The following is a 61,181-nucleotide window of genomic DNA, read 5'->3' on the forward strand; positions in this document are numbered from 1 at the left end:
TCTATGAGCAGAACCTGGAGAATTCGTTGAGAGGTTCAAGCAGCAATCATTCAATAAATGACGAACAGATTGGAAATAAAATGGTAGATTCAAAATGCTATGGTTCAAGCCCAATTCCAGGAGCCCCGCCTTGTCCACGAGTTCAACGGGAGCGAGGAAGAGAAGCTCAAACCAAAGGTTGAACAAGGCGACCTTTCAGTTCATATTGCTTCAGCCCTTATTGGTGAAGTTCTAGGACGAAATATATTTCACCAATTAGTTACCAGACATTTTTTTTAGCAAACGAATTTTGCCTTTTAACCCAAAATGATTCTCTGAATTGATTTTTGAAAAATAGGTAAAAATAAAACATGAAAATCATACCAAACATTGTCTTAGTCAAAGTTGTCCGCTTTGAAAGTGAATTAAGGGATTGATTCCACATAAAGACTTGGAGATGGGAGTTGAAACACCTTAGCACCCACTACAAAAAAAATAAATAAATAAAAAAAAAAATTTTTGGCGACGATTATAAGTGTAGGCAAAAATAAAAAAATTCATCGCAAAAAATAAAGGGCTACAGTTACCCACCGTTGCCACATCCGTTGTGGAAAATTGGTGACGGTTTTTGAGCACTGTGGAAAATATTTTCAGCAACTTTTATAAACCATTGCCAAAAAGTTGTTTGGCTACAATATTATGTGCATGGGTAATTAACACATTTTTAGCAATGAATATTTTATATGCGTTGTGGAAAGATGGGTTTTTACTACAGTTTAAAACTGTTGCAGAAAACTATATTCGCCAACAACTTTTTAGGCATAAATACTTAATTTTATAGAAATGATAATTTGTCATTAAATTGATTTTTTTCTATAGTACAAGAGATGCAGATTTAAAGTCTCAGATTTTATGGACTAAAAATGACATAGACCAAACTTTAAGGGGTCCAGATGAAAATTACCCTTAATTAGATATGAAAGTGTATCTCTAACTAGTATATATATATATAACAAATGCTTCTTTAGTGTTTCAGCTGAGTCATTTATTTCAATTATTAACAATAAAAAATAAATGTTTTTAGGAATAATGATCAATTACAAATGCTAATTTACTGTGTTTATATATATCTAGTCTTCAACTTTTCTTAGTTCATAGAAAAATTATGTATAATTTGATTCAACTCTTTTTGCTTCAGGACCATAATGCTACCCACCCACTTCTGTAATTGGGACTCTTTGATAAATGGCACTTATGAAGGGTTTTATAGTTGTCACTTTTCCTATATGTCTAGGGATCTTGCTCCACTTACCTATACTATATATTAGCCTTTTAGGACTGAGTGGCCATTTTCTTCCCCATGGTTCATGACTGTTGGAAAATCAATTTGGGCCTTGCCCTGTTCCTAGTGAGTTTGGTTCAACTCTTCTTGGCATCAAGAGTTCAAGAGCTACGTAGCCCACACCTTCAATGTACCATTCAAGTCTGATTTAATTAGCGCTTTAGCGTTTGGTTTGTGTTTTTCTTTTGTTTTTCCCTCTTTTTTCAAGATGGAAATTCTGAGAGGGTTAAGCAGCATGGAAACAGTGGATTTGGCACGTGATCAAAATAAAAATAATAAATAAAACTTGAATATTATTAATAAATGAGTTGCTAATACAAATTTACCATAGCTGAAAAAGCCCTTGGCGCCTCCCATGGGGCAGCTTCTCAAGCTAGATAGGCCTTCACTGTCGATCACCCAACAAGTAGAAGGTCCAACAACGGAACCCAAATATCCCGTGCTCGTGCCTTCAGGCCCTTCGCTTCCCTCGCTGTCAAGGAAAAGGTCCAACAACGTTCCACTTGTTCCTGGACTATTCTCTGTCTTTTCCTCTATTACATTTCTCAATTCGCATAATTCCAAATTAGTCCCCGGTCTCGTTTCGTCCGCTCCAGCCATCGAAGTCCCGGCTACTTCTCCGTTACAAACCGAATACAATGGCCTTACCAATTCCCACCCCTCAGATTCCCAAATTACCCCTCTATCGGTAGCTAATTCCTTAATTCTCTCCCTCCCAGAGATCACTGGCGATCCTAAACCTGAACTTGGAGTCTGGGAATCAGTTTCGCCAGTTCGACTGAAACCAAATTCAGTGTCTTCTTCTTCATCATCATCGTCCATGAATTCAGAAGTGGACCAGTGGAATATCGATCGCGGCGACGAATCCGGAACTGCCACCACCGATACGAAAGGGTGCTCGAAGGAGATGCTGGCAGGTCCACCTCTCACTGGGTTCTCTTCTGAGGCAGTTGTTGAGAAAGTCACGACCCATCTCCGACAATCCAGATGGGAAATCCGGCACCGTATCGCATAATGCAATCCGACATAGCGTATCGGCACCGCAATCTTCCCAAGCTGGCTTCCCCGTGATCATCTCGATGACCGTACAACCCAGTGACCACACGTCGGACTCTGGCCCTTGCCTCTCCCCTCGAATCACTTCAGGTGCCATCCAGAGCGGGCTTCCTCGGGGTAGTATAGTCTTTTCATCACTGCCGAACCGCTTGGCCGACCCAAAATCTGCCAGCTTCGCAACACCGGCGGTCGGACCGGAACCCAGCAGAACATTCTTCCCCTTAACGTCGCAGTGAACGAAGCCCTTAGCATGGACGCATCTCAACGCAGACAAGATACACCAAGTGTAAGCTCCCACCGCACGCTCGAGACCTTTTCCGGCAAACTGGGACGCCACGTCAGCAGCTGTGCCTCCAGGTAGGTATTCCATGTGTAGATTCCGGTAAGTGAAGCTGCCGGATTCTTGGGTCAGGTCGTCGCCAAGATACTGAACCACGTACGGGGACGACAGAGTTCTAAGGGTTTCAATTTCATTCTCTAACGATTCCAGGTGGGAAGTTGTGGATGAGTGGCAATTCACGGACTTCACTGCGAAGACTCGACGATCAGATACAAAGAAAGCGAGATTTACAGTACCGAATGAACCTTTTCCAATGCAATTCGAACGAACCCACCGAGGATAACTATGTGGAACAATTGATTTCTTCTCCATTAAGAAACAAGAATTCACCTAGAGGTAGCTCTGTCTCAGTTCTCTGAAGCATAATTGGGCTAATCCTTCACCGGCTATATATATATATATATATATGGGCTACTATCAGCGGTGAAATTATTCACCACACAAGGCTTGGTGACGTCATGAAATACTTTGAATCAGGTTTGCCACGTAAGATAATTTTAACGGTGGATTATTCTGTTTTATCCTTATCTAAGGGTGTATTCTTTAATTGATGAACGAAACCGCTGGCTTTTGGTTGTGGGTTTTGGCTTTTGGGTCGCTCTAGAGCCTTTATGACTTTTCGTATAATCTTTTCTCGTGGCCTTGAAGGAGAGCAGCTGTGAATTCCACCATTCTTCCCGATTGAGAATTATATATCTACCATGTTTCGACCATGTGATTAATGACTGGCACTGCTCCGACCGTACACGTTGCCAGGTCAGGAATTTATATATCCTAAAGAGAAGGATAAGATCGCGTGACCAAGTTGTATTGTGTTTGGTTTGGGTTGGGTAGGAACCGGTTGTGGACTTATGAAGGCCCAAATGAAGGGGTGCACTTTAAGCCTGCCACGTGGAAGTTGGTGTGCGTTGGGGGAGATATATTCAGTTAGGACAACACACCGATTTTTAATGGTTGCTGATGTTTCTCGCAAGCGATGCTTAATGTTTGGCCATGGGAGGGCAGTTGAAGTGAATGATTAGCCTCCACGAAATATTAAAAGCCCAAAAGCCAGATGAGATTGGTGAAGGAGATGGGAGATGATGTGGGTCCCCCCTACCTAGATCATCGTGCCAATGATTCTGTGGATCCACTAGCTTAAAAGTTTTTAAACCTAAAAATGGTCCGGACAATTTTGTAAACACAGACTTGATAGTAAATGTGCAGCCTCAGCTACCAAAGGTCGAGATCGAAATTTTGATCTAGATTGTCTGTCTTGCAAGTGGTTGAAATCAAGACAAATGGTTGAGATGACCAAAATTTTGATTTCCATGGTTGTCAGTGTTGCACATTTAATGCATAACACTAAAGTTGAACCCTTAGCTAAGGGCCTGTTTGGTTACATGAATCCAGAGATTTGAAATCTCTGGATTCATGAATCTGAGAATTATACCTGTTTGGTTGTAAAAATCTCTAGATTCATGAAATCTAGAGATTCACATTTTTACACTAAAAACGTGAATTTGTAGATTTATGGGTAAGGGGTGAAATCCAGAGATTTCAAAAAAGATGTACGTTTGCACGTTCACAAAAATCACGTCAATCAAATAGTTTTTTAGGATGAATTCAAAGATTTCACTCCACAACCAAACACTTAATTTTATAAATTATGACTCCATAGATTTGAAATCTCTAAATTTGAAATCTCTAGATATTTGAAATCTCCAGACTCATGTAACCAAACAGGCCCTAAGTGAATTGAACTAATAAATGGTGTGAATGTCATTCTTGATACATTAATGACAATTTTCTCTATAAAGTTCAAGAACATTTAGATTCGAAACTTTCATTTCTCCACACTTGTTACTCCCAATCCCCTTTTAGACAAGGATGCAAGTACATGCATGAAACGTCATCATCCTTAAGTAAGCAATTCCTTTGGGCCAAAAAATAAAAGAGAGAATTTTTTAGTTCTTCTGCTTTGAGATTTATTTTCACCAAAAAACAAAAAAAACTTTGAGGCTGAGTAGCAGTGGTAATTAGTAACACCTAGTAATCTAAGAAAGCAAAGCTCATTTTTTTTTTCCCGGTAAAAGAGAGCAAAACCTCAGCCAATGGTGGGGTTAGTAAAGCGGTTAAAAACCCAACTTTTCCGTGACCATTTGGCGGCAATGGCACTAACATTCCCATTCCCATCTGGCCATCCCCATATATAAGAAAGCTCCTACTCCCAAAAAAAAAAAAAAAAAAAAAAAGCAAAAGCTCACTTACCTCCTCTCACTAGGAGGTGTAAATTCTCTGTCCGGACACATGTAACACTCATCCGCATATGTGCAATATAAAAGTTCCAATATTGTCACATACTGTTCCAACTAAGATTTCCCCATTATTTTTATAGTTATCACTAACTCATCGGAAGTGGTTATAGGTAGAACCAACAACGTACATCATAATTGGATCCATTACTATGCCAGCAGTCCCTTCAGAATATGATTAACTGATTGAACTAAGGATTACAAAATATAATGATTTTTTTTTGGCAAGAGGATTTCATTGAAACAACCAAGAAAGACTAATGACGTCCTAATTACAAAGATCAATAAAATATAATGACCAATGACTAGATACCAAAATAATATTGATTAAAGCTTATAGGTAACATTATGTACATTAAAGTACATCAATAATACAAAAACATCTTGATGCCTCCAGAAAATGTTAAGCCTCCAGATTTCTTATTGATAGCCTGCAAAATAGAGTTAGACATGACCCGACCGCGGGGGTTGGGAGGCCACCTTCGAAGCTTAAGTCAGTTACTGAACTAATCACCAAGGCTCTGGCAAGTTGCAGAGCATAATAATAAATACGTAAATTGGAAAACGATTCAGGTACCTCTAGAGTGAGTGGCTCACTCGTTTATATAGATTTTACCTCTAATTCTCGACCGTTGAGTGAAGTTTCGATCTCTATTCGTGGCAGTCCGATTGTAGGGTTACTTCTAGGTATTTTGGGAGCGCAAATAGTTACCAATCGCGGCACGATTCCCTCACAGCTTTGATAATAGTTGCTTCCTACAAGTCAACTTCGTCTACCGCAAGGTTCGGGAGATCCTACCGGACTGATAACCAAAATGCGGCGCCTTTATGATCATTAGATTAGGGTTTGGTGGGTCCCTGGTTATGGTCTAACCTGAATGAAGATCCTGAACCCAGTCCACAGGTTCGGTGCAATTTTCCTCGTACACATCTCAAGAACAAATACCGTACAACCACCACAAGAGTACACATCTCAAGAACAAATACCGTACAACCACCACAAGATTAATCATCCCTCCTGACCTTGTGGACGACTGAGAAAATGACATTGCTTTACCGGCAAAAGAAATCGCTTGAAGACAAATTTAGGTTCTGAAAAGTCTATAAAAGCAAGAAGTCATCCATTGTTTTCAGGCAGAAGATTGTAGCTCTGATTTTTATTCTCCGTTCTTTTCTTTGCTTGGCAATAAGAGAGAAATGACTAAGAAAGCCTTGGAGTCATGACCGTATCAATCAACCTACCCAGGAAAAATCAATGATGCAAAATCTAATAAACCATCACCACCCACAGCTAATGAATTCCAAGAAGGGTAAGTTCCCACCTTTATGCGAACCTGAGAATGCTAGGGCAGCCACTTCTGTGGTCTGAAATCACAAAATGGATCCAAGTTCTTCAGTGGTCGACCTTCTTCTCTTCCCACAAAGCAGGTTTCAGCAAAATAGCAGTATTTGCCACACCACAAGATTGTTCACTTGGAATCGAGGAAGGTCCAGCAGGAGGTACACCATACATGCGGTGGTATGTTGCCCCTAATTAATGTATCTCCTCTCATAGAAGCCCATCACTTGGTCTGCCAGTGCCCACATGATGGCCTGACCAGGGGGGGTATCCTCATAAGCCGAGGCAACAATCCTTTCCATAATGCAAGTACACCTTCTTCTGCACCAATAGTTCTGATTGCATGGAACATGCCCCTGTACTTTACCCCGTCCCCTAATCGGCTCTGAGCCATCAGCCTTGTCTTCACAGCATCAAAGGGGCCTGTGCATATTGGGCCTACAGTTCCGGCCATGAACCCTGACACCATCGATTGCCATGGTTGGAGGACTTTTCCATCTCCTTCATGTTTTCTCCAAAAGACTACATCAAATGCATTTTTTGCTGTGAACATGGCAGACTGGTTTATCCCATTACGCATCACAGTGGGAGCAGCACCAGACCAGAGCCCCAAGAGGCCTTCCTCACGGATGATGATTTGAGCACAGTGTATAGGACCCTTATACTTTAGAAGCTCAGAGCTCAGTCCTTTCTGCTGTTGCGGTCTAATCTTCACCACTTGCAGTCAACAACCAGAGAAGAATTTGTTAAGATTGGTCAGCCATTAAGTTTGTGCACAAAATCCCATTTCTTGCTAGAAGTAGAAATGATAAAGATTAGAAACTGTGTGTGCCTGGTTTGAGAAATACCTTTTAAAAGCAAATATCTGCACTGAAAGTGTGAAACAATGCATATACTTAAAAAAATATAAAACCACATACGCAGAAAAAGATATGTTGCCTACATCCATCAAGAGAGGTGCACCACACAGGCAGAAAGCTGACACCCAAGTAATATTCATATAATCCAGACAAAAATAATAATTGGGCATCCTTGGTAGGCCAATGCCATGAAATATAAACAATGGCTCTTTTTTGTAATTACTTGAGCTAAAATGTAAGTCTTCCTAGCACCATATCTGAATTCTTTTTATAAAATTTTAAAGACACTTAGTCGTCAAGCAATCCAAGATTTCAAGCTTTCAAACAGAAGCAAGTAACCAGCATATATGATGTATTACTTACTATCTCTTAACATTAAATAAATAAATGAATAAATAAAATTCAAATAACTGAACCCAAATAAAAATTAGCGCCTGGCTTTATAAGTAATAAAAACTGTCAATTTCTCAAAAAACAGCATCACTTCTGTTAACACAACACCACAGGTCCACACCCTTGTCAAACTCATCCAACTTAGATCATATTTGGTAAGCAAATTCACGCCATCCGTATATGCTTGCTTACCACTCCAAATTAAAAATGATATAACATCTAAAATCCATATGTTGGTGATACACTGAATTAGTTCGTAGTTGTACTGCCAGTACACTATATCACTCCTCTTGGTCTATTTTATCTGCAGATAATTGGAACTCCCAAAGAACTCATACTAAACCCTACGGCTCAAAGCCACAAACCCCAGCTAGAAACAGAAATGTGGATTAAAATTTAATAAAATGTTATTATCTGAGAGGTCTCTCAATGAATTTGATTTAATTTGTTAGGTCTTAATTGTGAGTGTTGAGTTTTAGAAACTGTCTACCAAAGGGTGGCCCAGTACCCATGATTTTATAGATAGTGTAGATAAATTCTGCATCACCCAGAAAAGGCAAAAGCTCTAGTGGCTCCCCAAACGGCATTCTACTTGTCACCCGATGCACATAATATCACTTGTAAGGAAAAAAGAATAGAGGTAATCTCTTTTAGCTCAACTCCTGTAATGTGGAGAACTCAGTTTGGAAGAGTCACAGCCAACTAAATCATTAATGCATACAAGTTTTAGTGCAATGCTCCAGAAGAAAGTCACGCCAAGATTCACTAAAAGCATCGCATTAACTCCTGTTTTCTAAACCCCGGCAACTTCACTTGCCAGGTAGCATTCAGAAATAACTTTAATGCTGTATGGCATACCATTAACACTTCAAATGATCAAAGATAGGCTGAGACAACAATGCTCACATGGATGAGATGCAAAACTAGAAATTGCAATGGAAGATAAAGGCATTTCTCAGATATTCAGAGCACAATAAAAAATAACAACTAAAATTATGAAAGTTGAACTACCACAAGTTTTTCTTTTATGGGAAGGGCTTTTTTTTTTTTGGGGGGGGGGGGGAGGGGGGGAGTTGGAAAAGTGACCCAGTGCAGCGAGTTTTGATGACTGCACCAGAAATTATCTAAGGGTGTCTCCCATGACCAACTATCGCCGACAAATTGTTAAGTCGGTGTCGCCCCCCAGCGACACCTCGACATATCGCCCCATGTCGGCGATTGAAAACATTCCCTGGAAGCCGGATTGAGTCATTTTATGTCAAGGTAAGCATTCCTGATTCCTAAATATGGTAATTGGAAACAAAATATTTCACTACCAGGTTTTGTGGAAATTTCTCCCATAGTCACTGATTGTATCTTCTATTACAGATGGTAAAATCTCAATTGCAGCTTTTATATAATTCCATGACCCACTGGTTTAAAGAAGCAGAACAAGCTAATTTAAAACCAGTAAATCCAGCTCCCTTGGCCAAGATTTCAAACTGTTTCTCTGTCCTCTCCTTTCCTCCAGGATGTTGAGCCAGCATAAACAAGTCAAGTCTGAACAAGGCTTTGGCATCAGTTGTGGTCTCAGGAAGTACAGGAAGAACCCTCTCAATCACCACTACTTTTCCATGGTCTGGTAGTGCTTCATAGCAATTTTTCAACAACTTCAAGCAATCATCATCTCCCCAGTTGTGAAGTACTGCCTACATGTATTGGGAGAAGTAGCATTAAAAGATGAAAGCCCACATATAATTTTGATGGCTAAGCAAGCTAGCTATTAATTACTTTTAGAAGAATGATGTCTCCTGCTGGAACATGAACAAACATATCTCCAGCTAGATGCTCCACACCTACACAAGTGGATCTTCCTCTAAATAACAGAAGATAATTCAAAATGTATAGTTTAAATGATGATTTTAGGGAATGAAGAAGAGGTGGATGATACCAGGATAAGCTGGTGCATTCTGCAGCACATGAGGTAAGTCAAAGTTTATCCCCTTGATGTTTGGGTACTTGGAAGTGACAGATTCAAGTGTATTCCCAATCCCACCTCCCACATCAACTATTACTTTTGCATTCTCGAAACCATTGTATTTATCAAGTATTTCCTTGATGGCTTTGATGGTTCCCTTCATCAATCCGGTATTGAAGGACTCATTGAAACTTGGGTCTTTAGCAGCATAGTCATACACAGAGATGCCATTGGCCTTATCAAATGGGGTTCCTCCTTCCAAAACTGCATCTTTCAAGTGGTGCCTATGCACATACATGGTGAATCACAGGACCCAAAAATAAAAAATAAAAATTAAAAGCAAAATTTGGTCGGTGAAACACACACACACACACAGAGTCTTTGTTACAGGCAAGATGAATGAGAAGCTGAAATCTAATTAAGAAGATAGATCGTTAAGGAAGGTTATACCAGCTCTGGAGGAAGGCCTTGTGATTTAACATCTTCAAGAGACCAGCAAATGGTGCATCACGATTTGAGAGAAAATAAGTGGAGACTGGGGCCAAACCATAGAGCCTTTCAACACTACCGTCGTGGTGAGTAGCAGGAGAGCAAGTGAGCATGGAGTAGCTGGCTAGAAGCCTCAAGATGCGATCAACCATCTCAGGGGCTTCTGGGTTCTGTGTGTGGAGCTGCGATGCTATCACTGAAGGGGAAAGTTGCGCATCTGGACCAGCTTTAGCAATTATCTCAAGCAGATCTAACTCTATGGCAGCTTTGAAAACCATAGGAAGGACTGCTGAACTAGGCAATTCCATGGCCATAAGAAGGGCATCGTCGGCATCGCAGTAAACACTGGATTTTTTTGGTTGATTCTCAGTGGAAGCCATTGTTGGGATTTGGAAGTTCAGATCTGTATATGAACGGACCCAACTAAAACCCACAGCAGAAATATATTTTCTGCTATATAGGATGAGGATGACCCTACCAAACCATAATTGGGAATCTTTGACAGTATAAACTTGTTAATTGGAAGAGTAGGTGAAGAAAGACAAGTATACCTAGCTATATAGGATGAGGATGACCCTACCAAACCATAATTGGGAATCTCTGACAGTATAAACTATTTCTTCCCATTGATTGGAGGAACCGAAATCTGTAAATGAAATTGAATAATTTTGTATAATTTTCTGGTTCTAGACGCGAAGTACTCAACAGCAAGGAACGAAATTTCGCCCCATTTTGCCAGTTCGCTACCCAGCGAACAGAGCGATATGGAGATATCTCGCCGAAATATCGGCGAGATATGACATACCATATAATATGTTTCGTTCAACGGGCCCATAACATGATTTAAATTCAGTCAGTTTTGAGTGTCGTTCACGGGAAAAAAATCAAGGAACGTGTGTGTATCAAATGACTCAAATTGTCAGTGTCATTACCCTTCTTCACACACGTGTCCTTTTTCTTTATTTCATTTTCACTTCCCGAGTCCCCATCCAAATCCCAATTACTTCTTCTTCTACAAACTTCTACTGTGTTCGTAGGGTTTTGAGTCATTTAACATCTCTGCCCACCTTCCCCATTAATGGCATATGAAGTTTTGTTTGTCCTGCACTCGTCTCTGTTGACGCTTCTCTCTGATTTCGCTCTTCTTAGATTTCGTTTTTACATTTATTCTTTCCTTCAAATCTCGCTCTCCTTAGCATCTGTATTCAGCATTTTACAGAAAAGATACGATTTTTATTTATAGAGCAACACTAGGTTCTATGGTTAGTTGGACTCTCCTATAAAAGGCAATTACACTATTGGACCATAATTGATCCGATGGCCTATATTAGAACCTTATAACTCAAATACCTCAACCATATTTGATTATAACTCAGATTTCTCTACAACTTCATCGAATCATTGCTTCTTGGATGAAATTTCAACTATTTAGGAAGCCTTAAAAGCATAAAATCTAGGTTGAACTTTCCTTAAATTTATGGTTTATTTGGTTAGCAATATGTGCTTTAGTTTGCTAGAATTACTCAAGTCGCTAAAAAGATCTCTGATTTGGCCAAAAGCAAAGTGCAATCCATAGGTGAAGTGAGTTGCGAGGGCAGTTAAATATGGAATTGTAACCATCTTGATCTACGAGCAGAACCTCGAGAATTCGCTGAGAGGTTCAAGCAGCAATCATTCAATAAATGACGAACGGATTTGGAAATAAATGGTAGATTCAGAATGCAATGGTTCAAGCTCAAGTCCAGGAGCCCCCTGCCGGTTCCTGAGCTCAACGGGAGCGAAGAAGAGAAGCTCAAACCAAAGGTTGAACAAGCTCGCGTTGTCCCAGTTCATATTGCTTCAGCCCTTATTGGTGAAGTTCTAGGACGAAATATATTTCACCAATTAGTTACCAGACATATTTTTTAGTATGAAACCTATCTCACCTATTAGTTACCAGACGATTTTTTGCCTTTTAAGCCCAAATGATTTTCTGAATTGATTTTTGATAGTAAAAATAAAACATGAAAATCATACCAAACATTGTCTTAACCAAAGTTGTACGCTTTGTAAGTGAATTAAGGGATTGATTCCACAGTAAAGACTTGGAGATTGGACTTGAAACACCTTAGCACCCACTACCAAAAAAAAAAACCTATTTTTGGTTACCCACCATTGCCACATCCGTTGTGGAAAATTGGTGACGGTTTTTGAGCCCCGTGGAAAATATTTTCAGCAACTTTCATAAACCATCGCCAAAAAGTTGTTTGGCTACAATATTATGTGCATGGGTAATTAACACATTTTTAGCGATGAATATTTTATATGCGCTGTGGAAAGTTGGGTTTTTTACTACAGTTTAAAACCGTCGCAGAAAACTATATATTCGCCAACAGCTTTTTAGGCATAAATACTTAATTTTATAGAAATGATAATTAGTCCTTAAATTGATTTTTTCTATAGCATAGAAAAGGCAGATGCAAAGTCTCAGTTTTTTTTGAACTACGAATGACATAGACAAAACTTCAGGGGGTTTAGATGAAAATTACCCTTAATTATATATGAAAGTGTATATATATTGCAAGTTATATATAAACCCCTTGTGTTTGCAATCAAGGGCGGACCTATGAAGGGGCTGAGGGGGCCATGCCCCCCTCCCGGATTTTTAAAATTTTTATATAAATTCCCTTAATTTTCTTGTTTTTTTCACTTTTTTCTCTTCCTGTATGTGAAATGTCCTTATTTGGTCCTCCAATATTGAGAACAATTTTTAAAGGTAAAATAATGGGCACATATGTCATTCTTAATTAAAAACTAATTCCTCAATCCCTATTTATTCTCCCCACTATTCTCTCTTATCTTTTCTTCCTATTTATTCTCTTCTGTTTCTATAAACCTGACTAAAAGAAATTTTTGAAAAAACATCATATTAGGTATTACCTCTGTCTCAGTTCTCTGAAGCATAATTGGGCTAATCCTTCACCGGCTATATATATATATATATATACATGGGCTACTATCAGCGGTGAAATTATTCACCACACAAGGCTTGGTGACGTCATGAAATACTTTGAATCAGGTTTGCCACGTAAGATAATTTTAACGATGGATTATTCTGTTTTATCCTTATTTAAGGGTGTATTCTTTAATTGATGAACGAAACCGCTGGCTTTTGGTTGTGGGTTTTGGCTTTTGGGTCGCTCTCAGAGCCTTTATGACTTTTCGTATAATCTTTTCTCCTGGCCTTGAAGGAGAGCAGCTGTGAATTCCACCATTCTTCCCGATTGAGAATTATATATCTACCATGTTTCGACCATGTGATTAATGGCTGGCCCTGCTCCGACCGTACACGTTGCCAGGTCAGGAATTTATATATCCTAAAGAGAAGGATAAGATCGCGTGACCAAGTTGTATTGTGTTTGGTTTGGGTTGGGTAGGAACCAGTTGTGGACTTATGAAGGCCCAAATGAAGGGGTGCACTTTAAGCCTGCCACGTGGAAGTTGGTGTGCGTTGGGGGAGATATATTCGGTTAGGACAACACACCGATTTTTAATGGTTGCTGATGTTTCTGGCAAGGGATGCTTACTGTTTGGCCATGGGAGGGCAGTTGACGTGAATGATTAGCCTCCACGAAATATTAAAATCCCAAAAGCCAGATGAGATTGGTGAAGGAGATGGGAGATGATGTGGTTCCCTCCCCCCCTACCTAGGTCATCGTGCCAATGATTATGTGGATCCACTAGCTTAAAAGTTTTTAAACTTAAAAATGGTCCTGGACAATAGCGAACACGCAGACTTGATAGTAAATGCACAGCCTCAACTATCGATGGTCGAAATCGAAATTTTGATCTAGACTATCCGTCTTACAGGTGGTTGAAAGCAGGACAGATGGTTGAGATGACTGAAATTTTGATTTCGATGGTTGCAAGTACAGTGTTGCACATTTAATGCGCAACACTGAAGTTGAACACATAGCGAAATTAATTGAACTAATAAATGGTGTGAATGTCATTCTTGGTATAATGATGACAATTTCTCTATAAAGTTCAAGAACATCTAGATTCCAACTTTTATTTCTCCACACTTGTTATTCCCAATCCCCTTTTACACAAGGATGCAAGTACATACATGAGACGTCATCATCTTAATTAAGCTCTTCCTTTAGGCCAAAAAATAAAAGAGAGAATTTTTTTAGTTCTTCTGCTTTGAGATTTAATTTCACAAAAAAAAAACCTTTGAGGCTGAGTAGCAGTAGTAATAGTGGTAATTAGTAACAACTAGTAATCTAAGAGAGAAAGTGAGCTTTCTTTCTTTTTTGGGTAAAAGAAAGCAAAACCTCAACCAATGGTGGGTTAGTAAAGCGGTTAAAAACCCAACCTTTTCGTGACCATTCGGCGGCAATGGCACTAACATTCCCATTCCCATCCGGCCATCCCCATATATAAGAAAACTCTTATTCCAAAAAAAAAGAAGCAAAAGCTCACTTCCCTCCTCTCACTAGGAGGTGTAAATTCTCTCTCCGGACACATGTAACCCTCATCCGCATATGTGCAATATAAAAGTTCCAATAATGTCACATAGTGTTCCAACTAAGATTTCCCCATTATTTTTATAGTTATCACTAACTCATTTGAAGTGGTTGTAGGTAGAACCGACACTGTACAGCATAATTGGATCCATTAGTATGCCAGCAGTCCCCTAAGGATTACAAAATATAATGATTTTCTTTTGGCAAGAGAATTTCATTGAAACAACCAAGAAAGACTACTGACGTCCTAATTACAAAGATCAACAAAATATAATGACCAATGACTAGATACCAAAATAATATTGATTAAAGCTTATAGGTAACATTATGTACATTAAAGTACATCAATAATACAAAAACATTTTGATGCCTCCAGAAAATGTTAAGCCTCCAGATTTCTTATTGATGGCCTGCAAAATAGAGTTAGACGTGACCCGACCGCGGGGGTCGGGAGGCCACCTTCGAAGCTTAAGTCAGTTACTGAACTAATCACCAAGGCTCTGGCAAGTTGCAGAGCATAATAATGAATACGTAAATTGGAAAATGATGCAGGTACCTCTAGAGTGAGTGGCTCACTCGTTTATATAGATTTTACCTCCAATTGCAATTCTAGACCGTTGAGTGAAGTTTCGATCTCTATTCGTGGCCGTCCGATTGTAGGGTGTCTTCTAGATATTTGGGAGCGCAAATAGTTACCAAACGCAGCACAATTCCCTCAAAGCTTTGATAATAGTTGCTTTCTACAAGTCAGCTTCGTCTACCGCAAGGTTCGGGAGATCCTACCGGACTGATAACCAAAATGCGGCGCCTTTATGATCATTAGATTAGGGTTTGGTGGGTCCCTGGTTATGGTCTAACCTGAATGAAGATCCTGAACCCAGTCCACAGGTTCGGTGCAATTTTCCTCGTACACATCTCAAGAACAAATACCGTACAACCACCACAAGAGTACACATCTCAAGAACAAATACCGTACAACCACCACAAGATTAATCATCCCTCCTGACCTTGTGGACGACTGAGAAAATGACATTGCTTTACCGGCAAAAGAAATCGCTTGAAGACAAATTTAGGTTCTGAAAAGTCTATAAAAGCAAGAAGTCATCCATTGTTTTCAGGCAGAAGATTGTAGCTCTGATTTTTATTCTCCGTTCTTTTCTTTGCTTGGCAATAAGAGAGAAATGACTAAGAAAGCCTTGGAGTCATGACCGTATCAATCAACCTACCCAGGAAAAATCAATGATGCAAAATCTAATAAACCATCACCACCCACAGCTAATGAATTCCAAGAAGGGTAAGTTCCCACCTTTATGCGAACCTGAGAATGCTAGGGCAGCCACTTCTGTGGTCTGAAATCACAAAATGGATCCAAGTTCTTCAGTGGTCGACCTTCTTCTCTTCCCACAAAGCAGGTTTCAGCAAAATAGCAGTATTTGCCACACCACAAGATTGTTCACTTGGAATCGAGGAAGGTCCAGCAGGAGGTACACCATACATGCGGTGGTATGTTGCCCCTAATTAATGTATCTCCTCTCATAGAAGCCCATCACTTGGTCTGCCAGTGCCCACATGATGGCCTGACCAGGGGGGGTATCCTCATAAGCCGAGGCAACAATCCTTTCCATAATGCAAGTACACCTTCTTCTGCACCAATAGTTCTGATTGCATGGAACATGCCCCTGTACTTTACCCCGTCCCCTAATCGGCTCTGAGCCATCAGCCTTGTCTTCACAGCATCAAAGGGGCCTGTGCATATTGGGCCTACAGTTCCGGCCATGAACCCTGACACCATCGATTGCCATGGTTGGAGGACTTTTCCATCTCCTTCATGTTTTCTCCAAAAGACTACATCAAATGCATTTTTTGCTGTGAACATGGCAGACTGGTTTATCCCATTACGCATCACAGTGGGAGCAGCACCAGACCAGAGCCCCAAGAGGCCTTCCTCACGGATGATGATTTGAGCACAGTGTATAGGACCCTTATACTTCAGAAGCTCAGAGCTCAGTCCATTCTGCTGTTGCGGTCTAATCTTCACCACTTGCAGTCAACAACCAGAGAAGAATTTGTTAAGATTGGTCAGCCATTAAGTTTGTGCACAAAATCCCATTTCTTGCTAGAAGTAGAAATGATAAAGATTAGAAACTGTGTGTGCCTGGTTTGAGAAATACCTTTTAAAAGCAAATATCTGCACTGAAAGTGTGAAACAATGCATATACTTAAAAAAATATAAAACCACATACGCAGAAAAAGATATGTTGCCTACATCCATCAAGAGAGGTGCACCGTGCACCACACAGGCAGAAAGCTGACACCCAAGTAATATTCATATAATCCAGACAAAAATAATAATTGGGTATCCTTGGTAGGCCAATGCCATGAGATATAAACAATGGCTCTTTTTTGTAATTACTTGAGCTAAAATGTAAGTCTTCCTAGCACCATATCTGAATTTTTTTTATAAAATTTTAAAGACACTTAGTCGTCAAGCAATTCAAGATTTCAAGCTTTCAAACAGAAGCAAGTAACCAGCATATATGATGTATTACTTACTATCTCTTAACATTAAATAAATAAATGAATAAATAAAATTCAAATAACCGAATCCAAATAAAAATTAGCACCTGGCCTTAAAAGTAATAAAAACTGTCAACTTCTCAAAAAACAGCATCACTTCTGTTATCACAACACCAAAGGTCCACACCCTTGTCAAACTCATTCAACTTAGATCATATTTGGTAAGAAAATTGATGCCATCCGTATATCCACGCTTATCACTCCAAATTCAAAATGATATAACATCTAAAATCCATATGTTGGTGATACACTGAATTAGTTCCTCGTACAGTTGTACTGCCGGTACACTATATCACTCCTCTTGGTCTATTTTATCTGCAGATACTAACATTGGAACTCCCAAAGAACTCATACTAAACCCTACGGCTAAAAGTCACAAACCCCAGCTAGAAACAGAAATGTGGATTAAAATTTAATGAAATGTTATTATCTGAGAGGTCTCTCAATGAATTTGATTTAATTTGTTAGGTCTTAATTGTGAGTGTTGAGTTTTAGAAACTGTCTACCAAAGGGTGGCCCAGTACCCATGATTTTAATAGATAAATCGATGTAGCATAAATGTCTTGCCATTTATCCCCAGGCTCACAGAGCACCCATAAAAGGCAAAAGCTCTAGTGGCTCCCCAAACGGCATTATACTTGTCACCCGATGCACATAATATCACTTGTAAGGAAAAAAGAATAGAGGTAATCTCTTTTAGCTCAACTCCTGTAATGTGGAGAACTCAGTCCAGAAGAGTCACAGCCAACTAAATCATTAATGCATCCAAGTTTTAGTGCAATGCTCCAGAAGAAAGTCACGCCAAGATTCACTAAAAGCATCGGATTAACTCCTGTTTTCTAAACCCCGGCAACTTCACTTGCCATGTAGCATTCAGAAATAACTTTAATGCTGTATGGCATACCATTAACACTTCAAATGCTTAGAGATAGGCTGAGACAACAATGCTCACATGGATGAGATGCAAAACTAGAAATAGCAATGGAAGATAAAGGCATTTCTCAGATATTCAGAGCACAATAAAAAATAACAACTAAAATTATGAAAGTTGAACTACCACAAGTTTTTCTTTTATGGGAAGGGCTTTTTTTTTTTTTTTTTTTTTTGGGGGGGGGAGAGGGGGAGTTGGAAAAGTGACCCAGTGCAGCGAGTTTTGATGACTGCACCAGATATTATCTAAGGGTGTCTCCCATGACCAACTATCGCCGACAAATTGTTAAGTCGGTGTCGCCCCCCAGCGACACCTCGACATATCGCCCCATGACGGCGATTGAAAACATTCCCTGGAAGCCGGATTGAGTCATTTTATGTCAAGGTAAGCATTCCTGATTCCTAATTATGGTAACTGGAAACAAAATATTTCACTACCAGGTTTTGTGGAGATTTCTCCCATAGTCATTGATTGTATCTTCTATTACAAATGGTAAAATCTCAATTGCAGCTTTTATATAATTCCATGACCCACTGGTTTAAAGAAGCAGAACAAGCTAATTTAAAACCAGTAAATCCAGCTGCCTTGGCCAAGATTTCAAACTGTTTCTCTGTCCTCTCCTTTCCTCCAGGATGTTGAGCCAGCATAAACAAGTCAAGTCTGAACAAGGCTTTGGCATCAGTTGTGGTCTCAGGAATTACAGGAAGAACCCTCTCAATCACCACTACTTTTCCATGGTCTGGTAGTGCTTCATAGCAATTTTTCAACAACTTCAAGCAATCATCATCTCCCCAGTTGTGAAGTACTGCCTACATGTATTGGGAGAAGTAGCATTAAAAGATGAAAGCCCACATATAATTTTGATGGCTAAGCAAGCTAGCTATTAATTACCTTTAGAAGAATGATGTCTCCTGCTGGAACATGAACAAACATATCTCCAGCTAGATGCTCCACACCTACACAAGTGGATCTTCCTCTAAATAACAGAAGAGAATTCAAAATGTATAGTTTAAATGATGATTTTAGGGAATGAAGAAGAGGTGGATGATACCAGGATAAGCTGGTGCATTCTGCAGCACATGAGGTAAGTCAAAGTTTATCCCCTTGATGTTTGGGTACTTGGAAGTGACAGATTCAAGTGTATTCCCAATCCCACCTCCCACGTCAACTATTACTTTTGCATTCTCGAAACCATTGTATTTATCCAGAATTTCCTTGATGGCTTTGATGGTTCCCTTCATCAATCCGGTATTGAAGGACTCATTGAAACTTGGGTCTTTAGCAGCATAGTCATACACAGAGATGCCATTGGCCTTATCAAATGGGGTTCCTCCTTCCAGAACTGCATCTTTCAAGTGGTGCCTATGCGCATACATGGTGAATCACAGGACCCAAAAATAAAAATTAAAAGCAAAATTTTGTAGGTGAAACACACACACACACACAGAGTCTCTGTTACAGGCAAGATGAATGAGAAGCTGAAATCTAATTAAGAAGATAGATCGTTAAGGAAGGTTATACCAGCTCTGGAGGAAGGCCTTGTGATTTAACATCTTCAAGAGACCAGCAAATGGTGCATCACGATTTGAGAGAAAATAAGTGGAGACTGGGGCCAAACCATAGAGCCTTTCAACACTACCGTCGTGGTGAGTAGCAGGAGAGCAAGTGATCATGGAGTAGCTGGCTAGAAGCCTCAAGATGCGATCAACCATCTCAGGGGCTTCTGGGTTCTGTGTGTGGAGCTGCGATGCTATCACTGAAGGGGAAAGCTGCGCATCTGGACCAGCTTTAGCAATTATCTCAAGCAAATCTAACTCTATGGCAGCTTTGAAAACCATAGGAAGGACTGCTGAACTAGGCAATTCCATGGCCATAAGAAGGGCATCGTCGGCATCGCAGTAAACACTGGATTTTTTTGGTTGATTCTCAGTGGAAGCCATTGTTGGGATTTGGAAGTTCAGATCTGTATATGAACGGACCAAATTAAACCCACAGCAGAAATATATTTTCTGCTATATAGGATGAGGATGACCCTACCAAACCATAATTGGAATCTTTGACAGTATAAACTTGTTAATTGGAAGAGTAGGTGAAGAAAGACAAGTATACCTAGCTATATAGGATGAGGAAGACCCTACCAAACCATAATTGGGAATCTCTGACAGTATAAACTATTTCTTCCCATTGATTGGAGGAACCGAAATCTGTAAATGAAATTGAATAATTTTGTATAATTTTCTGGTTCTAGACGCGAAGTACTCAACACCAAGGAACGAAATTTCGCCCCATATCGCCAGTTCGCTACCTAGCGAACAGAGCGATATGGAGATATCTCGCCGAAATATCGCCGAGATATGACATACCATATAATATGTTTCGTTCAATGGGCCCATAACATGATTTAAATTCAGTCAGTTTTGAGTGTCGTTCACTGGAAGAAATCAAGGAACGGGTGTGTATCAAATGACTCAAATTGTCAGTGTCATTACCCTTCTTCACACACGTGTCCTTTTTCTTTATTTCATTTTCACTTCCCGAGTCCCCATCCAAATCCCAATTACTTCTTCTTCTACAAACTTCTACTGTGTTCGTAGGGTTTCGAGTCATTTAACATCTCTGCCCACCTTCCCCATTAATGGCATATGAAGTTTTGTTTATCCTGCACTCGTCTCTGTTGACGCTTCTCTCTGATTTCGCTCTTCTTAGATTTTGTTTTTACATTGATTCTTTCCTTCTAATCTCGCTCTCCTTAGCATCTGTATTCTGCATTTTACAGAAAATATACAATTTTTATTTATAGAGCAACACTAGGTTCTATGGTTAGTTGGACTCTCCTACAAAAGGCAATTACACTATTGGACCATAATTGATCCGATGGCCTATATTAGAACCTTATAACTCAAATACCTCAACCATATTTGAATATAACTCAGATTTCTCTACAACTTCATCGAATCATTGCTTCTTGGATGAAATTTCAACTATTTAGGAAGCCTTAAAAGCATAAAATCTAGGTTGAACTTTCCTTAAATTTATGGTTTATTTGGTTAGCAATATGTGCTTTAGTTTGCTAGAATTACTCAAGTCGCTAAAAAGATCTCTGATTTGGCCAAAAGCAAAGTGCAATCCATAGCTGACGTGAGTTGCGAGGGCAGTTAAATATGGAATTGTAACCATCTTGATCTACGAGCAGAACCTCGAGAATTCGCTGAGAGGTTCAAGCAGCAATCATTCAATAAATGACGAACGGATTTGGAAATAAATGGTAGATTCAGAATGCTATGGTTCAAGCCCAAGTCCAGGAGCCCCCGCCTGGTTCCTTAGCTCAACGGGAGCGAAGAAGAGAAGCTCAAACCAAAGGTTGAACAAGCTTTCGCCTGTCCAGTTCATATTGCTTCAGCCCTTATTGGTGAAGTTCTAGGACGAAATATATTTCACCAATTAGTTACCAGACATATTTTTTAGTATGAAACCTATCTCACCTATTAGTTACCAGACGATTTTTGCCTTTTATGCCCAAATGATTTTCTGAATTGATTTTTGATAGTAAAAATAAAACATGAAAATCATACCAAAGGGTGTATTCTTTAATTGATGAACGAAACCGCTGGCTTTTGGTTGTGGGTTTTGGCTTTTGGGTCGCTCTCAGAGCCTTTATGACTTTTCGTGTAATCTTTTCTCGTGGCCTTGAACTGTGAATTCCACCATTCTTCCCGATTGAGAATTATATATCTACCATGTGATTAATGGCTGGCACTGCTCCGACCGTACACGTTGCCAGGTCAGGAATTTATATATCCTAAAGAGAAGGATAAGATCGCGTGACCGAGTTGTGTTGTGTTTGGTTTGGGTTGGGTAGGAACCCGTTGTGGAATTATGATGGCCCAGTGAAGGGGTGCACTTTAAGCCTGCCACGTGGAAGTTGGTGTGTGTTGGGGGAGATATATTCGGTTAGGATAACACACGATTTTTAATGGTTGCTGATGTTTCGGCAAGGGATGCTTACCTGTTTGGCCATGGGAGGGCAGTTGACGTGAATAATTAGTCTCCACGAAATGTTAAAATCCCAAAAGCCGGATGAGATTGGTGAAGGAGATGGGAGATGATGTGGTTCCCTCCCCCCTACCTAGGTCATCGTGCCAATGATTCTGTGGATCCACTAGGTTAAAAGTTTTTAAACTTAAAAATGGTCCTGGACAATAGCGAACACGCAGACTTGATAGTAAATGCGCAGCCTCAGCTACCGATGGTCGAAATCGAAATTTTGATCTAGACTATCTGTCTTGCAGGTGGTTGAGAGCAAGACAGATGGTTGAGATGACCGAAATTTTGATTTTGATGGTTGCTAGTATAGTGTTGCACATTTAATGCGCAACACTGAAGTTGAACCCATAGCGAAGTTAATTGAACTAATAAATGGTGTGAATGTCATTCTTGGTACAATGATGACAATTTCTCTATAAAGTTCAAGAACATCTAGACTCCAACTTTTATTTCTCCACATTTGTTATTCCAATGAGAGTACATACATGAAACGTCATCATCCTTAATTAAGCTCTTCCTTTGGGCCAAAAAATAAAAGAGAGAATTTTTTTACTTCTTCTCCTTTGAGATTTAATTTCACGCAAAAAAAAAACCTTTGAGGCTGAGTAGCAGCAGTAATAGTGGTAATTAGTAACAACTAGTAATCTAAGAAAGCAAAGCTCACTTTCTTTCTTTTTTCGGTAAAAGAAAGCAAAACCTCAGCCAATGGTGGGTTAGTAAAGCGGTTAAAAACCCAACCTTTCTGTGACCATTTGGCGACAATGGCACTAACATTCCTATTCCCATCCGGCCATCCCCATATATAAGAAAGCTCCTATTCCCAAAAAAAAAAAAAAAAAAAAAAACAAGAAGCAAAAGCTCGCTTACCTCCTCTCACTAGGAGGTGTAAATTCTCTCTCCGGACACATGTAACCCTCATCCGCATATGTGCAATATAAAAGTTCCAATACTGTCACATAGTGTTCAAACTAAGATTTCCCCATTATTTTTATAGTTATCACTAACTCATTCGAAGTGGTTGTAGGTAGAACCAACAATGTACAACATAATTGGATCCATTAGTATGCCAGCAGTCCCCTAAGGATTACAAAATATAATGATTTTCTTTTGGCAAGAGAATTTCATTGAAACAAGCAAGAAGGACTAATGATGTCCTAATTACAAAGATCAACAAAATATAATGACCAGTGACGGGATACCAAATTAATATTGATTAAAGCATATAAGTAACATTATGTACATTAAAGTACATTAATAATACAAAAACATCTTGATGCCTTCAGAAAATGTTAAGCCTCCAGATTCCTTATTAATGGCCTGCAAAATAGAGTTAGACGTGACCCAACTATGGGGGTCGGGAGGCCACCTTCGAAGCTTAAGTCAGTTACTGAATTAATCACCAAGGCTTTGGCAAGTTGCAGAGCATAATAATGAATATGTAAATTGGAAAACGATTCAGGTACCTCTAAAGTGAATGGCTCACTCGTTTATATAGATTTTACCTCCAATTCTCGATCGTTGAGTGAAGTTTCGAACTCTATTCGTGGCCGTCCGATTGTAGGGTTTCTTCTAGATATTTGGGAGCGCAAATAGTTACCAAACGTGGCACGATTCCCTCACAGCTTTGATAATAGTTGTTTCCTACAAGTCAGCTTTGTCTACAGCAAGGTTCGGGAGATCCTACCGAATTGATAACCAAAATGCTGCGCCTTTATAATCATTAGATTAGGGATTGGTGGGTCCCTGGTTATGGTCTAACCTGGCTGAAGATCCTGAACCCGGTCCACGGGTTCGGTGCAATTTTCCTTGTATCACATCTCAAGAACAAATACCGGACAACCACCACAAGATTAATCATCCCTCCTGACCTTGTGGACGACTGAGAAAATGGCTTTGCTTTGCCGGCAAAAGAAATCGCTTGAAGACAAATTTAGGTTCTGAAAAGGCTATAAGCAAGAAGTCATCCATTGTTTTCAGGCAGAAGATTGTAGCTCTGATTTTTATTCTCCTTTCTTTTCTTTTCTTTGCTTGGCAATAAGAGAGAAATGACTAAGAAAGCCTTGGAGTCATGACCGTATCAATCAACCTACCCAGGAAAAATCAATGATGCAAAATCTAATAAACCACAACCACCCACAGCTAATGAATTCCAAGAAGGGTAAGTTCCCACCTTTATGCGAACCTGAGAATGCTACGGCAGCCACTTCTGTGGTCTGAAATCACAAAATGGATCCAAGTTCTTCAGTGGATCTTCTTCTCTTCCCACAAAGCAGGTTTCAGCAAAATATGGTATTTGCCGCACCACAAGAGCCGTTTCTCACTTGGAATCGAGGAAGGTCCAGCACGAGGTACATCATACATGCGGTGGTATGTTGCCCCTAATTAATGTATCTCCTCTCATAGAAGCCCATCACTTGGTCTGCCACTGCCCACATGATGGCCTGACCAGGGGGTATCCTCATAAGCCGAGGCAACAATCCTTTCCATAATGCAAGTACACCTTCTGCACCAATAGTTCTGATTGCATGGAACATGCCCCTGTACTTTACCCCGTCCCCTAATCGGCTCTGAGCCATCAGCCTTGTCTTCACAACATCAAAGGGGCCTGTGCATATTGGGCCTACAGTTCCGGCCATGAACCCTGACACCATCGATTGCCATGGTTGGAGGACTTTTCCATCTCCTTCATGTTTTCTCCAAAAGACTACATCAAATGCATTTTTTGCTGTGAACATGGCACACTGGTTTATCCCATTACGCATCACAGTGGGAGCAGCACCATACCAGAGCCCCAAGAGGCCTTCCTCACGGATGATGATTTGAGCACAGTGTATAGGACCCTTATACTTCAGAAGCTCAGAGCTCAGTCCTTTCTGCTGTTGCAGTCTAATCTTCACCACCAGCAGTCAACAACCAGAGAAGAATTTGTTAAGATTGGTCAGCCATTAAGTTTGTGCACAAAATCCCATTTCTTTGGGGGTAGAAATGATAAAGATTAGAAACTGTGTGTGCCTGGTTTGAGAAATAGCTTTTAAAAGCAAATATCTGCACTGAAAGTGTGAAACAATGCATATACTTACAAAAAATATAAAACCACATACGCAGAAAAAGATAAGTTGCCTATATCCATCAAGAGAGGTGCACCACACAGGCAGAAAGCTGACACCCAAGTCATATTCATATAATCCAGACAAAAATAATAATTGGGCATCCTTGGTAGACCAACGCCATGAAATATAAACAATGGCTCTTTTTTGTAATTACTTGAGCTAAAATGTAAGTCTTCCTAGCACCATATCTGAATTTATTTTATTTTAAAGACACTTAGTCATCAAGCAATCCAAGATTTCAAGCTTTCAACCAGAAGCTCTTCCCCAGTTACTGTGCAAGTAGATTTCAGACTAAAGTAACCAGCATATATGATGTATTACTTACTATCTCTTAACATTAAATAAACAAATAAATAAATAAATAAATGAATAAATAAAATTCAAATAACCGAACCCAAATAAAAATTAGCACCTGGCCTTAAAAGTAATAAAAACTGTCAACTTCTCAAAAAACAGCATCACTTCTGTTAACACAATACCACAGGTCCACCGCACCCTTGTCAAACTCATCCAACTTAGATCATATTTGGTAAGCAAATTCATGCCATCCGTATATGCACGCTTATCACTCCAAATTCAAAATGATATAACATCTAAAATCCATATGTTGGTGATACACTGAATTAGTTCCTAGTTGTACTGCCAGTACACTATATCACTCCTCTTGGTCTATTTTATCTGCAGATACTGATATTGGAACTCCCAAAGAACTCATACTAAACCCTATGGCTCAAAGTCACAAACCCCAGCTAGAAACAGAAATGTGGATTAAAATTTAATGAAATGTTATTATCTGAGAGGTCTCTCAATGAATTTGATTTAATTTGTTAGGTCTTAATTGTGAGTGTTGAGTTTTAGAAACTGTCTACCAGAGGGTGGCCCAGTACCCATGATTTTATAGATAGTGTAGATAAATTCTGCATCACGTATGGCTATATAATGTCTTGAAACCATTTATCCCCAGGCTCACAGAGCACCCAGAAAAGGCAAAAGCTCTAGTGGCTCCCCAAACGGCATTCTACTTGTCACCCAATGCACATAATATCACTTGTAAGGAAAAAAGAATAGAGGTAATCTCTTTTAGCTCAACTCCTGTAATGTGGGGAACTCAGTCCAGAAGAGTCACAGCCAACTAAATCATTAATGCATCCAAGTTTTAGTGCAATGCTCCAGAAGAAAGTCACGCCAAGATTCACTAAGGGCCTGTTTGGTTACTTGAGTCTGTAGATTTCAAAAATTTAGAGATTTCAAATCTACAGACTTCAAATCTCTAGAGTCATGGTTCATAAAATTAACTGTTTGGTTAGTTTGAATTTTTGCAATGAAATTTCTAAATTTATCCTAAAAAAATATTTATTGAATTATGGTTCAAATCTTTAACGCTTTGATAGTATGGGTGAAATCTCTGGATTTCACCTCATACCCATAAATCTACAGATTCACGTTTTTAGTGTAAAAATGTGAATCTCTAGATTTCATGAATCTAGAGATTCACACAACCAAACAGGTAAAAATATCCCAATTGTGAATCCAGAAATCTCTGGATTTGCGTAACCAAACAGGCCCTAAAAGCATCGCATTAACTCCTGTTTTCTAAACCCCGGCAACTTAATTCACTTGCCAGGTAGCATTCACAAATAACTTTAATGTTGTATGGCATACCATTAACACTTCAAATGCTTAGAGATAGGCTGAGACAACAATGCTCACATGGATGAGATGCAAAACTAGAAATAGCAATGGAAGATAAAGGCATTTCTCAGATATTCAGAGCACCATAAAAAATAACAACTAAAATTATGAAAGTTGAACTACCACAAGTTTTTCTTTTATGGGAAGGGCTTTTTTTTTTTTTTTTTTTTTTTTTTTTTTGGGGGGGGGGGGGGAGTTGGAAAAGTGACCCAGTGCAGCGAGTTTTGATGACTGCACCAGAAATTATCTAAGGGTGTCTCCCATGACCAACTATCGCCGACAAATTGTTAAGTCGGTGTCGCCCCCTAACGACACCTCGACATATCGCCCCATGTCGACGATTGAAAACATTCCCTGGAAGCCGGATTGAGTCATTTTATGTCAAGGTAAGCATTCCTGATTCCTAATTATGGTAACTGGAAACAAAATATTTCAATACTGGGTTTTGTGGAGATTTCTCCCATAGTCACTGATTGTATCTTCTATTACAAATGGTAAAATCTCAATTGCAGCTTTTATATAATTCCATGACCCACTGGTTTAAAGAAGCAGAACAAGCTAATTTAAAACCAGTAAATCCAGCTCCCTTGGCCAAGATTTCAAACTGTTTCTCAGTCCTCTCCTTTCCTCCAGGATGTTGAGCCAGCATAAACAAGTCAAGTCTGAACAAGGATTTGGCATCAGTTGTGGTCTCAGGAAGTACAGGAAGAACCCTCTCAATCACCACTACTTTTCCATGGTCTGGTAGTGCTTCATAGCAATTTTTCAACAACTTCAAGCAATCATCATCTCCCCAGTTGTGAAGTACTGCCTACATGTATTGGGAGAAGTAGCATTAAAAGATGAAAGCCCACATATAATTTTGATGGCTAAGCAAGCTAGCTATTAATTACCTTTAGAAGAATGATGTCTCCTGCTGGAACATGAACAAACATATCTCCAGCTAGATGCTCCACACCTACACAAGTGGATCTTCCTCTAAATAACAGAAGAGAATTCAAAATGTATAGTTTAAATGATGATTTTAGGGAATGAAGAAGAGGTGGATGATACCAGGATAAGCCGGTGCATTCTGCAGCACATGAGGTAAGTCAAAGTTTATCCCCTTGATGTTTGGGTACTTGGAAGTGACAGATTCAAGTGTATTCCCAATCCCACCTCCCACATCAACTATTACTTTTGCATTCTCGAAACCATTGTATTTATCAAGTATTTCCTTGATGGCTTTGATGGTTCCCTTCATCAATCCGGTATTGAAGGACTCATTGAAATTTGGGTCTTTAGCAGCATAGTCATACACAGAGATGCCATTGGCCTTATCAAATGGGGTTCCTCCTTCTAGAACTGCATCTTTCAAGTGGTGCCTATGCGCATACATGATGAATCACAGGACCCAAAAATAAAAATTAAAAGCAAAATTTGGTCGGTGAAACACACACACACACACACACACACACAGAGTCTCTGTTATAGGCAAGAAGAATGAGAAGCTGAAATCTAATTAAGAAGATAGATCGTGAAGGAAGGTTATACCAGCTCTGGAGGAAGGCCTTGTGATTTAACATCTTCAGGAGACCAGCAAATGGTGCATCACGATTTGAGAGAAAATAAGTGGAGACTGGGGCCAAACCATAGAGCCTTTCAACACTACCGTCGTGGTGAGTAGCAGGAGAGCAAGTGAGCATGGAGTAGCTGGCTAGAAGCCTCAAGATGCGATCAACCATCTCAGGGGCTTCTGGGTTCTGTGTGTGGAGCTGCGATGCTATCACTGAAGGGGAAAGTTGCGCATCTGGACCAGCTTTAGCAATTATCTCAAGCAGATCTAACTCTATGGCAGCTTTGAAAACCATAGGAAGGACTACTGAAGTAGGCAATTCCATGGCCATAAGATGGCCTTCGTCGGCATCGCAGTAAACACTGGATTTTTTTGGTTGGTTCTCAGTGGAAGCCATTGTTGGGATTTGGAAGTTCAGATCTGTATATGAACGGACCTAATTAAAACCCGCAGCAGAAATATATTTTCTGCTATATAGGATGAGGATGACCCTACCAAACCATAATTGGGAATCTCTGACAGTATAAACTTGTTAATTGGAAGAGTAGGTGAAGAAAGACAAGTATACCTAGCAATATAGGATGAGGATGACCCTACCAAACCATAATTGGGAATCTTTGACAGTATAAACTATTTCTTCCCATTGATTGGAGGAGCCGAAATCTGTAAATGAAATTGAATAATGCTGTATAATTTTCTGGTTCTAGACGGGAAGTACTAAACACCAAGGAACGTAATTTAGCCCCATATCGCCAGTTCGCTACCCAGCGGGCGATATGGAGATATCTCGCCGAAATATCGGCAGTTTGTCTGTTTGTCCCCGGCTCCACGTCACCCCAGTTCCCACCTACAAGCAAGTGTCTCTTCATTTCTCAATTTTTCTTTTGATTTTTCACTAGCTTCAGGCACCCTCCCATGACCAACTATGTAATCAAAATCCCAACTCAACCAGGTGCATGTTGGATCTCATTTAGATTCTGGTTTTTCAATTGCCATGAGGGAGCCTCAAGTTGTCAAACCCACAGCTCAGAAGACCAAGTAATAGTATGGAATTGACCTAAAAATAAACAAAAAAAATTCCACCCAGCATTACCAACCCAAATGCGAGAAGCGTTCAGAATAAAACCATTACTGAATTGCAGAAGAGAACCAAATATTCAGTCAGAGCAGGCACACTTCCCAAATGAATGTATAGGAAGCGGACGACAAGAAAATGGCAAAAATCCAAGGCAAGATCATAACTTATAAGAAAGACAAAAGAGAACCAAGAAATTAGGTATTTAGAAAAGGTTACCTTAAATGGAGTAACAAAAACGAGGGCTTCGAGGACCCCAGCACCGAACCCAGAAAGCAATCGTCCTTGATTACTGATATTACCAGTCTGAAAATCCTTAAAAGCAGCTTGAAGCAAGGCATTGGTGCCCATTCGAAGAGAATACTTGAAAGTGAGATGAATGGCGAAAGGCGTCAAACCTTTCCACAAAGCTCGAACACCTTCGGTGCGAACAATAGTGGTGCCGCAGTGCAGAATTCCCTTGTAAAAACCGGACCTGTCGAGCTGCAACCTCGTCTTTATAACATCGATTGGTTGCAGACAACAGGCCTCGACGATCCCTCCGAGCGAACCTGAGACCGCCTTCACATATGGCGGTATCGATTTCTGGCGATTTTGATTCAACTTTTGCTCTTGTGCCATCTTTAACGCTTTCCAGCGTGGAGGCGAAGAAGAAGAAGTGAGTTAGCTGCCTCTCTGTTCTCTCACACCCTCTCTCTATCATAGACGCAAATGCGTTGCATGCTAAGAGCAATCTCGGATGCAGGGTGACGAGCCGTTGCTCCAGTTCCTTCCATCGACGACTCCGCCGAGGTGTAGAATTCAGTGGATCAGCTCCCCGGCAGGGTAAACACTGCGTTCTCGTTCTCCTTACGCTTTCGAACGACACATGAAGCCCTCCATAATTTACAATTGTGGATCATTCCCGTGACGGGGAGCAATCGCGTTACAACCACAAATTATGAATTTGGATTGTTTCAACCGCCAATGCTTCTCCAATGTCTATTGATGCTTTATTTTTATTTTTATGTTTTATTATTTTTTCTATGGGCCCCACATGTTTTTCTGGTGGAAAAGCTGTGGGGGAGCACTGTGTAAATTTGGTTAATGGGATTTTTTTTAAAAATGTTTTATTATTTTTACTTGTAAGCCCTAAATAGTTTGTATTTGTAATTTCAATGGGGAGCATAGAGGGGAGATGATCCACACTCCAAATTATGTGGGGGCTCATAAATAAAAAATAATAAAATATTTAAAAAAAAACTCCATCGCCCTAATCCTATGGGTCCCCCTGTAATTCATGGTCAATAGCCATCGGAAAACACAATTTGCTCTTGCCGGGTACAGATGTCAACAGGGTGGTTTCGGGCTAAAAAGCACCCAACTTAAACAAGGCCCCGTTAGCAAAATAAGGGTTTCGGGTCGGTTTCAGTTTAGTGTGTTTTGGGTTTGGGCTGAGTAATGGTTTGAACTAACAGTCTATACTTGGGCTGACTAACTGTTTGGACTAACAATTTATGGTATGCAAAAAAAAAAATAAAACATAAATAGTTGAGCATCCTACAACAAGAGCCAAAATTATATAGAAAGCAAATTGTTATTGATCAATTTTCATTAAAAAATGAAAAGTCATTCCACGTAGTAAAAATCCCACTCATCTTATAGAAATTAAAAACTCAAATAGTAAGTAGTAACATAGAAATTGCAAGCTTATTCCTCAGGCTCCATCTAGTAATATAGAAATTGCAAGCTCATTCTTCAGGTTCCATCAAGTAGTCCTCCTGAAAGAAATCTTCAAATAAAAAATCCTTTTAAATTTCAATTTATATTGTGATTGATTGCCTTGAAATTGGGTTCTTGTTTTGTGAGAATGTTGATTTTTTTCCCTTCTAAGAAATCTGTCTCTTTTTTGAATTAGTATTTAGTTTGATATGCAAAAGAAGTACATCTTGATTGAATAAATATTTACTTAATTTAAACAAACTCGATATATTCAATTGGACATTTATACTTAATCCTTCTAATTGTCTCTTCCAATTAGTAGAATGACTATTTGATCTTTTGACTTTATGCTCAATTTTTTTGATAGTATACGCCAATTACCTAATGGTAATATGACGATTCAAATTTAATGTAAAACTATAAAATGGGTTGTAAAATGGGTTATAACGTGTTGTGATTTGGGTTTGGGTTTGGGCTGGTGTATGCTTTGCCACCCTCAGCCCAAACACAACCATTAAGATTAGGTTTGAACCGGTTCGGGCTATAACGGGCCGGTACAATTCTAGCTACAAATTGACACCCTTACCGTCGTGGGAAACCATCCAGACTCTTAATTTATTGCTAACTTTCATCACACAACTAGTATTTTGTTCTAAACTATCCAAATTACCTTCCTAATAAAGTATTTTAATTAGTTGCATAATCCCACATTAAAGATTGAAAAGTAGTAGGAGGACATCCTTAATAATTAATAGGTTGGATGTTTTATTAGAATCAATCACTGTTGAATTTTTCACATAGAATTTATGAAAATCCAATATTTTCTCTCTCTCTCTCTCTCTCTCTTTTTTCTTTTTTTTCTTTTCTTTTGAAGAAAAGGGAGACTTATATTGAATATAAGGGGGTGTTACATTTTGTAAAAATGCTAACCTTGTCTCTCTTCATGAATGAAGAGGGCAAGACAGTTAGGAAGTATGCCAGGGTCAAAAGCAATTATTTATTGAACATTAAGAAGCGTTGCAAGAATTGCGGTCCGGGTAAAACTCTTACGTATACTTAATACACCTTTGGGAGACTAGCAAAGTAAATCAATACACCTATTAGTCTCCCAAACTCCATGACGAATTACACAGAACTGAAAGAACCCTGAAAATCAAGAATGTCTTCAAGGATGTCAAGGGTGGACCAATGAGCCTGATAGATTCCCAAAATAGAGTTAATGGCTACCAACAAATCAGATTGAATGATGACATTGGGTAATCCCTTTTAAGAAACAAAGAGCAAACCAATCTTAATGGCAATCATCTCAGCTTGAAGAATAGATATGTTATTCATTCCACTGGTAGTAGCAAATACAACATCACCATTAGAGTCCCTCCCTATTATACCAAAACCACCAAAATCTTTGCACAGGGATATGTCACAGTTAATAAGAACAACTCTAGATTGTGGGGTGGCCAAAAGTGAACGATCTCCCAATTGAGTGCGAAGTTAATCTAAATATTCTAGGAAGCAAAGAAAGCTCGATGATGAGGTGAATCAACCACAGATGTTTTGATATTAGAGAACCGAGATCGGATCACACTAGTAATTATTTGGAAAACAATAGCCGATGGTCAATCCTTCTGCTGATATAATCTTCTATTTTGCTCAGCCCAAAGATGGTAAATGGTTGTGATTAGACTAATTAAACCGGTGTATATTGGCTAACACATCGTTACCAGTGAAGTGATCACATAACCATTGAATTACATCTGTCCACACAAAGGCTATTGTTCTATAATAGCCCTGAAGATCCAATATCTGTTGCCAAACTATATATGAGTATGGGCATTTAAAAAAGAATTGATCATGAGATGCACTTTCCATTTTACGTAGAGGACAAATTGGGTCAGTTGATCGACCCCAAGATATGATACACTCCTTAGTTGAGAGTTGTTGGAGGCATGCTAACTAGGAGATGAAGGCATATCGTTTCCGAGTTGTTGGGAACCAAATTAGACGATGCCAAGAAACTTTTGGTTGCTGTTCTCAAGTCAGGTCACAGGCAAATCAAAGAGTGAATTTACCTAAAGGTGAATGTGTCCAAGTAAGAGTATCTTTAGGTATTCTCCTTAGAGTCTTGATGCTAGAAATATCATTCAATTTGTGTTACAATATAGGATCATGTATATGGTTAACCCAAACTCGGTCATTTGTGAGAATATCCTTGACACGGGAGTATGGGTTTCTAGCTAGTGAATCATCTGTAGCAAAATCAAGACTTGGGAGGAGAGGACCATCTTTAGGCCATGGATCAAACCATAAAGATAATTTCTCACCATTCACAATATGATAGCGGATGTATCTACTTACCTTGCTTCTAGTTTTAATAATGGTAGTGAAAGATGATGATCAGTTTGAAGGCAATGGGAGTGACCATATAATGTGCTTTCGAAGCCATTTCTAACGAACAAATTGTTTCCAACAGGATACTTTATTGGTGCAGAGAATCCATAATTGTTTGGTGAGAGCAGCTTGATTCCATTAACGAATGCTTCGAATGCCCAACCCTTCTTCCTTAACTAGACAACAGACATTTTTTCCAAGAAACCTTGTGGGAACCCTGGTCATTCACACCCCACCACAAAAATTTTGCCATCGATCTCTCCAGGGATTGAATCACTGTGACAAGGAGACTAAATCATTGTATCCAATAACCTATCAAACCAAAAAGGACTGATTTGATTCTAACCCATAAAGAGAGCAATTTAGCCTTCCATGGATTCAAAGCAAGAATCCTAAAAAGGAAGGTAGGTTTACCCTAATCTTGCTTTGAATCCTGAAAAGGAAGAATGATAAACCTATTGTCTCTCCTACTTGAATCTTTCCCAACTTTTTATTATCTTGGAATCCTTTGTTTGATTTCATGTTGAAAGAAATCAAACCCAACCCAAGTGTGTGTAGCGTGGACCCAAGATGTTATTTATAACATAAAACCTTGATTACTTTCAAAATGGTAAGGTCCCCTAGCCTAAATATCCTGAGTGACTATGGACCCCAATAATAAACATGTGTTAGTTAAGCCCACATACAATGCAACAACCTGCATCTCAATCACCATGTTTGTACATGGATGAAGCAGTGTAGGTTCCACCAAAATTCGTGGATTCTGAACACCCTGGCCTCTGTTCTCCAATCACTGTGAAGACTTTCGAAAACTCTAACATTCCACTAGAGGTCGAGCTAGGAAGCTCTTGAAATTTTTACCTTCAACTAGTAGCATTTATTTATTTCTACCAAAAAAAATATCTAGAATTTTTTTATAAATAGGCTATCTGCTGCACCCAAGGTCAGATTTCTGTTGGGTTGTTAATGCCTTATGTATGAGAAGAAAGAAAAAAGAAGAAACAAGAAAAGAGAAATGGGAATTATGAGGAGTTGAACGCCCTTTCCAGGTTCGACCTTGCTACTGTTCTGTACATTAACAGCCCAACAAAGTATTTCAATTGTCCGATGCTGAAATCGATCGAGATCAAATCTCAATCACTCGTTTTGATCGAGATATTTTGAAAGCAACAATATTCCAGACTTGATCTCGACCTAAATTTCAACATCGGACAATCTAAGATTGCTTCTTTGGACTGTAGGACAGAAGCTTTTTCGCTCCTGGTTAGCTTTTAAAGATGATTTTCCCTAACCCCTCTACAAGCTTTTGCATGGAACTGTCCCACAATGCTTTGGAATTTAGAACGTTTTTCAAGATTGATCTTTATATGGTTCAATAATATTTTACCAATTCCCATCTTAATTGGCACCTAGCTTCAGATAGATTGTGTTAACTCCTTTTCGAAAATCCAGATCATACTTGAAATGCCTGCTCAATCAAGTAGAAAGTGAGCACATTATCTTAAAATCTGGTAAATCCTTCGAAGAAAGCTTTCAACTAGGGTTGTAAGTTTTGGGCTGGGAACCTGTAATGGAATCAGAACCGGCCTATGGTGACAATTCAAGTGCTTGACTCGGCTCTGTTTCAGCTCTCTCTCACTCACTCTTGCACTTGATCAATGAAGAACTAAGGTATACATTATCTCAATCAGCTAGAAAGTACAAACAACAACTTATCAAGCACTAATCTCTCATGGCAATCCATCCAACAGAAAAAAGAAAAAAAAAGAGAGAGAGACACAAACACACAGAAAGGTGTCTCCTTTATTCCAGCAAAGCTATCGAAGTAAAAACTGAGAGATAGGCCCTTCAGACGATCTTTCTTTTATGTTTTGCTCTACTACTCAATTCCCAATTTCTTCCTCAGCTGCACATAGAAGTGGTATGCCTCTTGTTGGTCAGCAACGGACTTGGACACACTCTCCTTCTCCAAGCACCTTTTACCCCAAGCAGTAAGCTTTGGGCACTCATCTTCTACACTTAGGTTCCCAAATGTGTTGAAGGAGTAAAACATAGAGTAGAAAGGGATGAGGCTCAAATCCATGTAGCCAAACTGCTCTCCCCCGAAGTAAGGCTTCTCTCCAAGTTCCCCTTCCAACAATTTCAAGCATTCTATCAACTCCTTTCCTGCTTCTTTCCCATCTTTTGTCATGATAATCCTCTTCGCACAGTCAAATAGCTACAAGATCAAAATTTAATATTAGAGATGCATGGTTCAGTGATTTTCATATTCCCTTTTTGAAAGGCATTAAACTTAATATGAACAGTATGACATGAATGGTCAATAAATTGACAAGTGATATATAGAGAAGTACTCTAACCTTCTTGTCCACAAAATCAGCCCAAAACCTGGCTTGAGCTTGTTGGTAAGGATCCGAGGGCAGCAAAGGAGAAGTCTTGTTCCAAACTTCGTCAATGTATTGAACAATGACTAGAGATTCGCAGATGGGTTTCCCATTATGGATCAAAACTGGGATCTTCTTATGAACAGGGTTCATCTTCAGAAGTAGGGGACTCTTGTCTTGCAAGCTCTGCTCCATGTACTTGTACTCGATCCCTTTCTCGGCCAAGGCGATTTTCACCCTCACCCCAAAGGGGCTGGGCGAGGTGTTCAACAGAGTTACCTCATCCGCCATCTTTTAGTGATCAGATTCAGATAAGCTACAAGATTAGCAACTTAGAAAATACAGAGAAAGATGTGATTCGATGAGTTGAGAGTACCAGTTTTTATAGATGTGATCCGATGAGTTCAAGACTTGGATGAGGGGCAACGGCAACGTAGTGGTACCACGAAAGCTCATCAAACGCTCATCACTGACCTCACTCGCCTTCGTTGACTTCTTTTTCTTTGACCCAAAAACCAAAAAAAGACTTCTTTCTCAAGTTTGCAAGTTTTCCATTAATACATGTTTTTGTGACTCTGCATAAATGAAAATTCTTGACCTGTTTTCGTGTTGTCTTTGCGAGATTTTTAAATTCTGGAAAGGTGATTATGGACTGGATTCATTGTACCTTGGGTTGTATACTATATAGTATTATTGGCCAGAGGTTGGGCTTTGGTGGAAATTTTTTTTTCATTTTGGCCCGATGTCACTATGAATGAAAGGGAGAGGAAGCGAGTCCGGATCGTCTCCTCCAACTGCATTCGACGACTGTTCACCACGAATTACAGGGGAGCCTATAGAGTATTAGAGTTAGGATGATGGGTTTTATATATTTATTATTATTTGTTTGTGGACTCCACATAATTTGTGGTTGTAAATTGTAATGTGTCCGGGGATGGCACAGAGTGCTTCCCGTAAGGAGAGATGATCCACGCTCGAGTAAGCAAAATAGACCCATCAGGCTTTAGCATTCTTCCTTTTTAAGATTCAAAGCAAGATTAAGGTAAAATTCAGATTTAATCAACCAAAACAAATAGTTGAAATTTACGAATCTACAGCCAATCCATTCTCATGAAATTAAAATGTTGCTATAGGAAAATAAAAATAAAAATAAAAATCAATAAATAAAAATGTTCAACGATTGAGATTTAATCAATCAAAACAAATAGTTGAATTTTAGGAATGTTCAGCCAATCCATTCTCATGACAGTCCTGATACTTTTTTTTTTTACTTAAAAAATTGTAGTAACTTCCTCTTAGAAATCATAAGTTACTCCTTAAAATAGAGATTTTTTTTTGGTAAAATAGAGGATTCTACTCAAATTATTAAAAATAGATTTTTAGAAGTAAATTATTAAAGTAAAAGGAAAAATTACTCCTAAAATGGAGTTATTTGCTCCTAAATGTTTATTGCCCATTTTGTTTTAATGGTTTACTCCCAAAATTCGTTTTTAATAATTTGAGTAAATTCCACTATTTTAGGAGTAAATTATTAAAATAATAATTTAAAGAGTAAGCTATTAAAAAAAACTTTAGCAATAAGATTGTCTAACTAACTTTTAAAAATTCAATTAGAAAACAAAACGTTCTCTAAAAAGGTAAAGAAGACAATTAAATTTTATACAAAAAAGACTTTACTAGAAGGATAATTTGGATAGTTTATAGAAAAATAGTGGTTCAGTAGGATGTCAATTTGTAGTCCGAATTGTTAAAACTGAACCGCACCGGCCCAAACCGAATCTTAATGGGCTATGTTTGGGCTGAGGGTAGCCAAGCCCGCACCAACTCGAAACCAAACCGAAACCCGTTATAGCCCGTTCTACAACCTGTTTTGTAATTTTACATTCAATAATATTACCACTGTGTAGTTAGTATAGACAATTAAAAACATTATTGTATGAATTCAAAGATAAAATAGTCATTCTACTACTTAATATCTAGGTTCTTGATTTCTATAGGATGGGAGGATTTTTTTAATGGAAATTGATCAATAACAACTTTGCTTTTCATAGAATTTTGGCTTTTGTTGTAGGATGTTCAATTATTTTTTTTTTCACACCATAAACCGTTAGTCAACTCGAGTCTAAACCGTTAGCCCGAACCCAAACCGCATCAAACCAAAACCGGTCCGAAACCGTTATTTTGCTAATGGGCCGTTTTTGAGCTAGGTGTTTTTCAGCCCAAAAATGTTAAGCCCAGCCCGAAATCGCACCGTTGACACTCCTATATTTGGGCAGAAGAAAAATTAACAGTAAATGAGAATTTGTAAATATTTTAAAATATTTTTTTTTTTGAAAACATCTGATTAAGTAAACCATTTTAAAAATCAACAGGTCTAATAAATTAGTTTTTTTTTTTTTTTTTTCTTTTTGGTGGGGGTTACCGGTCAATTTTGTTAGAGGATCACATTGTTTTCCGTTAAGAGGGAGGTGATCCAAACTCATTTCTAACGCCACGCCCACCCCAGGCGTGTCAATTAGTTTCGTGTCCAGGGGATGTAATCTGTCATGTTCTTGGGATTTTTATCCGCTCCGGTTCTGACACGGTCCAGTTTCCTACTATTGACCGTTAGATCATTGACATCTGTTTTATTCTGATCGTGTGGTTACTATTATTTCAACTCTTAACCACTTCTTCCTTACTTTTTTTCTCTCTTGTTTCGGTGCTTGCGGTCTCCCTCCTCACCTCCGGCAACACGATGACAGTCTCCCTCTTCAGCTCCGGCAACACCTATTGATTTTGAGCACTTGAGACTCGATCTAGGAGGGAGACAATGGAGCGACGATTTGGGCAAGAAAAGAGATGGAAAAAGATTCGATTAAGTGCTTGGATTTATGTGGTTTGAAGGGGCATGTTTTGGGGTTGATTTGTGCATACCAACTCTTACAGGAGTTCTCTTTTGATGCATGAGTGAAGCAGAAACAACCACATATGATTGGGAGGGAATGTTGTGCTAATTATTTTTGCACTGTAGATCTGAAAATTTGAAAATAAAGACTAACCTGGCATCCAAACTTGAGAAAAACTCAAAGAGGAGCAGCAAGCGAAACGGGAGAGAGATTTGGAACACTCAAACCTCTCCACTACCCCTCCATCTCCATGTTTCTGAAAACTTAGGCTCTATGTGCCCTAAGTAGCCCATTTATTCCTGAGAGATTTGTTCTAAAAAATGGGGTTCAGCTCTTCTTGACTGCTGTGTTGATTCTTGTTAGATTTGGCTTCCACCGCCCTTCTATTACTCTTAATTCAACCTAGATTCATTTGTTATGAAAAGAAGAAAACCCAACAACAATTTAAAAAGAAACCGCCCGCACCAGCCTAGAAACCCCAGGAACTATTCCAACACTGATCGGGGCCAGACAACACCACCTCCCACCCAAAACAGGACGAGAGGAGGGGCGGGGGAACGGACGCCGAGGGAGGAGGGAGAGCAAGCACCAGAAACAAGAGAGAGAAAGGTAAAGAAGAAGGGAAGAGTTGAAAAACGAACCAACGACAGAATAAAAAGAGCCAGATCAACGGTCAACAGAGGAACGGACGGCAGAACGGAGCGGAAAAAACCAGCTGAAGTGGATGGGCATCACCCAACGACTAAATCAAAGGGCACGCAACAGGCAGTTTTAAGTTTCGTCTGTTTTCGGGAGATTTGTTTGCGACAGCCTTGGGGGGTTAGGCCCATGATTGACATTAAAAATTTTAAAAGCGTGTGGAATTCCACCCTCTTCAATCTTGATTTCATCCTCAATTTCACTCCTAATCTCATCATCACTTGTATCATAAGCATATATCTTTGGTTTCTGGTCTAGGGAACATTTTGTTCTCCTTGAAGGTATCTCCATCTGAATCAGAACTTGAAGCAAATGCAGATCTTGAGTGGTGGGCTACTTGACTCATCATGATTGTTATCTGTGATTTTTCTCTTGAGAGTTCCATTGCAGCCTTTGCGGTAGCAGATTCAAAAGCAGCTTGGCTACAAAGACAACATCTTGGTATTGTTTCCTTGTCTTCAAGGGTTCAGAGAATTCCTCATCACTACCTAACACCTCTGTCAAACGATCTACCTCATCCTCATGCTTGGGCAGGTTCTACTTCTGGTTCACCTTCACCTCAGTGGTCACAGGAAGACTCCTCTTAAATTAAGCTTTAAAGTGATTCCTTTTTTAGAAGCAATTTCTTTTAGCTGCTTCATTTTGATATCCAAACTGGGTTGTCAAGTTGAGAGCTTCTGAATGACCTTTGTGTTAAAAAGGACAAACAAATGACAAATTGTAGAAAAAAAAAGAAGAAAAAAAAAAAGTTAAACTAATCCAACCGAAAGGTTCACAAGGACTACATGCATTACAAAAATCCACCAATCTCAAAATCATTCAGGTCATATAAGATGGGTTGCAACTTCAACCCTGTGTTCTTTCAAACAAGAAGCAAACTTCATTAAACTATGCATACTATAAGCTATACTATCATGCACAAGGGAGAAGATGATGAGAAAGAGAGAGAAGATTAAACCGGGGCTGCTAGTTGTCCTATCCCGCCCACACTAGAGATGAAAACAAGTAAAGGGGTTTTCAATTTTGAAGTCTGGGTTTACCATATGGTTTGTTTGGTTCGGAAAACCCAACCCGTCGGTCCAAATTAAAGCCACATAAACTTGGTCAGCATCACTTAAAATGACTTTTGTTGCACATGCTGATAATTGATGCTGGAGTTTAATTATAAGTTTTGATATCCAATTGTTTATTGCTCAGACATAAGCACTGATCTCAAGCAAAATCCATCTTAGGTTGATAGGATTTTAGTTTTTTCTTTTCTTTTTTTAAATATTTTAATATTTTTACTTGTAAACCCCCTATAATTTGTGGTTGTATAGCCGTCAAGGAGATGATCCACACTCAAGGAAAATGAGCATGATTTATTTGTTTAGCAATTCTATCAAATAAGTGTATAAGAAAACAACAAGATGGTTAAGTTGATGTGTGTCAACGAACCATAGACATCCCTAATAGCACTTCTAATTTGAATGCGAATTAGCCTCCGAGATACAACAACCATAATAGCTTTCTATAAATGAGCACTTTGCTTACTAACAATTTCTTACAGTTTTTCAAGATAGTACTCAAATTGTAAACTAAAAGCATAATGATTATAATTTAAGTCAATAGAGAAAGAGAGAGGGGAAAGAATGGATTGAAGAAACTCTAACCTTATATAGGATGAAACCTCTAAGTAGAAAGGTACACTTTTAGGTGGAAGAGACATGTCTTCCTCAAGAAATGGCTTTAAGAGACAGCAAATGTGTCTGTTTGTGTAAAAACATACCTATATTAGATTGAAACCCAATGAATATGGGGATCCTAAACGGATTAACCCATTTAAATATCCATATAATTAATAAATCGGCTTGCAAACTATAGAACCAAATTAAGCCACGCCACATCATGCTTAATAAGAGTTGTGATATTTTCTTAAAACTTATTTTCCTTGCAAAATCAACAATTACTAATAGACGGTAGGGAGGACGAACAAAAAAATTTCTGACAAGGTGGGCAGTTTCCGGTGATGTGTGGGTAGATGATTATTGACCTTCACCCACCTAAGAGTTAGGTAAGGGAAGTTATTTAAGGGTATTTGAATAATTTGAATTACAAATTTTAAATGAGTTAATGGGGGAAGGGCATTTATGTCATTTTTTATTCACTTAATAGGAAAAAATAACTGTGGGCAATTTGTAATTTTTCAAGTGCCTATCAAGTAATTTAAGGCATAATAGTGGACGTTCATTAGTTTCACCTCAATAATAATAGATGCCATATAAAAAACTCTTACTAATAAAAAATGCCACTCAGAATTTCTTGCTGCCTGTCCCAACATCGTTTGTGTGGATCCTGTCTACAACATGAAACTATGTGTTCCTGGGTTATCAAGTTTTTGGTTATTGACCTCTCATGTGGCTCTCTCCTTGTGGACTGTACTAGATTTTCTCTCCCTCTTGCTGCCTGTCCCAACTCCCAACACTCTTGTGTAGATCGGAGCTGTGCGTTCCTGGGTTATCAAGCTATTGCCCTCTCCTACGGCTATCATGTAATTTTAGGCATAATAGTGGGAGGTCATTAGTTTCACTCCAATAATAATGGATGCCATATAAAATTCTTACTAATAAAAGGCACACAGAAAATCCCTTGCTGCCTATCCCAACACCAGTTGGGTGGATTCTGTGGCTGGGGTATCAAGTTATTGCCCTCTCCTGTGGCTCTCTCCTTGTGGACTTTTCTCTCCCTCTTGCTGCCTGTCCCAACACCCGTTGTGTGGATCCTGTCAACAACACGAAACTATGTGTTCCTGAATTGAATTATCAAGCTATTGCCCTCTCCAGCAGCTCTCTCCTTGTGGGTACTAAATTTTGTCTCCCACTTGCTGCCTGTCCCAACACCGGTTGTGTGAATCTGGATCCCATCTACAACACGTAACTGTGTGTTCCTGGGTTATCAAGCTATTTCCCTCTATAGGCAAGCATGCAAGCCTGAGGAAACAACTGCCAAAAAAAAAAAAAAAGCTTCTCTTTTATATGTTGGTTTATGCTGTTCTCAACAATATCATATCTTTCAGACGGACTTCAATTCGACAACTTCCTAGTCTTTGATCAACAACCTATATTTAGTTCTATGAAAATTTATTGAAAAAAATCAGTATGACTATTGCGAATATGTTTGTCAGTCTGCTACATGCTAAAATTCTACCTGAAAAAATAGAAATTGGATAGACCAAGAAGTTACAAAAAATCGAGGCTCTTCACCACGATTCTATATATCGAAAGGAGTTAGGGGTCTGTCTTCTGCAGTTCAGTAACTCAAAAAGCCTGAACCAAATCTTCAAAAGCTGCAAGTTTCTTCTAAAAAAAAATAATACTTGCAGGCTGAATCAAATTGGTGCTCTCTGCTACTATGATGCGATGATGTGCAAAATAATTCTTCTGGCTCCCAGGCAAGCTCCACCGACTCAAAGAAATCGATCAAATTGAATTACCATGACACTGATGTCATCAGCTGAGCCTCTTGCTACAGAAAGCTCCACAAGCTTTCTACACGCAGACATCAACTCTGGCTTATCAGTGCCAACGCTGAGAGGACGAACTATGTCCACAGCTTCTTGATTCTCAACCTGGAAAAATAAGAACAGAACCATTTTGAGTTGCGAGGTTCAAATAATATAACTAGAGAATAATTGAAGAATACTATGGAGGAAAATAAATAGAAAGGAGAAAAATCAAAGACGTTACCTTATCCCATAGGCCATCAGAAGCTAGAATTAAGAACTCGCATTCTGGTCTAATCTTTAAAATTTTTGTCTCTGGTTCTGCTGTTACCCATTGCTTAAGGGATCGATCTCCAATCCCTCTTGATACAGCTAGAGTCCCCTGTAACCTCCACATACCATGACAATTATCTACATAGCCACCCTGAAAACATAATTGCAGCAGATACATCAGTCACAATCCAAACAAAATTCTGGTTTGCACCAAATTGTGATTCCCATTTGGGTTAAGGAAGATGACCAGAAACGTAAGCTTACCAGGGCTTCGATCCTCTCCTTTTCATCCACCCTCGAAGGCCGGTGATCTGAAGTAAGGGCTTCTGCAATCCCTCCTCTGCTCATAACAGCACGACAATCACCAGCGTTAGAAACGACGAGATCACCTTTAACGATCAGTGCTGTTACACTGCAAGTCCCACCACGGAGGTCCTCTTTCAAGAACTCTGCGTCTGTGGTGAGGTACCCAATTTTAACAGCTTCCTCAACTTCGTCTCCTCCCCTCCTCGTAAATTCATCTAAAATATTCTTATCCAAATTCTCCGCTGCAAATTCTGCAGCTTTTGCACCTCCGTGCCCATCAAAGACACCAAAGAAAGCCTGCAATTATAAACACCAGAGAAAAAAAAATCAATTTCGGATGTAATGACGCAGAAAGCGGGGAAAATCCATATTTTGACCAGTTCTCCCTAATTTCTTAATCAATTTTCTATACTTTTTTTTTCCCATTCGACAGAGAAGAAGAAAACACCACCGGTCCACCATACCTGTCTGTTATCTCCTTGGAGATCAAGGACCGCAGAATATCGGTCCTCCATGGCTTCTCTTCTCCCCTTCTTACAGTAAACAGAGACACCATCCCTCTCAAATTCCAACTCTTTCAGGAGCTCCTCCGGCGCAGGAGTTGTTGTGCCGGCAAAACTCAAAGCAGAAATTGGAATGTCGATCTTGGTCGGTCTTTTTCTCTTCAAAAGCGACGTCGGTGAAGTCTCGCTCTTTGGAGGCCTAAATCCACTCAGTGGCTTCTGAAACCGTAGCCTGAAAGGCGAAGACGGTGAAGCACAAGAAGAAGAAGGAGACCCACAAGATGAAGAAGCCATCGCAGCCGAAGATGATCCATGATGATGATTCAGGTTTAGAGATATAGCGTCCGGTGACGACGAAGTACAGGTCTTGCAAAAGAGAGAAGAAGAAACCCTAGACGTCGTCGGTGAAAAAACAGGTGAATTCACCACTGCAACGGCACAAGACATCGTATTGGCTCGTTCTCGTTGTGTTGTTTGTTGCTTTTGCTCTGAAAAAATTGTAGTTCTTTCTCTGGTTTAGATTGTTTGATGCCGTGAAATGGTGCAAGAGATGGTATTTAAAGGAAAAATGAAAAAATGAGTCAAAGTCAAAAGCAGAGAGAGAAATAGCAATAAAATACGTGGTAATGGCAAATTTTCGAACACGATTTCCATTTTTTGAAGTTACAGAAATCTTTATTTAACGTTTAAAAAACTCATTCAATGGTCAATAGCGCCTTTATGGGCTTTATTCAGCTCTCCTCACTCAGTCCTCTTCTCAATTCTTAGTGGGGAAGGTTCTGTGATGTACAGGTGTCTGGTTTTTATTGGTTAGATATTCAATGGCCAGCTTACCGTTGCCGGTGCGAGAAATGGACGGTTTCCCCCAAAAAAAATCAAATTGAAAAAAGCGAGATATACGGAATATTGACGAAAAATCTTAACGTTTTATGACCGTTACATATCCGTTACTTGACACGTGGGAAGAGATTAGAGCAGCCACGATTATTAATAGCCGTAGATTAGTTCAGGTTCACAGACTCAGGAGTGTGGAGGACACAAGCCATGAGAAGCCACTGCGACCTGGTCTCTGCTGTCAAGGGTGTTTTCGTCTTTTCAAAAGAGTCAAACAACGTGTCAACATCGATATGGGACTAGAAAATTAATTTGGATTCTTGATTTTCAAAACAATGAGCGCAACCATAATGATAATTTTATGGATGAGTTCTAATCTGGTAGTAATAATTGCAGAAGTTCATGAACAGTGTATATTTGAATGGTTAGGAAACATTCAACGAGAAATTTCCTGGTTAAGCAAGAAGATTCCATATATATATATATTGAAGAATTAGTCATAAAAATGTAAGGTGTATAGGGTCTCTATTTTGGGTGATAAGGTTTCAAATTTCAATCTATCCATTATATTATATCCAAAAGAAAAATTATCCATTTTGGCTGTAACCTATATATGCCATGGCACTCAAGGGTAGAGAAGCATTGCTAACTAGAGCCGGCATTGATAAGGAATGTGTCAATGATGGATTAGTTGGGTGGTTAAAAGGTCAAACTCCCCTAGGGAGATCTTGGGATCGCACCCATCTAGCAACACCTATATTAGTAATATACTCCGCCTTAATATAAACTCGCCGACAATATTTCCCAAAAACTCATATAAGAATACAAGAAATAACAAGATAGACTCTGGTTTCTATAGTGCCAATCATCCCCCACACACCTCACGATATTCCCTCCTTAGCCTACGGCTGCCCACAAGACTCTCCAAAATATTTTCATTCCTCTCTCTTCTCTCTTTCCCTCTATTTATTATCTCAAATAAACCCTAACTAACCCTCATTCAACATGGCTTCATCCCTAGGGTCCTAACACTACCGACCCCTTGAAAATCACATTGTCCCCAAGGTGATGGAATTGTTGAACTTTAGTCGTATGATGGTGCCGCATAACCGTAGTAATTCAATATCGTCCTCCCAGGTTGAAAAACACACCCACTGCTCAAAATTAGACTTGGAGCAAAGCGTTTGGTCTGGAAGCATTTTTTTTTTGCAAATTTTTCCTTGCTTTTTTGACTTTATGGCCCTTGTTTCATGTGTAAAATATGAGTACTTACAACCGGCCCCCCCCCCCCCCCAATTAGATAAAAAAAAAATTAACAATGAAGATAAATGGGTAAAAAGGTCATTATGTTTTGTGATTTTTCACTTGTTTTTAATGTTACAAAAAATTAGAGACCTGTTTGAGAATCCACTAAAAAACAGTAATTAATAGATCAACTAAAACCTATTTTACTTGAAGTAATTTTTAAAATATAATTTGAAATTTAAGAAAATTTGTACTTGAAGAAACAATTTTGACACAACTAACTATTAGCAAAAGTTGGGCACAAGTTAAGTTAAAGAGGATTACCAACGAAAAGAAAGTTTGGAAAAAGTGAAGATTACAAAAAAAAAAAGAGCATACATGGAATTTGGGAAAGTGTGGATAAAGTGAAAGAAGTAAAAAAAAAAAGAGCATACATGGAAATTGGCACTTGAAATCTTGAATGCAAGAATTCTAATATAATGTTTTTACTTTTAAGTCTCTTCTCAAAAGCGTGGAGGACACAAGCCATGAGAAACCACCGTGACCAGGCCTTTGCTCTCAAGGGTGTTTTTATCTTTTAAAAGAGGTCAAACAAACGTGCATATGGAAATGGAAAATTAAACTGGTTTCTTGATTTTCAAAACCATGAGCGCATCCATAATGATAATATTGTGGATGAGTCCTCCAAATCATCTGGGTAATTGAATCTGGTAGTTATAACTGTTTAAGTTCATGAACAGTGTATATTTTAATAGCGGCTTGGAAACATTCAAGGAGATATTACCTGATTAAGCAAGAAGATTTCATATATGGTGATGAATTAGTCATAAAATGGTCACCCAAAAAAAAAAAATAATAATAATTAGTCATAAAATGTAAGGTGTCTAAATTCTCTATTTTGGGTGACAAAGTTCCAAATTTCAATCAATTCATTTTGTTCTACTAAAAAAATAATAATAATAATCTATCATTTTACGTGTAAGCTATGTATGGCATGCCTTAAACCTCATTTTCTTTTTGGATGGAGAAGTATCGCGGACATAATATACATAGAACCAACCCTATAAATTATAGGAGAAAAAGGAAATCCGTATAAATTGTGCACTGAAAAAAGATAAAAGAGAAAAAGTGTAAATTGGTTATCTTGCTCGTAACTGTGCCTACGTGTCAAGGGCGGAGCTACCCCAGGCCAGGGTATTTATGAAACTATTTGATGTGAAACTATTTCTAGTGTTTTGAAGTAAAAATACTTGACCTGGTAGTTTTTTTTTTTTTTTTTAATTTTTTTTTATATTAGTAATATAAATTTTGTAATCATTATTCAATCTCTATCAATGTCCTTCTCGGTGTTAAATCTTGACTTCGCTACACCTTAGCAGTTCTCCCCTACCCCAGTGGAAATAAGTCCACTTCTCATGTCACTCTATACATCACAATAGCTTTCTGGTAAGATACAAGACATGATTTTACCAACCCATTTTGAATGTAAACCACCTGTATGTTTTAAATGATTGACCACATTGAAGAGCAATTTTTTATATTTTCTATACTTCTATTTATTGGCCAAGTATTTGTACCAGTTTTAAAAGAAAATAAAAGAAACAGCTCTATATACAAGCGTAGAAGTGAGTTCAAAAGCAAATTTCAAATGGCATAAAAGTGCTACCTAACATCAAATGCTTTTCACCACATTCCAAGCCACACCATGAGAGGCCTATATTTTGTACACTATCCACCGTTATTTAAATTGAATAATCTGAAGTGTTCTGTTAAGAGGAAGATTTAGAATCAATCAAAGTGGAGATAGCACAAGTGAAAATGAGATTAGGGACTACTTAGTTTGGAATAGGATTCTATCTCAATTATGCAACCTTCTTTTTTACAGGAAAATTGAAGCTAGAATTGCTTTACATGATGTTTGATTCATTAAGATCAGACCAAACCTCTTATATAAAGTGTACATGAGATTCAGGCAAAAACAGGTGACTAATTAAAAGCCATGTGTCTTGGCCACCAAATCTCATTTATTGGATCAGATTTGGAAAATCATATGCAATGATGTTAGCTCTAGGCGGATATCCTTTTTGCACCTTAAGCTCCTCGTAGATATCCCAAAGAACAGGTACATTGTTGTTATTTAGGTCTTGAATCTTGATCAAGGTGCAAAGTTTCGGCAAATTCTGTCATATATCGAGGGAAATATTGGCTAGTTTCGACCAGATTTCGACTCCCCATTTCGGAGGGTATTTTAGGTCATTTTGACCCCAAATTTGGTGTCCAGTTTGATGCCAACAAACACATTGCAATTGTTGGTTTTTCCTAAAACCTTACCTAAATTGGTGTTTAGATGAAAAAACGTCACAAAACATCTAAATCTGTGTGAAATCTTGATTGATCATAGCAGACAATATTATATTCATCAAGAATGAAGCGATATCTACTGCTATATGTCAAAAATTGAAGTAAAATATGGCAATAATGCAAGAAGTATGAAATAGAAGCTCTGGAGAAGAGAGATGAATTCATAAAAAATATGTTGGAAATTCGTTCAATTTTGGCGATTTTTCTATTTATATTGCCAAAATTTTAGAGAAATTTGGCGATATTTCGTGAATCGGCAATTTTTTGTGAGATGCAATATCTCGTTGAAGCATTATCGATTTCGGTTCTGGTCTAAAAAAATTTTCGCTAGTTGCCGAAACGATCGAAATTTGGTGATATGTTTTACCATGATCTTGATAGCTCTTTGTTAGTCTCTTCCAATGTTCTTAGCTTGTTTTCTTCCTCCATGTCCCCATAATTTCCTTCTTTTTCTTTGGTATTTATATGTACTTTTATTCATAAGAAAAGCTTATGTGCATGAAATGGATTATGAATACTTGTTGATCCATTCAAAGGCTCTAAAAGAAGAAAGGCAATGTATCATCACTGTTGAATATCAACTAAAGATTAATGGTGATTTGACTAAAATAATTGTCCCTCAGAGAGAGATTAGGCAAGGTGCCCCTTGAATCTTTACATTTCATTCTGTGCCAAAAAACTTTTAATCAAATATTAACTTCTAATATTGTGATTCAAGGATTACCTAGGTTTAGAGTGGTTAGACAAGCTCAAGAGCTAAATCATTTAATCTTTGTTGATGATTCCATACTTTTTTTCTCCTACCACTATTCAAAATACATCACTAATAAACGTTTTATTGCAAGGGTACGAATCAATATCAGGATTTCACATCAATTCTGATAAGTCCAAAATGTTTTTCAGCTCTCACACTCCAGTAGGTATTAGATCTAAGTTAATAACTACTTTGGTGGATATCCATGTGGTGTAATCACATGGCATTTACTTAGGTCTACCTACCACACTTTGGTAAGTAAAAATTCTGTACTTTCTCCTTTATTTTGGATAAACTTAATCTAAACTAGATGGGTGGAGGGGAAAGTATCTTACATAAACCAGTAAGAAATTCTTCTTAAAACAGTTGCATGTGCTCTTCCCATGTATGTCATGTCCTGCTTTTTAATACCTCAAGACCTCTATAATAAGATCCATCAGAAAATTAGACTTTTCTAGTGGAAAAACAAGAAGGAACAAGAAATTAATTAGGTCAACTGGGAAACCCTGTGTAAGAGGGAAGTGGTTTGGGTTTTAGAGATTTAAATTGTTTTAATAGAGGCCTGTTGGCTAAACAAAGTTGGAGACTCGTCGCCTGTCTTGATACTCTTTGGTCAAGAGTTATGTCTGTAAAGTATCTTCATAATCAAGATTTGTTGAGGGTAGAGGTACCTAGGTCTTGCTCTTGTGGATGAAAAAACATTTTGGTTGGAAGAGACCTGTTAATTTCAGGGATTGGGAGGAAAATTGGCAATGGACAATCCACTTTGATTTATTGAGATCCTTGGATCCCTTCTCTTCCTATTAAAGGAATTGTGAGTTCTCCGTTGCCAAATGGTCCTACCTTAGTGGGAGAGTTAATTACTGAAATAAAAACACTTCGAACAAGAATCTTCTTGATTCCCTCTTCTCACCTTCTGAGGTCCATGAAATTTTACTGTTATCCATTCTTTCTCAATCTACCGCAAATGCTTAGTTTTGGACCAAACAAACACAAGGAAAATTTACAGTGAAGTCAGCCTATTTCCTTAGTTTAACATTATCTGCTAGAACTAGTAACATTCTCTCTCTCTCTCTCTCTCTCTCTCTCTCTCTCTCTCTCTCTCTCTCTCTCTCTCTCTCTCTCTCTCTCTCTCTCTCTCTCTCTCTCCTCTCCCTTGTTGGAAAGAAATTTAGAATATTCCAAACCTACCAAAAATAAAGCCCTTTATATGGACAGCAGCGAGTGAAGCTATTGCCACAAATAAGAATTTATTCCATAAGCATTGTGGTTCTTCCCCTTTATGCTTGTTGTATGCCTCTTCTATGGAATTTATAATGCCTGCCATCGTATTTTGCCATTTTACATAAATTTGTTGGAAGGTTTCTCCCTTTAGAATTGATGTGTCTGAAATCTCAGGCATATCTATGCATGACTGGATTAATTTTATACACTCCAAATATAAACACACAACTGTATTGGAAACAGTGGATATGATTTAGAGCACCGTATGTTGGCTTATATGGAAAGCCCAAAATAGATTTGTTTTTTATGGGAAACAACCTTGTTTAGAAGGCATAATAAATTGTTTTTGGGCCTTATATAATGAAGTGCAATATGTAAATTTGAATCTCTGTCATGAAGATCTTGACCTCACAATGTCTAGTCTAACTCACTAAATGTTGAATACCATTTTTAGGTTTATATGGATGGTGCTACGGATAAACAAAGTAGGAGAAAAGATATTATTTGGGATTAGCTTGGAGATTTCCCAACGACAAATGCACACTTTGGACTTAGTATGTCGGCAACTGCAGTGGAATTAGAGGCGATAAGGGATGGTATTTTGATGGCGGAATCCATCACATTTCCAAACTAGTTATTTTCTCAGACTACAAAGGTGCAATCGAGGCCCTCAATGGTCGGAGTCATCCCTTAGATTAAATATGTTGTTGTATTGTTGATGAGATTATGAATCTTAGGATTTATATTGAGTTTGTGTTTTTTTTATTTTACTAGTAGATCGAACAATACTTATGCATATTTAATTGCTCGTGGGGCTATAACTTTTAATCGCTATAGAATTTGGTGGAATTGCCTCCTATATTTCATGTTAAACAGCTCTTTTGACGCCTCCAGGGATTTCCACCAAGAGAGCTTTATATAATTCAGCTTTTGGACTGAAAAAAGAAGAAGAAATGCATGGATGAAAAGTAGAGTGTTCCTAAGACAAAACTAGTAGCAAAAATTATAATAAATTATAAAACTATTCTTAAATATTAAGCAAATCCAATAATTATTTATACTACGACTACCAGATAGGTAATGTTAAAATAAGAGAAGGTGGTGGCTGAACGCCCGTGTAAATGCTTAGTTGAACAGCCTTCTAAATCTTCTCATTAAATTTGATAGGATTAATTCTTGATCATCCATCATGAACGATTCATACTTAATTCAATAATGATAAGATGTATTTACACAGCCGTTTAGCTATATTTAAGCCTTAATATAAATATTTATAAAATTATAAAATAAAAATTAAAAAAAAAAAAAATTAAAAAAAATAAAAAAAAAATAAAAAACCCTACCCGATACAAGGTTGATTTGATAATGTGACCATTTCGGATTTGAAGTTGACTTTTTATCAATCAATTACGAAAAAAGCATGTTGACTTTGTATCTAATATATTTTATTCGTTGACAAAAAGTCCTCTGCAAATATATTTAAGTAACGTGTTAAATATATAAAAACAGAATAATTGATGGTTGACTTTTATGTGCACAGAAGGAGCAAATCCATACATACTAAGAATCTCTAGTTCTCTACACGATTGCAGTGACGTGATCTGCATATTTACTTAATACTATATTCACTACCTGGAGACTGGAGTGGGTTGGAAAGTTGGAATCATTGAATGGCCATGGTTTCCACTTTCCAGGGTGGTTGGCAACTGGGAACTCTTAGACACACGGTGTTAATTTCAACCCAGTTTCTGAAATTACTGCAACGTGAGAGAAAAGATTTTGTTCTTCTTCTTCTTCGTTAATTTCCTTTTTTCCTTTGTGAAATGCTGGTTTGAACTTTGAAAGCTCACTGTAACTGGGAAAGCTCGAATTAGAAGAACCCAATCTGAATTCTCTTCTTTTTATGAGAACCTACCTTACCTATAAAGTCTCGAAGCTGTCAAACGATGGGCGATGCTTGAGTAAGAGACAAGTCACAATTCAACTAGAAAGACTACTTAAACTTTTGAACGCGTTAGGGCTGAGTGAGTGGTTCTCATCTGTTTCGTCTTGAGTGGAATAATTTCTTGTCTCCTGTGTTGTGTTATCTATAATTGTAGAAGAAGATGTCAAAATGGTGTTCTAAAATTCCAAATTCTAATGCTTACACAATCATTTCCCACTACATATGTTGTCTCTGTTAATATTATTTAAGTTTATGTTGGACTTTGGGTCAAAGTAAATGGTGCATGGTTGTTCTTTAATCATATGTGGACGGCTTGAATTGGCTTCTCTGAAATTCCCAAAAAATGCTGATCATTTTAATAATCAAAGCAAGCTTTAAAATCTCAAATCAAAATGAGGAGTCTTTTTCCAATAGAGAGTCCGGAATCTTTCCACCATCAAATCAAATAATGTAAATGTCAAATATGCTTTCTTGTGCTAGAGGATAAGAATCTCATTTCATGGCAATGGAGGAGTCAGGATTGTTTCTCCACTTTGGCTCTGTCGAGGTTGATATCGAGTCAGTCCTGGACTTTGCTTGGGTCCTGCGCCATAAATGCGTAGGACCATTAAGCCATGCACTTTAGGCAGTGGGATCAGAATTCTGGTAGAAAATTTCGATCGAGACCGTCGAAATCTTGACCTAAATTTCGGATCCTACGGCCGAAATTTCGACTTGATAATCCGCAAATGTGCAGGATACAAGCTTTTTCGGTCAGTCCTTAGCTAATATCAAATTAAAAGTTAGGACTGTTTCTCCTCTTTCAAGATATTTTTTTTCTTTTTTTTGGGTGAAATTTTTTGGAGATTATCATTCCTTAGTTAATTTCAAACCAAAAGAGTTAGGACCGTTTCCACCATAGGACTTTTTTCATCAAAAGGATATATGATGCTTCATGAGATAGTATATTTTACATAAATTATGTCTCCAAGAATTCGAATATTTTTGAAATCGAGACCAACCTCACTATATGTTTAAATTATACATAAAAGTCTTTTTAAATATGTAGTCCAAATGCATAGAAGCTAGTTTGAGTAAACCTTAATTAGATTTTTTTAAAAAAAAAAGGCAAAAAAATTATTATAATAAATGAAATAAATATGAAAAGAATCTCATTGAAAAGCAAAAAATTATTGAGTGCACATAGAAGGTAGGGATATAAAACTATCAACCCATGTGTCATTAAACTGGAATTTTCCTTTTTGTACTCTCATGATCAGCCATCAAATGAAAGTGAAAATCATGAAATTAGGAAATAGTTTCTTAGCCTTATTTAATTATCTGATTATCTCCAAGTCAACTTGGAATCAAGGTACAAGGTGTTGGCGTTATATTTACGTCGATGGTGGGCAACATGAAACAATGAGTGACATCGACTTTTCCAAAAATTGCCCATATATCGCCGAAAAAATCAGCGATATATTGTGAAAAGTTGATTTTTCGGCAATATATCACCAAATTCATGATATTTAGTAGAATTTCGATCAATTTTTGCCAAAGTGATTTGAAACTTCTACAGGGCCCGGGGATTCCGTGTTCGTCAACAACAGAATGTGAAGCATGAGTCATACTTAACATAATTTTATAATGAATTGTAGACTTTAGTACTTCTCTTCACTATATAGTTGTGCACATGGAAGAACATGTCGCCGAATTTCGGTGATTTCGCCCCCAGCTAACTAAAACCAGGGGCGAAATGAAATTTTTTTAATATCGCCGGAAAATCAACGATTTTCTGGCAAATCAGCGAAAATCGCCAAAAAATCATTTTCCGGCGAATCACACGAAAATCGCCGAATTGTTGAAGGAGAATAAGATGAAGAAGAAGAAAGAAAGAAAGAAACAGAGGAGAAGCAGTAGCAGATTCTCGGCGGTTGATCTTTCTGCGTTTCTGATTCACCATCAACAACGCCGAGCAGATTCTGTCCCAATCGTTGTACACAAATCCAAGCCGAAGGGCCCAGGCGCTGTGAGATCCAAAAGCCGTAAACCAGACTCTCCGTGTGGGTGTTGAGGTTCATATGATAAAGAAGTCCGACGGAGGTTCAAATAAGAAACCACCGGTAGCAGCTGTGAACACCAGAAAACTCGACCACGGAACCGGCGGCATAAAACAAAGTTGGGGCTGAAGTAAGGCAGGCGATACAAAAGGCACATTTGGCTAAGAAGATGAGTCAGGCAGATCTTGCAAAGCAGATCAATGAGAAGCTGCAACTAATTCAGAAGTATGAGAATGGGAAAGCTGTTCCTAATCAAGCTAACAAGTGAAGATGGAAAGAGTCCTGGAAGTTAAGCTCAGAAGGAACAGTAGGAACTCACGCAGTCACGCTCCCAGGCTCCCTACGAAATCCAACTGAAATCTTGGTGAACTTTCACCGAGATTTTAGGGTTTCGTTGGTTTCGCCATCTAACGAAACCCTGAAATCCGGGAAGTTTCCTTCCCTATTTGTGTACTTATGTTTTCTTTGCATGTTTACATTAGTTTATATGAGTTTTTTATGCATACAATCAAGAACTTTAGATTAAGTGATGTTTTATGCCAAAATAATGCTTTCCGTGTGTTTTTTGGCATCAAATTAGGCTACACAACAAAATTCAAGTCAAAACAATCCTAAATACCCTTCCAAAACTAAGGATTGGATTTTTGTCAACAACCTGCCAAATGTTGCCGACATGTCAAACCTTGCTTGGAATTCATGATAATAGATGAAGTAAGGATTAATCATATATTTGAAACTTTTTTATCTTTATTTTTTGATTTGAAGAAATGTCAATTTCAAAATAGCATGATACATGTCGACTAAGAAAAACCAAAATACAAAAGGAAAAAAAACAACTCACTCTTTACTATATTTCTCTAAGTCTACCTAGAGAATTATTTTTTTTCTAAATATATAGTTTGAAACCCATGGTTGATGGGAGGAGAACTGCAGAACTAGTATAGTCAAGGGTTGTTTTTAGATAAAAAATTTATATAATAGTGATAAATTCTCTTATGAAAATGGGAAATTGGGACTTCATTGGTCATTATATTAAATTAGTCAAGACTAGGAAAAATCGATATATATTCCCATCAAAGGGTTTTCTAATCGGCAACAATGTAATACCTCTTAATAAAGATCTTACAATTTGATTGTTCTCGATGATATATTTAAATTATATATAAAAATTATTAAAAGAATTTGAAGTAAGAGAAAACTGGTTTGAGTGAAATCTGGATACATTGAAATTCAAAACAAGTATGAGCCGCCGTCTTAAATGGTTCATCAATAACTAAAAAAGTTATAGAAATTGGAGAATTTAAAGTCCATGGTGATTGATTAGCTAGTGCATGGCACATGTACATTCATATTCAAAACGAAGTATGACTCGTCATCTTTATCCTTTATACCATACCCAAAAAAAAAATTTAGAATCCATCATGATGGGTTAGGTAAGCATACTCATGAATGTGGATGACAATTTTGACATAACATAGTGCATGATACATCAACATTCCTGGCATTTAGTGTGGATCATCTCCCCTAATTTTGTGCTCTTCTGACCATATCACGACCATAAATAAAAAATAATAAAAAATTTTAAAAAATTAATTATATCACCTTAACCCTGTGGGCCCCATGTGATTCTTGGTTGGGGACATTCCAATTCAAAAAAAAAAAAAATCATCATTTTTACTGGAGTTTTTTATTTTGTTTAATTAAATTGCGCCCAAACTCTTATTTGCTCACTTAAGCTGCCAATATTTCAATTTGTTCGATTTGGGATATTACAAAAATATCCAACCTTAGTTTTCTAATGACTTTGACATTGAAATTATCATTTTGCCCATGAGATGAAGGAGGTGAAGGAAACATAATTATTTTATTTTAAGGAACAACTTAACTTACAAAGGGAAAATTCAAAGTTTTCAGATAGTACACAGAATGGGAAAAACAACAAAAGTATAACCCCAACTTAATTAGTGGGTAAACAAGAGTTTAAGTCCAGCTTAAGTGGGCAAAATGAAAAGTATTGTCTCTTTTATATTCTCTATAAAATTATAAGAATAAATAAAATATAAAAAACCAACGGGGTTGGTTCAAGTGATAAGCAGCTTGGTCAGCTTAAGCAAGGCTCCAGTATCGAAACCTTGTGGATGCAAAAAATCCTCACTGTGAGACTCACCCATCACAGTCAAGGTGTGCAACCGGGTCGAACACCGGATTAGTCAGGGCAAAGCCTTAGAAACTGGGATTGGCAAACCAAAAATAAATAAATAAATGATGAAAAACATTCAAAATCTACGACCATAGAGTAGCTAGATTTGCCGTGGTTCCAAATTTAAAAGGCCAGCCGGCCGGGGCCCCCCCCGGGCCCTAAGTTTAGGAGCGCCGATCTGTAACTCTGTGACCCTGGCTCTAGTTTCGCTAATCAACGGGGAGCCCCCACCGTTTGTAAACACAATTTCCTCCCAGCAGCCGAGTATAAATTAAAAAAAAATGGAATACATTTAGAGTCCACCAATAATGTGCTTGATGAATGTGCTTAGAATGGAAGAAACGTCAAACATAACATAGTGCATGACACATGTACCATCTTATTTAATAAAAGTAAGATCCTTACTATATTATTGAGGAGGAAAATTCCACAATCCATGACAAGAGATTAGAGTAGTAGTGGTTGTAAATCTCAAAGATAATTTTGAGATAAAGTTTTTATTTATTTATTTATTAGTAAACTGAGATAATATAGTTTTTTTTTTTTTTTTTGGGGTAAATGATCATCTATTTCATAGAATATTAGCATATGGTAGATCGTGTCTATTATATCAAGGCAAATTTTCTATCCTAAATGCAGTTAAAGAGTGAATTTTTATGTTTATTTCTAGATGTTAATTCTTAAACTGATCATGTAGACTTTTAGTTGGTTTAACATCTATATTAACACAATTTAAAAAAATATTCTATCAAAAAGAGCTAGATTTTGAAAAATGGTTAAAACTTATGCATATTATTTTTTATTTAAATATATTTTTAATTATGTCTATTATCGTTTGATTTCTATAAAAAAGTTTTAGTTCTAATCGGCAAAATGAACTAGTTATCTCATTTATATATAGTAAAAGTTTATGTAATATATCTTTGAGGTTAAGGATAACATTTATGCAATAAGGTGCCAACCCATGTGTAATGCGAACGAAACCTGAACCATGGTGTGACCCTACCATAGTTATATAGCTATATATTAATTAATATTAGAAAATTTATATAACTGAATAGGTATATTCCTATTGGGAGTTGAGCTAAATAGATGTACTTACAAAAGGAGGTGACCTTATCCTTTCACCCATAGCCTTTGGACCTCTCTATAAACCTATATCCGAGCTCATTCTTTACAATGAATTTTTTCCTCCTCTCTCTTTCTCCCTGTTGTATTTCTATTAAGCAGTGAAAACAACTTGATTATACCTAAAGTAACATTTTTGAGGTGCAACCTTAAAAGTTTGGATTAACTAATCTTAGGGGTGAAGACACATTTGGTACCTACATTACACAAATCAAGGTGTCTAAATACCTTAAAGAAAGAACCTCTGGTCCGTTTCAACTTTGACCAAGTTCATTATTACAACAACCTTTCAAGTGTTCGTGCAGATTCTCAATAAGTTCTTAACACAGGTTACCTCGCAAAGTAGAGTTGAAGCATTTTCTAGAGAGAATCTAGTGACAATCAAACAGCTGGAGAAATCTAACCATGAATTCCATTCACTTTTCTAGATTTTGATTGAGGAGAGAAGAGAAAGCTTCATCAGTTTTTGCTTTCCGGTTTCGTTTATAAGATCGAAACCCCGAGGAAAACTAGGGTTTCTAAAGAAAATGGGGAGAGAGAGTGTCTAACAGGGGTACGGTAGTTTCCGGGGAAGGTGGGCAGTTTTTGGCAAGGTCTAGGTAGAAGATAAAAGAATCCCTTCATGCACCTAAGGGTTGGATATGAGAGGGTTTAAATAGGAATAATTACGTCATTTTATTGCACAAGGGCATTATGGTCATTTCTTAACTCACTTAACATAATTCTAATTAAAATCCTACTTGTGGATAACTTGTAATTTAGTAAGTGGGTGACATGTAATTTAAACTACTATAGTGAAAACCCCAGAGTTTCATCGTTATAGTGAGTGACATGTGAAAAAAAATTCTAAAATAAAAATACGTCCAACAAAGCGCAGCCCAACTTAGAGATGAGCTGAGTTGGGCTGAGTTGGGCCGAGTTGGGCTGAGTTGGGCCGAGTTGGGCCTGATAAGAAACGAATGCGCGCCCAATTTCAACATCACTGTGCACGCAATTACCAGGCAAAAATTATTGCACATCAGAATGGTTTATCAGTCTGGAATGCATACCAAAACAGTGCCTTAGTCAATTATAACAACTGGATACCTTAAATATGAAAATTCAGAACATCTAATATTGGTTTCATGATGTCCTTCGATTGTATATTTGAACCTAACATCAAGTATTTCAAGTCTACAGAGAGAAGCAATGTCATTAAAGGAAGTTATTCTACACAGCATTGAGAAAGCTTTGCTAACTTTCTGGTGGTTATTCAAAACCATTACTGGGTTCCTGATATCTCTCTAGGGTTTGGCTACTACATCTTTTCTGTATTTTATTGTTGGTTGTAGAGCAATTTATAGAAACTGAGAGCCAAAGCAAGAGAAGTTACAATCTACTCCATCCAGCCAGGGAGTGGACATGGGCCAGATACTTGGGCTCGCCACCAAATGGGCCCTCCTAATTAGGTAGGTGATATATATTGATTTGCCAAGGAAGGTAAATAAACTTACATTTCAATTTTCACAAGATATGTTTGAAGGTTTCTGATATTGGATATTATGGCTTATGGGCTCTTCGTCTCCAGTGGGGTTCTTACTATCCATCTAGGCTAGCAAGGGGTTTGCATAGAAGAGCTTCCGTTTCTTGTGTTTTTGTAAATTTTTTTTTTCTTAAATCGTAAACAACCCAAATCATGTGTGTAATCTCGTAACCTGGTCTTTTTCTTTTTCTTTTTTTTTTCCAGATGAATTGGCATTTTTAGCACAGTTTTGAGTCCACTTCACAAGAAGAAAAAAAAAAAAAAAACAAAGGGGTATTCTTATATTTTTATATCAAAACATAAATTCTTCCTAAAATCTCAATTCTTTTACCTATTTCATTTTTTTTCTTGTTACAACAACAAATTTTTGTCTGTTTAACTATATATAATTCTAACACCAAAAATAAAAAAAAAAATTTGTCAATGCAAGGTTGGTAGAGTGGTAAAAATATATGTTTATCAGTGAAGAGGTCGTGGGTTCAACCCTTGCAAACAGCATCTCCCCCCATAATGTAATCAAGGCGCACCTAAACCCTCCATTGTTCACCCTCTAACTTCAATAATCCAAGTTCCAAGTCCATTTTTCGCTTCGTTACCCACAAAAGCCGCATCACAATTCACAATTTGCTATTTTGCTTTAAGCTGTACATTTTTCCAAAACATAGAATATATAGTTTAAACCCTGTGAGGCTAGACCAATAAATGAATAGTCAAAATCCGCCTTCGAATTTGCATTCTTAAGGGTATCTGGGATTTTTTTTTACCGGAAAATATCCGTATCCGTCCGCTAAACAACAGGATTTGGATTCGGATAATTGCTTATTCGATCGGATAATATATGGATAGAGTAAAGTATTTAACATTTTTTCTTTCAAAATGAATGATAATCAGACTCGGATACCGGTAATCGAATTCGAATAACGGTATTCCATAATCGGAAATTAGAAATTTATAATAAAAAATATAAAAAAGGTGACAAAATTAACAATTAATAATTGGATAGTTACCAATGGGGGTTGGTCCAAGTGGTAAGCAGCTTGGTTCGCTTAAGCAAGGTTCCAGTATTGAATCCTTGTGGATGCAAAAAACCCCTACTGGGAGACTCACCCACCACAGTCAGGTGTGCGATGCGGGTCGAACCATCGGTTTATAAACCGGAGTTGGCAAACAAACAAAAAATAATAAAAAATTTGATAGTTTATCTGATCTGATTATTATCAGATATCCGATAAAGTTTCCGATTTGAATTCGGATATCTTCTCTAAATATTTTTCGGATTCGAATTCGGATAGCGGATTTGCTAATCGAATTCGGATAGTGGTGTATCAAGCCAAATCCGATCCGTTTACAGCTCTATGTGAGGCGGTGATATTCTAAATTACTCAGATAAATGTTTTTGACGACTTTCTCTTTCAGTCTCCATGAAAGCTGTTTTGACAAATCGTATGTACCAAAATGAAAAAATGGGCTCTTTGCACATGCGGCAACGTTCACTTTACACCAGCTACATTCATTGCATTCCAAGTGTAGGTCACATTTTAAGGCGCCAAGAGTGGAGCAGCCGAGCAGGGACATCCAGACATGGCACTTATCTTTTCTCTTTTTCCTTTCTTTGAATATGACACTCATTTTTGTCCTTCCCCTACCCCTACAAAAAATAGACACTTGTTATTGGTTATCGTATGAAATCCATATACATAGGTTAGGTTTTTAAGATTCCTAGAAGGTTCAATTGTGTTGCTGATCTTGATGCGAGGAAGGTCTT

The 61,181-nt window shown here is 38.1% G+C and overlaps 6 protein-coding genes and 3 pseudogenes across 6 annotated transcripts; all 9 read right to left on the reverse strand.

The window, feature by feature from the left end:
- Window positions 1-1,582: 1,582 nt before the first annotated feature.
- LOC149028152 (mitogen-activated protein kinase kinase kinase 18-like) lies at window positions 1,583-3,056 on the reverse strand (annotated as a pseudogene).
- Window positions 3,057-5,357: 2,301 nt separating this feature from the next.
- Window positions 5,358-7,071, reverse strand: LOC149028153 (mitochondrial succinate-fumarate transporter 1 pseudogene; annotated as a pseudogene).
- A 1,904-nt stretch (window positions 7,072-8,975) lies between these two features.
- On the reverse strand, window positions 8,976-10,553 carry LOC149028154 (caffeic acid 3-O-methyltransferase-like). The gene is made up of 4 exons (XM_089168860.1): window positions 10,011-10,553; window positions 9,534-9,844; window positions 9,374-9,438; window positions 8,976-9,291 (listed from the first exon to the last, which is right to left on the reverse strand). The coding sequence occupies exons 1-4, from the start codon at window positions 10,427-10,429 to the stop codon at window positions 8,983-8,985; spliced, it is 1,104 nt and encodes a 367-aa protein (XP_089024986.1). The 5' UTR covers window positions 10,430-10,553; the 3' UTR covers window positions 8,976-8,982.
- Window positions 10,554-15,184: 4,631 nt separating this feature from the next.
- LOC149028155 (mitochondrial succinate-fumarate transporter 1 pseudogene) lies at window positions 15,185-16,601 on the reverse strand (annotated as a pseudogene).
- A 1,957-nt stretch (window positions 16,602-18,558) lies between these two features.
- Window positions 18,559-20,057, reverse strand: LOC149028156 (caffeic acid 3-O-methyltransferase-like). Its single transcript, XM_089168870.1, has 4 exons — window positions 19,587-20,057; window positions 19,117-19,427; window positions 18,957-19,021; window positions 18,559-18,874 (listed from the first exon to the last, which is right to left on the reverse strand). The coding sequence occupies exons 1-4, from the start codon at window positions 20,003-20,005 to the stop codon at window positions 18,566-18,568; spliced, it is 1,104 nt and encodes a 367-aa protein (XP_089024996.1). The 5' UTR covers window positions 20,006-20,057; the 3' UTR covers window positions 18,559-18,565.
- A 3,172-nt stretch (window positions 20,058-23,229) lies between these two features.
- On the reverse strand, window positions 23,230-30,431 carry LOC149028157 (mitochondrial succinate-fumarate transporter 1-like). The gene is made up of 2 exons (XM_089168892.1): window positions 29,762-30,431; window positions 23,230-25,010 (listed from the first exon to the last, which is right to left on the reverse strand). The coding sequence occupies exons 1-2, from the start codon at window positions 30,160-30,162 to the stop codon at window positions 24,488-24,490; spliced, it is 924 nt and encodes a 307-aa protein (XP_089025018.1). The 5' UTR covers window positions 30,163-30,431; the 3' UTR covers window positions 23,230-24,487.
- On the reverse strand, window positions 27,316-28,978 carry LOC149028158 (caffeic acid 3-O-methyltransferase-like). The gene is made up of 4 exons (XM_089168880.1): window positions 28,445-28,978; window positions 27,965-28,275; window positions 27,805-27,869; window positions 27,316-27,722 (listed from the first exon to the last, which is right to left on the reverse strand). Exons 1-4 carry the CDS (start codon window positions 28,861-28,863, stop codon window positions 27,414-27,416), a joined length of 1,104 nt encoding a protein of 367 aa, XP_089025006.1. The 5' UTR covers window positions 28,864-28,978; the 3' UTR covers window positions 27,316-27,413.
- Window positions 30,432-35,289: 4,858 nt separating the features above from the next.
- Window positions 35,290-36,386, reverse strand: LOC149028159 (putative glutathione S-transferase). Its single transcript, XM_089147762.1, has 2 exons — window positions 35,991-36,386; window positions 35,290-35,848 (listed from the first exon to the last, which is right to left on the reverse strand). The coding sequence occupies exons 1-2, from the start codon at window positions 36,303-36,305 to the stop codon at window positions 35,510-35,512; spliced, it is 654 nt and encodes a 217-aa protein (XP_089003888.1). The 5' UTR covers window positions 36,306-36,386; the 3' UTR covers window positions 35,290-35,509.
- A 5,262-nt stretch (window positions 36,387-41,648) lies between these two features.
- LOC149028160 (putative protein phosphatase 2C 25) lies at window positions 41,649-44,826 on the reverse strand. Its single transcript, XM_089168900.1, has 4 exons — window positions 44,126-44,826; window positions 43,620-43,958; window positions 43,327-43,506; window positions 41,649-43,208 (listed from the first exon to the last, which is right to left on the reverse strand). The coding sequence occupies exons 1-4, from the start codon at window positions 44,609-44,611 to the stop codon at window positions 43,047-43,049; spliced, it is 1,167 nt and encodes a 388-aa protein (XP_089025026.1). The 5' UTR covers window positions 44,612-44,826; the 3' UTR covers window positions 41,649-43,046.
- Window positions 44,827-61,181: the final 16,355 nt, after the last annotated feature.

The sequence above is a fragment of the Hakea prostrata genome, chromosome 1, assembly GCF_041222555.1.
Source record: "Hakea prostrata isolate BN-2017 chromosome 1, UWA_Hpros_2, whole genome shotgun sequence".
Classification (NCBI taxonomy): Eukaryota; Viridiplantae; Streptophyta; class Magnoliopsida; order Proteales; family Proteaceae; genus Hakea; species Hakea prostrata.

Bases quoted from the DNA above. Each gene is read 5' to 3' on its own strand.
- LOC149028154 (XM_089168860.1), bottom strand. From the start codon at position 10,429: ATGGCTTCCACTGAGAATCAACCAAAAAAATCCAGTGTTTACTGCGAT. The intron at 9,845-10,010 runs GTATAACCTTCC...GTATGTGCATAG, and splicing joins AAGGCCTTCCTCCAGAGCTG to GCACCACTTGAAAGATGCAG. The intron at 9,439-9,533 runs GTATCATCCACC...CCACTTGTGTAG, and splicing joins GAATGCACCAGCTTATCCTG to GTGTGGAGCATCTAGCTGGA.
- LOC149028156 (XM_089168870.1), bottom strand. From the start codon at position 20,005: ATGGCTTCCACTGAGAATCAACCAAAAAAATCCAGTGTTTACTGCGAT. The intron at 19,428-19,586 runs GTATAACCTTCC...GTATGCGCATAG, and splicing joins AAGGCCTTCCTCCAGAGCTG to GCACCACTTGAAAGATGCAG. The intron at 19,022-19,116 runs GTATCATCCACC...CCACTTGTGTAG, and splicing joins GAATGCACCAGCTTATCCTG to GTGTGGAGCATCTAGCTGGA.
- LOC149028158 (XM_089168880.1), bottom strand. From the start codon at position 28,863: ATGGCTTCCACTGAGAACCAACCAAAAAAATCCAGTGTTTACTGCGAT. The intron at 28,276-28,444 runs GTATAACCTTCC...GTATGCGCATAG, and splicing joins AAGGCCTTCCTCCAGAGCTG to GCACCACTTGAAAGATGCAG. The intron at 27,870-27,964 runs GTATCATCCACC...CCACTTGTGTAG, and splicing joins GAATGCACCGGCTTATCCTG to GTGTGGAGCATCTAGCTGGA.
- LOC149028157 (XM_089168892.1), bottom strand. From the start codon at position 30,162: ATGGCACAAGAGCAAAAGTTGAATCAAAATCGCCAGAAATCGATACCG. The intron at 25,011-29,761 runs GGTAACCTTTTC...TTGTTGACTGCT, and splicing joins GTTTTTGTTACTCCATTTAA to GGTGGTGAAGATTAGACTGC.
- LOC149028159 (XM_089147762.1), bottom strand. From the start codon at position 36,305: ATGGCGGATGAGGTAACTCTGTTGAACACCTCGCCCAGCCCCTTTGGG. The intron at 35,849-35,990 runs GTTAGAGTACTT...TTGATCTTGTAG, and splicing joins CTGATTTTGTGGACAAGAAG to CTATTTGACTGTGCGAAGAG.
- LOC149028160 (XM_089168900.1), bottom strand. From the start codon at position 44,611: ATGTCTTGTGCCGTTGCAGTGGTGAATTCACCTGTTTTTTCACCGACG. The intron at 43,959-44,125 runs GTATGGTGGACC...TTATAATTGCAG, and splicing joins TCCAAGGAGATAACAGACAG to GCTTTCTTTGGTGTCTTTGA. The intron at 43,507-43,619 runs GTAAGCTTACGT...TTATGTTTTCAG, and splicing joins AGGAGAGGATCGAAGCCCTG to GGTGGCTATGTAGATAATTG.